Genomic DNA, 72,089 nt, shown 5'->3' on the forward strand with positions numbered 1-72,089 from the left:
AGGAAATAGACATGTAAATTTGTCCTTAGAATATGTTTGGTAGGTACCATGATGGAAGCAAAAAAGTCCTGGTGTGTGTGTGTGTGTGTGTGTGTGTGTGTGCGCGCGCGCGCACACACGTGCATCCGCGCGCATGCATAAACAGTAGCATTAACATTGGCTTGGGGAGTTTGGTCAGGCGTCACGGAGGAAGCTCCTTCCATTTTGGTCAGAATGGTCAGGATGCCTTCCTGAGCTACACAAGCTGGCAAGTAGCACACCCCATTTCTCAGACTCCCTCGCAGCTAGGTTTCCAAATGCCATTTAGGTTTCTCCATCTAGATCCGACAGCTCATGATATGGAAGATGGGCGGAGGTAGAAGCATCTCCCTGCCTCCTTGGCTGTTTGTGCCCAGTCACAGAGAGCTTTCCCCACTCTGCAGCAGTGTTCTGGTGCTTTCTGTCTAGTTCTGAGGGTGGTGGCAGGCAGTCGCAGCTGTGATGACTCCCCTATCCTTGTTCTGCAGGCTTAGTGGTATGTGTCTTTGCATTCCACTGTTTTAGGGGTGGTCTTCTGACTGTCCTCATTGGTGGAGGCTCAGCCTACTCCCTACTCTTCCAGCCTTTGAAGAATCTTGTATGAGTCAGTTTCCCTGGATTAAATCCCTTTGAATTAAAATAACTGAAATGGTGGCTTCTGTTTCCTTCCACTGAACCCTGACACATAAAAGGCTAGTGTGCTGTATGAGGCAGGACTTTTCATTCATTGATTTATTCTACAAATACTTTCTGGGCATCTACTATGACCAGAAATTGATTACATAGTAGACTACGCTGGGCACTTGAGGACACAATGGTAAATAAGAGTATACAGGGGAGGAGATAAAAATAATTAAAAAACATTTAAGGTAATTACATGTGGTGATAAATGCTATGAAGGAAATATAAAAGAAGTTGAGACAGAGGATAATTGAGTGGGAGGAGAAGAATTTGAGCAGGTGGAAAAGATGTGTCTGAAGAGGTGACAGTTGAAGAAGCAATCATGTGAATTGTGTGTGTGTGTGTGTGTGTGTGTCCATATGTAGAGTGGCAAGATCATTGTAGGCAAATGAACAGCACAGGCAGAGGGTCAAGGCTATGTTGTATGAAGGTGGTATTGCTGGATCAAAGAGGAAAACTTTTTAAACTGGCTGGGTAAGCTCAAGGTGACATTGTAAAGCTGGTGATTTGTGGCTAGCATAGCATCTCTTGTTGGCTTTTCAGGCTCGTTCTCTTATCCAAATAGCTCTTTGCTCAACACTTCAGAAAACTTCTGCTGCCCATTCAATCAACTCATTCATGCAACAAATATTAAGCCCTTGCCACATCTCAGGGCAGTGATGACATTGAGGATAGATGTGAACATAAATTAAGACATGGTATCTGCCCTCGAAGAGCTCACAGGCTCCATCTGGGCCTCCCATGCTCCAGGCATTAAAAACATTACATCCATTCCGTTCTCATTCCAATACATAATATAGTGGCCCCACCTTCAGAACGCAGCTGACCTGCTGACCCAGTTCCTAGAAATATGCTAAGGATTTCATGATGTGCTCTACCTTCTTAGTGTGTGAGTTGTCAACATGCAGGTTTTGGTGGCATTCAGGAGGACTTTACTACAGTCCAGGATCTAGTCCGCAGCTTTGCAAACTCAGAAACCTGGTTGGCCAAGGGCACCTGAGTGTTGATTCATCTTTCTGGGATGGGCACTCAGAAAGAGAGTAATGAATAAAACCAGAAAATCATCTTCTTCATCTCCATTGAGAACTCTAAATGTCAAGGGAACTGGCCACGGGACTCTGAGCATATCCTGACCCAGATTATTCTTTCCCTGAAGGCATAACTACCCGGGAAAGCAAATCAGAGTTTTCTTGGTAAACGTGGATTCAGTGCTTGGGTGGTGAGTATTAAATGATATGGGTTCTGCTTTGCGTTCTTCCCTGGGCTGTGTCCACACCTGGATCCGTGGCTTTCTTTTCTCCATACTCCTGTGGTTGATCCATCCCACTTCTGATTAATAGCTCTTTGGACATGTAAACAAAGGGATGGCAACTATATGCTGACCTTGCTATCAGTCTCCTGCTGTGTGCAAGGCAGACATTACTAATTGATCATGACTTTCCTACTGGGCTCAAAAGAGGGCAAAAAAATCCTTATCTGCACAGCACTCCAGGGGAGCAGACATTTGAATGGAATTGGCATGTAGGATGTAAATAATGTCTCTCCCTGGGTCATCAACTAAATTTGGTTAGAGTCCATCCTCACAGGTTATGACTTGCGTACTGATGCCGTGTCATTGACAGAAGGCAGATCCAAATTCTTGGTGGGGAGTGTGGCTTCATGATTGTCCTTCATGATATATTTATAATTTTGTTAGAACACTCAGTGTTTTCATTCATTATCCCATTAACATCCACTGGGAACTATTCAATGCCAGGGTCTGGCTTGTACTGATGAGCCCTACTTACAGGAGGCTTAGAATTTAGTGGTCTAAACCTAGCAATAGTCAGAACTTGAAGCAGATTATCTGCAAAGTCAATGCTAAATCCGGTGTTTCCCCAGAGGTACCTGTCCTCCTGCAGGGCCCAAATGGAACTTGGAGACAATGGTACCCAAATTATGGCTCAGTTACTTTCAGCTTATCAATTTGATTTTCTCTTTTGATTTGTGTTCTGCTGGACCCATGCTTATTTACAAAATATTTTAATCAGCTTTTTTTGTTGCTGTGACTAAAAGACCTGACAAGAACAATTTTAGAGGAGGAAAAGCTTATTTGGAGGTTCACAGTTTCAGAGGCTCAGTTCGTAGACAGCGGCTCCATTTCTCAGGGTTCAAGGTGAGGCAGAACAGAACATCAGGGTGGAAGAGGGTGGTGGAGGGAAGTAGCTCACATGATGATCAGGAAGCAGAGAGACAGAGAGAGGTCCACTTGATAGATACAAAATATATACCCCAGAGGCCTGCCCCTCATGAACCACCTCCTCCAGCCACAACCTACCCACCTTCAGTTACCTCTCAGTAAATCCCATCACTGATTGCATTAAGGCTCTCATAACCCAGTCATTTCTCCTCTAAACCTTCTTGCATTATCTCACACATGAGCTTTGGGCAACACCTCACTCCCAAAACATGATACAAAATTCTGTAATGGTGCCCGAGCTTAGCTCTTGAAACACAGGGCTCTTAGAATGTTTTTAATGATTGCACTATAGTTATACATATTATTGGGGTTCATTTTGATGTAATCATACATGCATGGAATATAATTTGCTCCACTTCAGTATCCGGTGCTTCCTCTCCTCCTACTCCCCATCTTCTATTCTATTGGTTTTCCTTCTGCTCATTTATAGTCTTTTCAAATTGGTGCTTTAGAGATTCACATAAAGGTGCAATTCACTGTGGTACATCCAAATGAAATTTGGACAATTTCATTCCACTCTTTCTCCCTTTTCCTGTTTTTTTTTTCATTATCCCCCTCTATTCCCTTTCTCAATACCATGCTCACCTTTCTATTTTCATGGGATTCCCTTATACCTATGTTTACCCTTGTGCCTTATTTTGGTTTGGTTTCCAGATAGGAGAGAACACAGTCAACCTTTGACTTTCTGAATCTGGCTGATTTCAGTTAGCATGATATTCTCTATTCCATCCATTTACTAGCAAATTCCATAATTTCATTCTTCTTTATGGCTCAATAAAACACCATTGAAAACAGGGGTTTTGGGGCTGGGGTTGTGGCTCAGCCGTAGGGTACTCGCCTAGCACATGTGAGGCCCTGGGTTCGATCCTCAGAACCACAAAAAAATAAATAAATAAAATAAAGGTATTGTGTCCAACTACGACTAAAAATAAATAAATAAATAAATAAAAAGAAAACAGGACTTTTAATGAAGGGACGGCCTTGTGTCCCTTTACCTTTCAAAGGCAACGGTGGAAGCAAAGGTATTTAAATTATCTCCCACCACCCAGCAATATCTGTTAGGATGTAATAAGAGGAGTCGATGATTCCATTCCAGAAGTAAAAAGTGGGAGGACCAGCAAAAAGGAGTTCATTAGGAGGAAGCAAATAATCCAAAGGGAAGGAACTGAGCCTGCTGAAGGGGAGGGTTAGCTGAGAGGATTGAGAAGCCTGAGAGCCAGTGTCGCTGCAGCCCTCTGCCTGCCTCTTCCCTGTGGATGAGACTCACATGTTAAGGCTAATGGGTCAGGGAAGGTTCCACACAGGCAGTGCTGCCTGCTGCTTCTCAGAGCTCCCACTGTGCAGCTTCTGCTTCCAGAGCTGAGCTCTAATTCTTGAGAGAGGTGTCAGACTTCTCCAGAGTCTTGTGGTGTTCTCCTGGCGACGACGGGAGGCCTGTGCTCAGATTTTGCAGCTGGGGTCTGTCTACCACCAGTTTTCTTCCCTTCACTTCCTCCTGGAAAAATTTATTCTTGCAAATAGTGGGCCTACTTTAATGTCAAAGAAGGAAGTAAAAGAGGAGAAAGGAGGAAAAGGAAAAGCAGAAAGAGGCCTTGTAACAGAATGTCAAGAGTTTGGGGACAAATGTCTTTTGCAGTTACTAGCTTTGAGTTGCTGGACGAGCTATTTAACCTCTCCAAGCCTCGGGTCTCTTCCTCTTCCACATTGAGATCATTATTGTGCTGATTGCAAGGGGTTGTAAACGAGGCATGATACATAAAGTGTCATGCACAGGAGGCAGATAAGGAATCAAAAATGGTGTCTGTGCCAATCATCCTGCTCACGCTGATGCTGTAGCTGACAGCTGTCTCTAGAGCCTTCAGTTTTGTTATCTTAACGGGCAACCTATAGGATCCCTTCTTTTGCTGCCATTCCTAGAGTCTATGCTTTCATGATTAAGAGAAAAGAGAAATAGTTATTTTGCTCAAGGATGCACTGCATATATAATGATGGCCCCATAAGATTATATTGCCTGGTGACATCATAGCCATCTTAGTCCGGGTAACTACACTCTATGATGTTTGCACAATGACGAAAGCACCTAGTGGGCACATTTATCAGAGTGTTTTCCTGTAGTTAAGTGATGCACAATTGCAGTAGGTTTGATATAAAAGTACAACTGACATTTGTATAGCTCATCAGGTTTGCAAGTCATTTTCATATACACTTTGCATTAGAGCCTTGTAGTGGTGATTCAGTGGTTAGGGGTGATTATCCCAATGTACAGACAAAGAAACTGAGGGACAAGTGAGCTACTCAAGGACATGAAACTGGTGGGATCCGGACTTATCTTTCTAACAGTGTAGGACTGCATTTGAAGTCCCCGCCTCCCCCCGCCCCATTGCATATCTGTACCCCTTCATTTTTTCTGACATCCTTTTGTCTGCCTCGAACATTCTCTTCTGTTGAAATAACTTCCAGATTCTATCAGACCTGTTTTGTCCTCCTAGAACATGCAGTGGGTATGTGCGGCTCTCACAATCCGCATTCCCATGTGACTGTCTCTTCTGCTGCACCGCGGCTCTCTGAGAGAGAACCCAGGTTTTATTTATCTTCAGATTCCTCATTCCTGTCACATCATTAGACACACAGTAGGTTCTCAATAGATTTTCAACTAATGAAGGAGTATACATAATGCTCATTACACATCAGCCTGGCTGGGCAGAGAGTCACTGATGCAGTCTCAAAATACAGTCACCTCGGTAGCTATGGGGGTTGGTTCCAGGACTCCTGTGGATGTCAAATCCTCAGATGCTCAACTACTTTATATAAAATGGCACAGTATTTGCATATCACCTACATACATACTCCTGTATGTATACTTTCTTTATTTTTGGTGTTGGGGTTCAGACCCAGTGCCTTGTGCATGCTAGACAAGTGTTTTGCCACTGAGCTACACCCCCAGCCCCTCCTACATATTTTAAATTATTTCTAATAACACAGTTACTATTTAAATGGTATTAGTCTTATTTATGGAATAATTATAAGGGGAAAAGTTTCTGTATGTTCAATATATGTGCAAATTTGTTTTGCAGATATTCTCAACCAAAGTTTGTTGAATCCGTTGGATGCAGAACTCACAAATATAGAGAACTGACTGTATAGGGAAATTAATTTATTTTGAAAGGTCCTATATGGAAGTTTCTATATGTTCAATATATGTTCAAATTTGTTTTACAAATATTTTCACCCTAAGGTTGGTTAAATCTGTTGGATGCAGAACTCACAAATATGGAGAACTGACTGTATAGGGAAATCAACTTATTTTGAAAGGTTCCATGTGAATTATTTTTTAAAATTTTAAACAAGACCTCGGTCTTTAGAACGTCTATAACATTTTTGAAAGCCTAATAAACATTAAATTCTACTTTCTTGGAAATTTTGATTGGTGGCCATTTTCAAGGTGACTTGCAGAACCATAATTACACTTGAAGGGTTAAATTCGATGACTACCACTCAATTCCAGGCATACCACAGATAGAGACTAACACAGAATTATGTGTTGTGATGCATTCGTTGGAGACTTTGCTTCTTTAAGGCCTGTTTTTATTTCTTTCTCATCCTGGGCTTATGGATCATTTATTTTATCCCCTAAAGGTTCAATCTGGTGGTTGTTTTAGACTCCTTTGATAGGATTTTAAATGTCACCAGCTCTGTGTAGGAGGAGACACTTCAAGGTTAATGAGAACCCAGACCACATTGAGTGTAAATCCAGTCCTCTGGATTGACAGCCATGGGTGACAGAGACTGAAGATTCCTGTGCACAAATAATGGGGGCAGCTTGACCTTTACCTGTGGAAGAAAATGAGCTGACTCATCCTGAGCCAGATAGAGTCCTGCTGAGATTAAAGCTCCAGGAAGATCAGGCGGGGATTAAGTTGTGATGGTCATAACCAAGAAATTGGAGAGCTGGAAGGGACTTGGTGGGGGTCTTTTGTGTAGGTGTGTGTACGTGTAGATATATACAGGTGTGTGTATATGTGTGCGTGAGTGTGTGTGTGTGTGTGTGTGTGCATGGATATATATACATACATATAGGTGTGAGCGTGTGTGTGTGTGTGTGTGTGTGTGTGTGTGCGTGTGTGCTCATCCCTTCTGTTTGAGGTGGCAGGAACACTTGCAGAGATACGCCCAAGGCGTCTGTGACTCCCATGGGAGGGCGTGTGAAATGTACTGCTCATGTGCACAACATCCACCACCCGCTCAAATAAGGCCCCCGAAAGGAGGAGGCTTTCTTCCCCATTCTTCCCTGTCTGTTGAGGGGAGGAATTTTCATTCTACTTGTAGAAGCTCAGAGGTGTGCATGCCATTCCCTCCTCATGCCCTCAGCAGCCTGGCTTCCTGCCTGGCAGGAGAGACTTCTCTGACCAGGGAAGGAGCCCGTGTGCTCCTCGGAGCGCTCCCTGGGTTTCTCTCCAGCTTCGTGGATGTCCGGTCTGTGTGACTGGACAGGATATGGGACTCAGAAGGGCCTTGGCTTCATGCTTTGCTATTGTCCGTTGACAATTTCTAACAACTTTTGAACTCTCTAAAATTTCCCTTTTGCATCGATTTTTGCAAACTGAGTAGCCAGTCCCACCAATAGCACACTTTTCTGCTTTCTGTAAAGGAGAGAATTCCAACCTTGCACAGGGAGGCTTGCAGTTTTGTGGGGGGATAAATTTCAATTTAGGGGCATGTTTTGGGAAGCCCATTTGGCCAGAGAGCCAGGTTTGCTGCTCACCAGCTTCCGCAGCGTGTCAGGTGTCTGGGAGGCAGCGCTGCACGTTGGTTACAAGTGGGACCAGGGCGACCACTGCCACCACTGCCAGGAACGCATCCTGGTTCTGCACTTGGTGGGCGCATGACCTTGGCAAATGATTCCACTCTTGTACTTCAGTTTTCCATCCTGTGGAGTGTGGGATATGCTTTTAAATGATTTAAAATTGTTTTGTGGTTTGGATGTGAGGTGTCCCCCAAAAGCTCATGGTGAGACAATGCAGGAGCGCTCAGAGGTGAAATGATTGGATTATGAGAGCTGTAATCTAATCAGTGGATTAATCCATTTGGTGGATTAATAATCTGAATGCATTAATGGGTGGTAACTTTGGCAGGTAGGACATGGCTGGAGGAACTGTGTCACTGGGGGCATGTGCCCCTTGGGAATTATATTACTCTTGGCTCCTTGCACTCAAGCTCTCTCTGCTCCTGGCTGCCATGAACGCTGTAGCTTTGCTCCACCACGCCTTGGTTTTGTGCCTCATCTCGGGCCCAGAGTTATGGTCAGCTGAATATGGACTGAACCCTAGAAATCATGAACTCATACTTTTCCTCCTCTAAGCGGTTCTTGTTGGGTATTTTGTTACAGCGATGCAAAGCTCACTAACAGACGTATCTAAGTGCTTGTGGTGCCTAGAACACAGTAAGGGTTACTAATAATTTCTATTATAATTCCCTCACCATAGCTCCTCAACCTTATTTCTTGCTTGATTTGGATTTCAGAAAGGGAACATAGGGAGTTATTTATTGGGTTCTATAAAACTCCAGCAAATCCTTTATCCTAAAAAAGAACCACAGATAGATTTTTTTTTTTTTTTAAAGAAGACTCTGTCCCTGCCCTCAGGGACGAGAGCTTTCTAAGCATTAACAACTAAATCCTTTAGAATCAGCAGTGACAGATGACCCTTTCTCATTTTAAAAAGAAGTCTCCTTTATCATTGCCTTTGTGACATTCTCCAAGGGCACAGGGCTGGGTATTGCCTTTGCTAGACAACGACCACTAGCATGTACCTGGAGGATAGGGTACCTATGAGAGATCTGGTTTTCCACCTTATGAATCAGGTGCAGTGCAGTGTGGGAACACCGCCGTGAGCCTGTGGCGGGCTTAGTCATTATTCTCTGATCTCTGAAGGGGAGACGATTCTTTCACACTGTTCTGGGTCTCAAGAAGCGGATGGGCTAGTGAGGCAAACAAAATGGGGCAGTCAGTGATTGGAGGGTGTGTGTGTGTGTGTGTGGTGGGGGTGGCAGGAGCAGAGAGGGAGGGCTACTCTGTCCTGCTGAAGGGGCCAGCAGGGCGAGCCTCAGAGGGGTTACCCTTGAAGAGCAGTTTCCATGGTAGATGTGTGTGTGTGTGTGTGTGTGTGTGTGTGTCTGCTCTCATGGTGCCAGTTGCTTCCATTTTGGACTCATTGAAGTTGTAAATGAAAGTCTTAATTTACACGCTCTTCCCAAGAAAGGCTCCCTGCTCTTCCTTTCTCCCCAGAATGCCCATTGTGTTTCTTCAAGACCATCCTCACCCAAGAGTCCTACATCTTCTCTGGGAGTTTATTTCTGGCAAATAGTTTTCTAGACAACCGTGAAGGGCCCAAATTCTTAACAGCTTCCAGTGGCTTTGAGGGGCTGTGGTGGAGACGACATGGGGGCATGGGAAGGAAGGACGGTGATTCAGCAGAGGCCAAGCAGGCTGTCAGACTGGAGGGCCTGAGACGCGCTCGATGGGGACACCACCCACAGCAGGAGCCCTCAGCCGGAAGCTTCTGAGGAAGGAATCTACTCCCATGGGCAGATGCTGCAAAAGTCAAAGACAAAACTCCTCAAAAAGAGTCCCAGATACGGCCACAGGGCACCTTCTCAGTTGAAACCCTTTGTGAGTGAAGTTGGTAAGGTCTTCACTGTGTCCCGCTCACTGGTGTGAAGACGGCGTGGTCTTGTGAGGAGACCTGGGCCTGTGTCCCATGTGGCTGTAGATGTCACATGTGACTATGGGTGGCTTCTGGAGTCTCAGTTTTCCACATCTGTAAAATAGTACCCCAGGGTCATCTTAATGCCAAATGAGATGCTTGTAAACTGTGAAGCACTTTGGGTCTTTTTATTCCACATCATTATATATTTATTCCACATCCTGGGTCATGTATCGAACGTACATAAAACCAGGAAGAAACCAGACCAAATCAAACAGAAGCAAAGCAGAAGAAAAAGTGGAGGCTTTCTCTGAAGCTAATAAGGACTTGGAGGGCTATGACTGTCATTGCCCCCCTTAGGTGCAAAAGCCTGGAATTAATTGGCAGAAGCACTAGTTCGGAGGCCTGTGTCAAAACTAATAGAAGAGCTGGGTGTGGCGGTTCACGCCTGTAATCCTAGTGGCTCTGGAGGCTGAAAAAGGAGGATCATAAGTTCAAAGCCAGCCTCAGATAGTTTTTTTTTTTTTTTTTTTTTAAAGAAGACTCTGTCCCTGCTCTCAGCAACTTGGTGAGGCCATAAGCAACTCAGTGAGACCCTGTCTCTAAATAAAACATAAAAAAAGGGCTGGGGATGTGGTACAGTGGCTAAATACCCCTGGGTTCAACTCCTGGTACAAAAATAACACCATAAAACCCTAATAGAGGAAATGGTGAAATAATTTCTGTTGAAATACATTATTTTTATTTTTTGGTAGTGGGGATTGAACTCAGGGGCACTTTGAAACTGTGCTATATCCTTGACCCTTTAAATTTTTTTTTTTTTTTAAATTTTGAGCCAGGGTCTCACTAAATTGCTGAAGGCTGGCCTATCTGCAACGTGTCAGAAAAAAGGCTCATACTGCAGACCTCGTAGACCACATCTGATCATGTAGCCAAGACTACAGTTTGACTTTTCACCCTCTTTTCTGATAAAATTCTCTTTCTCCTTAATGCAAGGTGCAGCGAGGATGCTTCTCTTTGATTTAAAATGTAATAGAGTACTGCCAAGGCTTAGGAATAATAAATTCATCCCCTAGTCACTGATCCGATGCACCCATGCCCATTTTTTAAAAAAAATATTTATTTTTTAGTCATAGGTGGACACAATATCTTTATTTTATATCCATGTAGTGCTGAGGATGGAACCCAGTGGCCTCATGCATGAAAGGAGAGCGCTGTACCTCTGAGCCACACACCCAGCCCCGGTGTCCATTTTATACTCATTCCATTCACTTCACTTTATTTGAACTCAACTAAATGTAATTCAATTCAATTTGGTTAAAAAAAGAAAGTCCTGAGCATCTGCTAGGTGTGCAGGGACCAAGGATGACCAGGGTGCTGCGTATACTCTGCTTCCTGGTGTTGACATTTCCCCCCGTGGCCACTGGGTGGCAGTGTGTCACAGTAAATGTTCATTTCGTGGTCCTGTTGGATTGGTCCTCCCCCAGGCCTAAGGCTCAGAGACTGTGGCTTCTTCCTCGGATTTGTTTAATGCACACTTCCAAATTGAACCGACAGCTGGTATTATAGCCGTGCGTGTGCAGTATATGTGCTTAATTATACTGTGGAATTAAATTGAAAAGGGTGAGAATGTGGTTACATGTGTATGTTTCCAAAGCCTGCTCCAGAGTTCACAGCTTCTGCCTGGGGCTCAGTCAGGGATGAGGAACCTGCAGAGAAAGCGGAGGGAAGCCACAAACCCAGCGGCAGGTGGTATCGAAACGCAGTGGTGCAAAGGTTGCTTCCCGGACCACTGGCAGCCACTGCCCTGGGGTGGCTTAGCCTACCCACCTGCAGCCCTAATGCTCTCCTCTGCTCCCTGCTGGGTTGCTTCCTGGGACCCAGCATCACCCCTCAGAACTTCATCTCCTAGCATCATGGACTTACCACGGGGGACTACCCACAGAACTCTGAAAATGTGTATCTGCTAGAGACTTTGGAAAGACCTTCATTAGACAGAGCTGGGACATCTAGGGGTATCTCTGAGGGTACAGTTTTGGGCACAGAAGAGTCAATGGGAATAATCACAGTAGTGAAAAGACCGTCATCGCATCTCTTGTAGTAGGTGTTCTGTTGATGTTGAATGCCACCAGAGATGGGGAACTCAGTACTTGCAAGCAGGTCCTTTCCTTCTTGAAGGGAAGGAAATGGAATTATTTACAATTTTTAAATTTTCTTTGAGCTGAAATCTGAATTCCTGTGGGTTTCAACTGAGGGTGCTTGTTTTTACCCCTAGGGTCATATAAGCAGGTGGGCCCCTTAAAATTGCACATTCTGGCTTGGTATATCTGGAGGAGGGCCAGAGATTCTGCATCTCTAGCAGGCTCCCAGGAGATGCTGATCTTCCCAGTTCAGAGACCACACTGTGAACAGCAAGGAATCTTTGGACTTATGAAATTGTCCCTGGGCTCAAATTTTGGCATTACTGTCTAGCTCTGTGACCTTGGAAATATTCCCCAAGTTCTGATTTGTAAAACGGAGGTCATAGGCATGAATGAATAATGCCTAATTCATTAATTATGAGAGCTAAAGGAAATCATGAGTTTGTAGCTGCTAGAAAGGCTTTCAGCTGCCAAGTAGAAAAAACCTGATTGATATTAGTTTAAACAATTGGAGTTGATTTTTCTTGCAAAACAAAGAAATCTGGAGGTAAGTGGAGCTGGCATTTGGTCATCTGGTCAATGATAAAATCAAAGCCCCAAGGTCTTTATATGTTCTACCCTTCATCTTCAGTGTATTGAATTTTCATTTTCATACTTGTTGCCACATGGTCACAAAATGGTTGTCACAGCTCCAGCATTATGTGTGTATTCAAGGAAAGAATAAAGGGAGAAATATTAGTAATGATCATGTCTTTTTTATTTTTATTTCCTTTTTTTTCAGTGTTGGAGGTTGAACCCAAGGTATAATACACACTATGTTATTGCTTTAATACTGAATTATACCTCCAGCCTAGGCCTGGCTTACTTATCAGGAAAGTAAAACACTTTCTGAGAGCTCCCCTTATCCCTAAACAGATTTTTCCTTATGTCTCATTGGTCAGAGATGGGTAACATAACCACTCTTATTTTAAAGGGATTAATATATATATATATATATATATATATATATATATATATATATATTAGTTGTAGTTGGACACAATACCTTTATTTTTATTTATTTATTTTGATGTGGTGCTGAGGATCAAACCCAGTGCCTTGCACATGCTAGGCGAGTGCTCTACTGCTGATCTACAACCCTAACCTTCTTTTAAGGGATCTTAGCATAAAAATTTACTGGCACAATGGAATGGAATTGTTATGATTCATTGGGCTGAGTACATTGCTATTCATCTACTCCAAATTGCAGTTTTACTGGCAAAGAAGACATGGGAGATAACATTGGGGAAGTAACTCTGTGGTTTTTAGAGCATGTCCATAAATTCTGACACTCTTCCCTTTAGGGGACCAGATCTAGGTCTTTTTCCCTCAAGTCCCATCAGAAGAGGATGAGGAAAGTAGCTCTTTGTGTGATTTTGGAGGCTGGGTCATGACGGTCATGCATCTTCTACACTGTTTCCCAGAACACTGGCCCTCAGAACCCTCAGGAGCTCGACTCACCTGAGACCACCATGGTGTGAAGAGCCAAGTGGCCCAGAGAGGGTGCATGTAGGTGCTGTGGCGGGTGGTCTTGGTTTATCCATCACCCCGGCCCAGGTGCACAGAGGTGGGGGATCAAGCCTGCAGATGACACCATTCCCTGACGGTTGTATTGACCTAGCACAGGGCATGAGATAAGCCATTCTTGCTGTGACCTGTGAGAATTCCTGACCTACAGAATCTGTGGGTATAATTCAAGGGTTTTTGTTTTAAACTTCTAAGTTTGGGGGATACGTTTTAACTTAGTAATAGCAACTGGAAGAGTAACGAATAGAATTAGCAATGGATGCTTCCCACAGTGCCTGCAGAGGGTAGATGCTCAACTATGCTACTTGTTAAAACTTTTCTTCGGGGTCTCCAAAACTGTTTAGTATCTTGGCACTCATGATCCAACTAAGCAAGTCATGCTGAATATCTTCATTTCTTTTTGGTGTTTCTTACTTGAGTGGATTTCACTTTTCTTGCCCTCTCCTGCTTTCCTCTGGTGATATGCCAGATGACATTCACCTTTGTTGAGGTCTGGTTTCCAAAACCAATGATAATAACAGTTGGGGTTTGTTGAGTGACTATTATGGACCAGGCCCTTTGATGAGCACATCACCCTCTAAGGCAGGTGCTTATACTTCAGGAAACTGAGGTGCAGTGGGGGATAAATACTTGCCCAGGGTCACAGAGGTAGTAAGTGGTAGATGCCAAACCATCTAGCCTAGTTGTTCCTCATCATGGACAGCAACATGTCAGCTATGTTTGGCCCAGTGTGGGCCAAACCATGCTCTCTGGATTCTGTGAGGTGGGTGAGGAGTGGGGAGGAGAGAGATTGCATTTATAGACTGCTCAATATTTACCTTGCTGGAAATAGAGGAGGCCATTTGGAAGGCGGCCAGCCTCTTCTCCCAGCCGGGTATCTATTGAGGCCTGTCCAGTTGAGTAATAGCAAAAGTTTAGCTCCCTTTGAGCTGTTGGTTTCTAACTTGCTTTCTTGATCAGTCCTTCTCTTCCCTTTCCCCTCCTTGACTAGTGATGGGGTTATGTCCCAATAAAACCATCATGAAGTTGAAAATATTGTATGTTGAAAATGGATTTAGTTGCCTGATTCCAAACGATGTAACCGTCTGTAATTATCTTATTCTACAAGCATCATGGCAGGGGGTGGTTCTAAGGTAGGTTTTGAGGTGGATTTAGACCCAACCATCCTTGCAGTTCTCCTATGCCAGCAGTAACATGTTGGTCCTATCTTTCTTGGTGGTCCCAAGACCACAGCCACAGCTCCAGGAGCATGTCCCTATACCACCCAGCAGGAAGCAGGAAGGGGCTGGCAGTAGCCTACACCGAACCTCCCCTTCCTGTTACTGTCTGTTACTAGGGATCAGATTCTTTCTTAGAATCTCCCAGAAATCTTGCCCTCCCCATTCATGGGCCAGAATGGGTCACATGTCTGTGTAGATGAGTTGTTGGCCACGGGAAACAGGACTCCATTATTGCTTTAGGGCAATCTCGGGTCATTCCTGGGAGCTGGGCAGATGGACGTCCAAGCACAGGCCCGTGGCGTGGATAAGGAGGTCAAGGCTGTTGCGTGGGCAAGCAGTGGGGCCTCGCTTTCCCTAGATCAAAGGCAGGCAATCAACTGCTTCCTCTTTTTCTTTTCCTCCGACTCCTCTCCTGCCGCAGTCCGGCTGCAGCAAAATAACCGGGGGTGTGTTGGGGGGTGACGAGCAACTTGTGTAGATTGATACAGCAGGAGTGGGAGCCGTTTATTGTAGGACAGGAGGGGTATATATACATTACACACAGCTTATCTTAATTAACATAAACTAGATACAGCAGTCAACCAATAAGAAATCTCCACACTTAATGGCTCGCTGGAGTTACTTCACAAACCACTCCCTCTGGCAAAATGCCAGGCGCCATCCAGACTTGTTTATAGACTCTAACACTCTCCCTTTCCAACTCTCTATCCAGATGTTCCCTCCATGGCCTGCTTCTCAGCTGTCCCCTCTGCTAGTCTCGGTTCCGTCACTTTCCTGATTCCCTCGTTTTCCCCTCTCGTTTTTTCTCTCTTTCTTCTGGCAAAGACTCAACCCATCTGTGACTGTCTAGGAGGCCTCTAAGAGGCCGTGTGCAGGAGGCACTCGCTCTGGACCTTGCTTGGGTGAAAGTGTCAACATTCCGTCCTCCTATTGGATGCACCATTTGGGTGGTACAGGATGCCAGGATTCCAATGCTCTCTCTGAATTTTCCTTTCTTCTTTTTTCTTTTCTTCTTTCCCATGAAAACTCTGCTTTTGGGCTGGGGATGTGGCTCAAGCGGTAGCGCACCCGCCTAGCATGCATGCGGCCCGGGTTCGATTCTCAGCACCACATACAAACGAAGATGTTGTGTCCACTGAGAACTAAGAAAAAAAAATAAATGTTAAAATTCTCTCTCTCTCTCTGTGTCCCCCTCTCTCTCACTCTCTCTTTAAAAAAAAAAACAAAAAAACTCTGCTTTTCTTCTCAGAATCTCTTCAGGTCTTCTCTGTAACCCAGCTTCTGGGATTCTACAGGCTGACCCCTGGCGCTGGACACCCCTGGCGCTCTCCTGGGTGGAGACTTCTACCCACAGTCCTGGGCGCTGTACTTATTTTATGCCTCTGAAGCCCAGCCCCGTTTCCTTCCGTTTTCTCTGCTCTGACTCATGGAGGTTGTGTGGCAGACTTCCTGGATTAACTCCTTCGCATTCTGATAATTTATCTTTGTTTTTTATTTTTGGCCTAGTTTCCTTTTCTTTATCTTTTAGACTTACTCTCTGTGAGGTTTTGTTGTTTTCCTTCATTGTTCAAACTCCTGATTATTTTTTTTATTTGCTTTCATCTTTTTAATATCAAAGAACTCATTTTTGTTTATGAATACCTTTCCTCTTAAACAATAATATATTTTATGTATAGAATTTGGCTCTGAGTTTTTTTTTCTTTTTTAGGAATTCTTTTGTTTCTTGCATTTCCTGTCATCTCTAGGTTTTTTTTTTTTTTTTTTTCCTGTTCTGTTTTTAGTGTGCTGCCATGTCTCTCCTGGCAGTGCCTTGTTGGGCTGTCCTGGTTAACGATGTGGACATCGAAAGGCATTTGGAAGGCCCGGATGTGCAGGCAGTGCTTGCTGATGGGCGGGCCTTGTGTAGGACGATGGGGGCATAGGCTAACCTGCTGATGGGATACCCCGCAAATGCCAAAATGTGCAGCTCTTTATTTTAGGGCCATTTCCAATCTGGCCTTAACAGTCCTAACAGCAGGTTACTGTAGCATCAGGTTTCCGCAGTGTTAACTTATTCATGTTCCTCAAGATACCAAACTTCCTTAGGCCTCAGTTTCCTTGTCTATAATTAGATGGAATAGGGCTAGGTGACCTCAAAGGACTCTTTCCTCTCTACAGTTTTATAATATGATTCAGGACAGAGATTAGTTTGGCGACAAAAGCATATTAGAGGGAATCAACTATGCTAAAATATAAAGATCCTTTGAAACTGTCAAGAGATCCAGGCTCCTAAAAATCTAATAAAATTTTTGACTCACTGGAGACATGACTCAATGGGAGATAATTAGAAATAAACTTGGGAGGGAAGATTCCAGGAGGACTAATATTTGGTGGCAATGCCTTCATGAATTTTGCCTGTGGACCCTGTGATGCTGAAGTCCCTAGGTTTTACAGTCTACCTTAGGGGACAGAACTGCTTACCTAAGCTGGACATAGCTGATTGAATATAGGCCTTATAGATCCAGAGAGAAGGAAGGAATATTAGATTTTAATTAATAGTAACCCATCCAAGACTCAGGGTCTTAGACTGACAGATCCCACACAAAGTTCAACATCTTGAAAGATTTCTAAAATTAGATTCTTGTTTTCTCCTAAAATGAAGCTTTGTCCTTCCCCACCAGGCTTGTGAGAAGTGAAGGCGTTCTCAAATGTGGAAGGAAAAACATTGCTTGGAGATTTCACATTTCTGCCTGGGAATGTTCTCTGTCTCTTTGTCTGTCTGTCTGTCTGTCTCTTTCTGTGCGTGTGTATTAAAATTAAAAGAAAGTTTTGGTTTCAACTCTACTTACTGAGACTCTAAATTCCTACAAAATTGATGCCCGGGTCCCTACTTTTGAATAGATAACATTCATACAATGTGGGTGCGTAGTAGGTGTTTGTTACACATTTGAGTAAATGAATATATTGAGATGCAGATGACCTAGAAAAGTGGTTCCTTTCCACCCACCTCTAACTCATGTTGAAAATCTATATGTTGCTGTGCAAGTTCACCATGTCCTAAGCAGGCTGGGGATTGGAACTGGGGCTTGTTTAAAAGATAAGGGTACCTTCGGCTGCATTTGATGGAATTCCAATGTCACAAAATACCTTGAGGAATAACTTCTCGGCCAATACTCCTTACTTCAGCTGTGTCTCTTGTCCTGTCGTCACCTCAATATCGGATTGCCGGAGCAGAAATATGGCTAACGTGTCACAGTGGTATTTACACAGAGTTCGGGAGAGCAATGACGGAGGAGACATTTAGGGGAGATTTCCTTGGATTTATGATATTGATTTTTGTTCTTTGTAGGAGGAAGAAATTAACACCTCTCCTCCTAAATATATGTTCTCTGTAATGAGCCTGGTTAGCTTCATGAAATACAACCTACCAAGTTAGTTTGCCAGGAGGGGACGGGGATGCACTCAGAGAGGACTGGCAACCTTGCCTGGAGAAGGGGCTCTATTAGATCTCAGATGAGGAGGGAGAGAGCTCACGTTGCCCTTGCTTTTGGCAAAGCTGATCAAAGACCAGCCTTAGCTGGGGACACTTGTTTAAGGAAGGGTTGAAAGAGAGGCAGGATTTTCCTAGTGGCACAGACTTGAGGGCTGCTTTTTAATGTTTGTGTTTTTGATAAAGCCATACACTTACTTATTTATTCAACAACTATTTACGATGGGCTAGATATTGCCTTATCACAGGGTCTCTAAAGAATTGCCTTGAGGAAGCTTGCAGACCGGGAGAGGACACCACCAGAACCAGTCGCCTAGCAGCCGAGCACGGAAACTTCTACTCCTGGGGAAATTCAGAATCTCCTTGTAAAATGGGAAACTTGATTTCAGTCACACCTAATGTCTAGGTATCATCCTCAGTTTTCTGGTGCCCAGCTCCGCATCGGCCTGTGCTTTGAAATCAGTTCTTCTAAAAATATGCCTTTCATCATTTTCTCCTTTCTTCAGGATCTACAGTGACTTCCTGTGTTGCCAGCTGAACTCAAGATCAAAAGCCTATGCCTGAGTTTTAAGCCTTCTCATAATTCAGCTTCTCTTCCTTTCCGACCGCAGGGGCATAGCAATGCCCCCACCAGTGGGGAGGTACCTTTTCCCTCTGAGATTGCTCTCGGTCGGCTGGAAGCCTCTTAGAGAATCTTCAGCTTGTTAAGATGTTGGTAGAGAGCTCCTTTCCCAGGAGCACTCCCACTCTCCAAACCCAGGGGTGCTTTTCCTGGGACTCACTCGCTCTTCCACAGCCCAGGAACTCCAGGGTGAACCCTGCAGCATCACCCTCAGCCTCCTCTGCCTCCCCTGGTGTGCTCACAGGTGGCACGGCTGGCCAGATATTTTTGCATCCACCCTGTGCAGCCAGCGCTCCGTCTACCTCCCATCTTTGCTTCTCTTCTTGGTTTTTTTCAGGTACTACCTGTTTTTCAAGATCTGACACAGTGAACGTCACCCATGCACTTAACAGCTATTTATCGAGGATCTACAAAATGGACCCAGGGGTGGGAAACAGACAGTGTTGGGTTCTCATGGAGTCTAGAGTCCAGAGAAGGGTCAGGGAGGAGAAGTCTGCTGAACTACCATCTAAATCAGCAGGTGTCGTGTGGTGTTGGCCCTGCAGGCAACATGCTGCGGGGGGTGTAGGAGGGGCTTGGGTAGTGAGGTCTGTGGGATCCTGCAACCAGATACCTGATGGGGTCTCTGTAGTTGGGCCCTGGACTTGATCTGAGGTTGGGGACAGGGAGGTTGGGGAGGCCAGGGAAGCTTTTCACGCAATCCCAGCCTTTGGACCAAGGCTGGAGTAGGAGTAAATGTTCTTCAGGCAAGAGAGAGAGAGAGAGAGAGAGAGAGAGAGACATACGCCAGTAGCAGGAGGTACAAAGACCCTGGAGTGAGAGAAACTGTGTTTTTGAGGAGTCATCAGCAGCCATGCGGTGGCTGGAAAGCCCCATCTTTTCTAGAACCCCCCAGAATTATATTCTCATATCCTCTTGTCGAGTCACTAGAAAAGCAAGTGATTGTTGGCTTTAGCAAGCATGAATTTAGGATCCGTTGTGCTCTGTGAAAGGTGCTCTAAGGCCTCACAGCACTTTCCCTTTTGTAATGCTCATCCCACTGTTAAATATAGTGTATTATTCATTCTCCCTTCCCTAAGCCCCACCAGAGGCTATAAGATACATTTATGAAGAGATTTTCTGTTCTGTTTACTGGATCACTGAGATCCTGGAACCAAATCTGGCACATAAAATAGGTGCTCATATCTGCTTGTTGAATGAATCTTGTGTTGAATTAAAATAAAGCCTGTTGCCGGGCGAGGTAGCGCACGCCTGTAATCCCAGCAGCTGGGGAGGCTGAGACAGGAGGATTGTGAGTTCAAAGCCAGCCCCAGCAATGGCGAGGCACTAAGCAACTCAGTGAGACCCTGTCTCTAAATAAATACAAAGTAGGGCTGGGGATGTGGCTCAGTGATCGAGTGCCCCTGAGTTCAATCCCAGAAGCCTGTTGGAACATGGTTGTGACCTTACATAGCTTATGTCTGGTAGCTGTTTTACGTATTACTCTGCATTATTTTTTAATTGTTTCATACACAGGGGTCTCTCTTCCGCTAGACCATAACCTTCCAGAGAGAGGCCTGGGCCGTCAGGAATTATCTGTGCAGCCTGATTGTAAGAGTTCATTTAAGGAGTCAGAATCCAGCTGAAGGTCAGAAACTTGCAAATTAGAATCCTTCACAATAAAGCAAAGTCCTTTGAGAGTTCCAGGAAAAAAAAAAACAAAACATCATTTTAGGAGCTTCTAGTAACGATAAATAATAATAATAAATAATAATAAAGTTTAACTGTCAATTTCTGACTTTACAGTATAGGCTTCCACATTCAGGGGGAACTGAAGAAGGCTTGCAGCCTGCCAGGTAAGCACCATCTGTATTTTATTTAACATTTGAGAAGCAGAGCAGACAGACCCAATCTCTGGCCACTTCCTAGCTCAGCATCCAGGGTCACCGCCTGAACTCTCACACCGAGAGGTGACACGAAAGGCCCGTGCTGTTATTAATGCTTCTATCCATGGCTTATTGCCTCCATTAAAGCCACGCGGGTCTGAGATGGGATCCTTCACCTGGGATCTGAGGAGGCCGGCCTCGGTCCCCCGGGGAAGGCCAGGGGTCATTTTACACCACGGTGAGCCTGACGCAGGAAGCTCTTAGAGGGAAAACTCGTTAGCCACGGAGCGGAATTCTATCTGGGGCTTTGCAACTCTGTAGTAACCCCTCCAGTGACCTCATCCAGACTCATAAGTCGGCAGATGTGAGCAGGCCAGCGTGGCCTTCTCTTTTATGTTGTAGGCGATGGCTTCGGGGAAGGGAAGAGGGCGCGGTTCACGGGAAGAAATGAGCCCAAAGGAGACTGTGCCAATTACTGCACCTGTCAGTGTTCAACAACAGATAAAATTAATTCGGAAACCCAAACAGTCTGCAGAAAACCGAACACAATTATCTAAGAAATTAAGTTATCCCGTTGCCATGACCTTTAATCAATCATCCGACCGTTAATGTTAATTTTGTGATCTAAAAATCATAGTTCTATTTGCATTTTAATGGCTGCTAAATGAGTGTCATCAGGAAGAAATAATGGCAGGGTGGCCTTTTGCGACAAAATTCTTCCTTCCTAATGGTGAGGCACAAAGCTAGGGAACTGGTGTTTGCAAAAGGTTTTGTTTCGCCTTCTAGCAGATGTATGGAGCTGCCCTTCTCAAATGAAAAAACAAGCAATTCCCTACAAATACCACCACCTGTTGTTATAAATAAATCCAAGCTGTAAAATGGAACGGAAGTTTAATGGCAAAATCATTACGTGCATCCTCACCCCCCTCCCGCCAATCCTTCATAATGGCCTCTTAACAACTTGTTCCTCCTCATGTACCTTTTTAAGCTTTCGACCAGCCATCAGGTCCCATCCCTACTGTGGATTTGTGGCTAAAAATAAAAAGTCACCGACCTCTGGGGGAACAGATCCCACGTCCATTTGTATGGTCAGAGTGGCTAGCTACTGGCTACATGCCACTCTGTGTTTAGGGTTCCCTTTAAATCTTAATCCAGACTTCCAGTGGCGTTATTTCACAGCTAATGAACCTAACCTTCAAGCGGGAGCATAAAATCCTAATTACATCAGGGCATCGTGAGGTTATTGGCAGGCTGTTTATCATTCGGCAGGATCTTGCTTCTGCGAGTAGTTATAGGAAAATTATAAAGCATCAGAAATGGGATGCTGTATTCTTTGATTATCCCAACTCCCTTTGCCTACAGACTTTACCACTCCATCTATAAATATTGATTGTTTAGGAGGTCCAGGATATTATAACTTACTCAAAATACTGTGTTCTTCACCTGAAACTGAGCTGCTTTTTTTTTCTTGAAATCTCCCCGGAGAAGGCCTTATATGAATAATTTCTTTGGATAAAAGAGGTCTTGAAATTATAAATTTTGGGGGAAACATCTTTAAAAATAAAGAGCTTCAGAGATTTTACTGAGCGCAAGAAATTCAAATAAGGAAGGGAAACGAAAACATGAGAGATGAGTGCTAACTTACTTTTCTCTTCAAAGGAAAGATGGAGGTGGGGTGGGGAATGTTCTTGCAGATGGCAGAAACTCCATTTCATAAAAGATTTATTAGCAGTGACAGAGGGAGATTGCTGAGTGGGACCCTGATAAATGCCTGGCTTTTCCCCCCCCTGCTTTAAAATTATGGGTTCTGTCCATAAAGTACTGATTAATTCATATTCACTCAATGACATACCCTTTTTTTTCCCTCCCCCAAGCAAAGATTGTAAGCATTTTACTTCAACAAATAAAGAACTCTGGGTGGGATGCATACTAATTCATTTAGCACTGGAACTGGCACTACAATTTATGCAGCTAATCACAGCAAAGCAGCAAAGAATCTTTTCTTTCCCTGTGACAAGGCCTGCCTACCTTTCAGCGTTTTTTTCCCCCCTAAGGTATTATTAATCTCTAAACTTCACAAAATTGAAGACTTATCTAACACCCTTTAAAGCAGAGTGGCGTCATAGGTAGCAACTCCCCAAGAGAGAAATTTCTTTGCTTTTTAAAAAGACTGACTGTTGCAATTGGAGTCTTTTCTTGTTTAAGGAATCCAGTTAAAGTGGTGTCTGCTTTAAATTTCGATTTGAAATTCAGCATTTATTTTGGAATACTGGGTCGTTCAGGCTGAGAATAATGGCAAAAGAACCTAAGGAGAAGAGAGTAGATGTGAGGCAGCAGATTAAGAAGCAGCAGTGGCTGTTGGCTCCGGAATTACCGGAGAGAAACCTGCAAGGAGAGGGCCAGGACTTCTTGCCTCATGGGGTGGCCTGACAAGTTAACTTTCATTATCTCTCAGGGAATCAGCAAGTGTTTTTCAATTATAGTGAATCTTTAAAATCATGAAAATAATGTGTTCCTATTTAAAGTGATGGAATATGTAGAAAATCTGTAGCCAAAGGATGATTTCATAGATTAGCACTTTCTTGGCACCATTGGTAAGAAGTTCTCCACAAAATGGAGGCCTGAAATCTGATTGGAGAAACACTGGATTGTAACCTCCTCGAGGGCAGGTACCATGGGTGTCTTGTTCACGTGGCTGAGTGCTTGGTGTGTGATGGATGCTTGGTATGTATTTGATGAAGGAATGAAGTTGTAAATAAATATAAAACAATTGTGTATGCCCCGATTTGATTGGATTAACTTTGAGAGGCTCACAGGTATTGATTGGTGTGAGTAGGAATCTAGGCTTTTGAGTAATTTTTAAGTAGTTTTGTTAAGAGTCTAGTTTAAGTAGGTAGAGAGCATGGTCAGTCATCAAACTGTGGTGGTGGTGGTGGGGACATGCCATAGTGGAAGGTCCTTTGGGTCAAGTCAGGAAGGACTCTCAAGTTGGGTGTGTCTATGTGCCAACTGTGGTTAGTTCCAAATTTACCTCTTTCAACTCTTACCACCTCTGTGCAAGGTATGCATTTGTTTCATTCAGTTTTTTTTTTCTGCTATGACCAAAAGACCTGACAAGAACAATTATAGAGGAAAAGTTTATTTTGGGGTTCACGGTTTCAGAGGTCTTAGTCCATTGGTGGGTAGTCTGCATTCCTTGGGGCTTGAGGTGAGGCAGGACGTAATGGCGGAAGGTGTGGTGGAAGAAAGCCAGTCAGGATATTGCATCAGGAAGGGGAATGGGGAGGGGAGAGAGAGGTGCACTTCACTTACCAGGTACAAAACACATACCCCACAGGCATGCCCCCTATGACCCACCTCCTCCAGCCCCTTCCTACCTATCTATAGTTACCACTCAGTTAATCCCTATCAGGGGATTAATTGACTGATTGGGGTAAAGCTCTCATAACCCAATCATGGCACCTCTAAACTTTCTTGCAGAATCTCACAGCTGAGCTTTTGGGGGACACTTTCTAGTTTGGCTCAGAAAGCATAAGCAGTTGCTCAAGACCACACAGCTAGTAAGTGGCCCACCTGGGATTTCCTTTGTGTGACTCCAGCACCCATGTTCATAAGTGCCATGCTGTACCTTCTAGAGTCTAGTTCAGTCGAAGATGACAGCCTCACGTGAGTAGCACATTCCCAGTTGGCATGAAGGGATGTGAGTTTAGAAGATACATCATAAGGTCTGGGTCCTGAGGGAGCCTGTATGGGATTCCTGAACCTTCTAATCCAGGCTCTATTTAGGATCCAAGATCTGGAAACTTGTGTTGGGTTGAGATTCACACAGTTTTGAAGAAGCTGTGTTCTGATCAAGATGGCAGCGACCATGGAGCAAACCAAAGAGCAGTGGTCAGGGAGCCGGGGAATGGCATGGAGGGGCAGGAAATGTAGCCATTGGGGGATGTGCCATGGGACTTTGGGCTCAGCTACTGAGAAAGTTGGGGCTTTACAGTTGAAAACTTGAGAGGCAAAATGGTGGACACAGAATGTCATGGTTTAGACGGGGTGTCCCCCCAAAAGCTCATGTGTGAGACAATGCGAGGTTTGTAGGAGAAATGATTGGTTCATATCCTTAACCTAATCAGTGAATTAATCCCCGATGGGATTAACTGAGAGATAACTGGAGGCAGGAGGGGTGCGGCTGAAGGAGGTCTTTCACTGGGGGCCTGGCTATGGGGTGTATTTTTGTATCTGGAGAGCAGAGTCTCTCTCTGCTCCCGATCATGATGTGAGCTGCTTCCCTCTGCTACACTTTTCTGCCATGATGTTCAGCTCCACCTTGAGCCTGGAGGAATGGAATCTGCTGTCTATGGACTAAGACCTCTGAAACCGTGAGCCCTCAAATAAACTCTTCCTGCTCTACGGTTGTTCTGGTTGGGTCCTTTAGTCAGAGGGGTGAAAAAGCTGAATAAAACACAGAATAAATCGTGATTGACTCCATGAGTCGCCTTTTTGAAAAGAGGTCAACCTATTTGTTTTATTTAGGGACAACATTAGCACCAGTGTGCTGAACTGAACTGTAGAATCAAGTTGCTGCAGTCATTAGGGTTAGAATGTGCGACTTAGTGAGTGGCAGACTCTCCCGTGTTCATCTGACCTCAGGAAATAGTCCCACCTGATGTAGGAGCATTAGGTTCATTTCCACCAAAGTTAATTGACATGTATTTCAATTTTTCTCCTTTAATAACAATGACAGATACTATTTATTTGTGCAACGAGTATGAATCAGGAACTGTGCATAGCAATTTGCTGGCATCTCTTAATTCTCACAAGTCTAGGTGAGGAGATGTATTGTTATCATCATCTCCATTTTATAATTAAAAGCTGAGTAATATTGTATAAGATCACATATCTTTTTCTTTTTCTTTTCTTTTCTTTTTTTTTTTGGTGCTGAGGATTGAACCCAGGGTCTTGTGCATGCAAGGCAAGCACTCTACCAACTGAGCTCTATCCCCAGCCCAAGATCACATAGCAGGGCTGTATGTCTGGATGGACCAGAACAGTTGAACAAGATGTTAAAAATTTGAAATTCTTGTGAGCCAGTTGTCATTACAAGCCCTGCTGAGTATCCACACGCCCCATGAGCAACCACCTCAAGAGTGGTTCGTACAGAAGTGTCCCTGGGGTTGGTGTCTGCTCTAGTTGGGTAGTCCCTCTGCTAAGCTGGGTGCTTATATTTTTGTCTTTTAAAGAATTTTCTATTTTTAACTGACAAAAATTTTATGGCTTACAATATGAGGCTAAGATAAATGTATATATATAATGTATATATAATGGAATGACTAAGTCAAGCTAGTTGCCATATGTATTAGCTCACACACACATACACACACACATATTTTTTGTGGTGAGAACACTTAAAAATCTACTCTCATTAATTTTTTAAAATTTTATTTTTTGGGTATCAGGGATTGAACTCAAGGGCACTCAACCACTGAGCCACATCCCCAGCCCTATTTTGTATTTTATTTAGAGACAAGGTCTCACGACTTGCTTAGTGCCTCACTGTTGCTGAGGCTGGCTTTGAATTTGCAGTCCTCCTGCCTCAGCCTCCCCAGCCTCTGGGATTACAGGAATGAGCCACCATACCTGGCTCTTGTTATTTTCAAGTACACGGTGTATCGTTATTAACTGTAGTCACCCTGATGTACAACAGGTCTCTTGAACTTACTTCTCCTCACTGAAGTTTTGTGCCATCACATACTCTTTTAGGCCTTCTAGGTGTTCATATTTTGGATCTCACCCCTGGGTGGAAGCGGTTTTCATGGCAGGCATCCAGTCTGGCAAGCCAGTCTTCAATAAACCTAAACTTTCTACAGGAGAGGGTTCAGATGCAGAGGGGCTTGCCTGGTTTTCCTTCACCCACAGGAGCTCCAGAGAGGGCAGGATTGTCTCTCAACATCCACAGCACCAACCCAGCTTCTTGATTTTTGGGTTTCACCTTTAGCAAATGCAATAATCTCATTAAACCCACGAATAGATGTCTCTGAGGCAGTGGTGAAATGCTGGAGGGCAGGTAATGGACTTGAAGAGTGGTGACGGATTTCAGTGCAGGTGAGTGAAAAGAATTGGATCTAAGGATAGTCGACTTGAGTTCAACTCTTGGCTCCGTCCATTGTTATCTGTGTGAGCTTATTTGAGTCTATTTTTGTAATAGGCTTTGAGACTTCTTTCCGTCTCTTTGTAAAGTGGGTAATTATAACAACCCTCCTAGATCCCTACCATCCCTGTAAGTATTTTCAACAGAGAAAGACTGAATTAATATAATAGATACAACCTAAGACACAATGTCTAGTCTTTGAAGGGATGGAAAAATTGGCAGAGCAGGCTATTAATAGTCTCCAAGATAGAATCCACACCGAATGCCGAACTAGCCTCTGCTCCAAAGAGCAGACATGGGTTTTCTGTCTGATTTTGTTGTGATGGGTTTTGTTTATTGGAGCCCTTCTTTTAGAACTGTCTAGAACTTTTCCAATTTCAGTGATTCTGAAATGACATTTTCATAAACTAGCTCAAGACTTTCCTCTGCTGTCCCCAGCCTCACCTCACATCTCCATGAAAGCACACCCAGGCTTCATTACATTTACCAAGATAGACTCAAATAAATCCTACTGTAGATAAACAGCCTGCAAAATTAACCATGGGTGAGCAGACTGCCTCTAAATGCACTCTTTAAAGGGCATGCTCTTTAAGGGGAAAAATCAACCAGGGAATGGATTTGGAGATAATTTGTGTGTTGCAGGTGTGGCCCAGATAAGGGACAAAAAAAAGCTCAATTTATGATTGTAGAAATGTAGCGTGCTCCTCATCAGGGCAGCCTGTATGAGCAAAGTCATTTATTAGAGTAAGATATATCACTCAAGCCATTTGTCGGGAAGGAAAACCAATAACTATATAAAAAAAATACAGCAAATTTGGTAAGTGTTTGTTATGTATAGTATCTCTTCAGTGCTGCTGAGTGTGATATCTGTTGCTGTTTCTATTTTACAAAGGAAGAAATTAACACCCACAAGGTTTATCATTTTTCTCGGTTTCCATAACTGGGAGTTGGAGTAGTGGTTGTCAACTCTAGGGGACACTGGACAATGTCTGGAGACATTTCTAGTTGTCACAACTGGGGTGGAGGAATACTAGTGGGATTTAGTGGGTGGAGGCTGGGAATGCTCATGTCCCCTGCATCCAGGAACTTTGTGGTGCCAAATGTTTGTAGTGAGAGGCTGAGAAACCCTGAGAAGGGAGGAAGTGGCACTGTGCCTATTTTTTTTTTCTTTCTATTTCTAATCCAATGCTTATTTCTCTACAAACTGCTATCACTGACCACACCTTTCTCCAGGCCTGTGTTGCTCTGTTGATTTCTGCTCACTTCAGCTGGAATCATTCTGGTCACTGCCCTGGATTCCTGCCGAACAGGTTGTTGACTCTTCTGAATATCACCTCTGTGGGTCACACAAACCAAATTTGTCAGCCTCTAGTCACTTGCTGGTGGCAGAGGAACAATCTCCTTGCCATGGAGCCAATAGCCTGTAGGATGAGGAGAAAAAACAGACTGGGAATATTCTTTAAAAAAGACGTTTCTTTTGCCAACCCTAAAGACATGGCCATGCTCTGTGTATAGAGTGCTTTATCATTTTCAAAGCACTTTCAAAGCACAAATATTTATTGAGGAGAAATTCAGTGCTAAGTTCTGTTCCAATTCTGAGCATAGAATAGTGATAGAAACAAAGACTCTGGCTTCCGAGGGACAAAGGATGCAGACAATAAAGAAACAGTAAAATACCAGAGAAAGATCAGTGCTAGAGAGAAAAAAAAAAAGCTGAGTAGGAGTATTAGGGAGTGTGGGCGTGTTGCTATTTCACATGGGTGGGCAGAAAAGGTATCACAGGTGAGATGTTACAGCTCTGGAGTCATAAGGGATGGGAGGAAGTGAATCATCTGGATAGCACAGGGAGGAGAGTTCTAGGAAGAAAATATAGCAATTTCTCTGGAATGGGTGTGTGATTGACAAGTTGAAGGCAGAGCCAGGAGGCCAGTGTGGCTGAAGGGGTGAGGATAAGGGGGAGGAGCTGGAGGAGGTGAGGTCAGGGGGATAGCCGCAGAGGGGCCTTGTGAGGATTGGAGGACTCTGGGTTTTACTCTCTTGGAGACAGGGAGCCAATGAAGAGTTTTGGGCAGAGGGGTAACATGATTGGATGTAATTTTTAAAGATCTATCTGGCAGCTACGCATGAATAAACTAGAAGAGGCCAAGGGATAAAGTCAGGAAACCAGTTCCAAGGCTGTTGCAATAAACCAGAGCACTAACAATAGTGGTTGGCACTAGAGAGGTAGCATCGGAGGTGCTGAAATCAATCCAGTTCTGGAAGTATTTCAAAGAATGAGCCAATGGGATTTGCATCATGTTGGGTATGACTGAAAGGAAGGAAAAAAAGAGATGACTTTGTGGGTTTTGACCTGAACAACTATCCCACTTGAGATGAGAATCTGTTGAGGAAGCAGGTTTGACATGAAACATTAGGCATTCCATTCCAATGCACTAGTGTAAGACACTATATATCCAAATGGAGGCATTGGATTATATCATATTGGATAGTGTTACGATTTGGATGGGAGGTGTCCCCAAATGTTCATGTTAATATCGTAATGTTCAGAGTTGAAGAGATTAGATTACGAGAGCTATAACATAATCAGTGGATTAATCCAGTTGATGGATTACTAATTGGAAAGGACTACTGAACAGGGTGGTAACTGTGGCAAGTAGGATATGGCTGGAAGAAGTGGGACACAAGCGGAATGCCATGGAGGAGTTCATCTTCTCTGTGGCCCTTTCCCCTCACTCTCTCTTTCTGCTTCCAGGCCACCACGAGCTGAGTAGTGCTCTTCCACTGTGCCCTTCCGCCATGATGTTCTGCCTCACCTTTGGCCCAAAGCATGGAGTTACAATGGAGTTGGCTGACCATGGATGAACCTCTGAAACCATGAGTCAAATAAGCTTCTCCTCTAAGTTGTCCTTGCTGGGCTTTTAGTCTCAGAGATGAAAAGCTGACTAATGAAGGTAGTATACAACATACTCAATGAGCTGGGTGTGATGGAATACAGCCTGTAATCCCGGCTACTCAGCAGGCCAAGGCAGGAGGATTATGAGTTCAAGGCCAGCCTAGGAAATTTAGTGAGACTGTCAACAACAACAACAACAACAAAAAGACAAAATACCCCAACTAAACAAATATACTCAATGTTATATCATATTTCTCTTTGAGCACAGGCCATGTTTAATTGACATGACTACTGCTGTGCATTTAATTGACGTGATCATTCCAATATGGAATAGTCCTTTGCTTGCTTCTAAGACACAAATCCTTGTAGATGGAGAGTTTTGGATATAAGTCAGCGTATAGAGAGAAATCTCTGACAGTGTCAGTTCTTAAAAATTATCTTTAAACCATGTTTCTTTATGACCTTTCCTAAAAAGCAAGGGGTGGGCACACCAGGACAGAGGGCACATCCAAATAAAATGACTTCCTGAAGCAGGGAATCATGATCAAAGTCATGATTTGAGCAGAGCATAGAGATCTCAGTATTGAGAACACTTCAAATATCACTTATTAAAAAAATATCACTTATTAAAAAAAAGCTCTTCTTCTTTATGTATCCATAGAATCAACAAAAATTGAAAACTTACTGGGTATATTTGTGTTGTGGTTTGGATCTTCAATGCCCCTTGAAGACCATGTAAAGGCTTGGCTGCCCGTCTGTGGTATTGTGAAGTGGAATCTTCAGGAGGTGGGGTCTAGTGAGAGAAAGATAGGTCACTGCAGCTGTTCCTTGAAGGAGATATGGGGACCCTGGCCTCTTCTTTGCTCTCTTTGTTTTCTGACCATCATGAGACAGAGCTGCTCTGTCATATGCTCCTGCTATCATCATACGATGTCTGGCACAACTTGCTTGGTTTATTTTTAGCTAATCCTTTATCCCCACCCCTAACATTTTATTATAAAAAATTCCAAACATACAGAATTGTTCAGTGAACATCCATATTTTCATCTCTGAGATTTTTACAATGCGTATTTTTCTATATTTTCATTTTTCACAGATTTATGCATTTATCTCATCTTTTTTCTATCAGTTCATTTTGTTTTTTTGACACCTTCCATGGTTAATTGCAGCTATCAGTAGACTTTGTTCTTAAAAACTTCAGCAGAATTTCCATATTAAACCTTTTATGTTCCACATGTGGGTCATTCGGTTTTTAGTAGCTTCTCGTAAACAGCATGTAGTTGAATTTTGAATCTGGATCTTATCTAAGCATGTACATTTTTGAAGAGGCAAAGGCCACCCAATCACATTGACTATGATTATAAAATGTCAATTCTTTCCTCTTCTTATTTCATGTGTTTCTTTGCATGTGCCTCAGTGACAGTGTCCTTTCTCTTGACAATCTTTAGTCACTCATTCAAGTTTTGCTTGATTTTCTTCCTCCAGGGAATGTATTCTATTTTTTTTCCAACTTGTAGTTGCCTTTAATTTATAACAAATATTCAGCCTAGATTTCTCTCTTCACATTAAGAATAAAGCAGCCTTGCCGGGTGCAGTGGTGCACGCCTGTAATCCCAACGGCTGGGGAGGCTGAGGCAGCAGGATTGTGAGTTCAAAACCAGCCTCAGAAACTTATTGCCTGGGATGAGATAATTTACACTCCTTCACTTTTCTTTGGAGGCTGATCCATTTCAAGGTTGTGTCCCAAGAAGTCACAGTCTCAGAGCATGTCAGGTCTCATCTTGCACAAGGGAACAAACTGAGGTCCACAGTGAGAAAATTTTCTTCTGGTGCAAAGCCCTCATGTCTGAAGGGAGGAATTGGAGAGCTGGCCCCGGGCACAAGGCTTGTAGTTCACCTTTCATCTTGAGCTTGGACGACACTCAACAGCACTGAAAGATGTTCCAGACAGATGAGAAAACATGCTAGATTGAGAGGCTTAAAGGAAATGGATTTCCCAATTCATTGCAGAAGTTGAAAAGCTTTCCAGGAGAATTCTTCCATCTCTATAATAAAAAAATTTTTTTAGCCTATGTTCTATTAATCTTTATGTCCACAATGGAAAGCCTTTTGCTTAATAATATCCCTTCAAATATTTGAAGACTATTCTTAAGTCTCCCCATGGACTCTTTGCTTTGAGAATAAATAATCTAAATTCCTTTAAACTTTTTTTTTATAAATTCTTCTTCTTGTTCTTTTATTAATCTTTATAGCTTTCCACAAGCTTTCTTCTATTTTTTTTTAATCTTACTTCTAAAATGTAAAACCAGAAGAGAACCAAGTGCTGATGCTGATTATATGGCTCACAGCAAACTGAGTTCTTTGAGGGTAGAGGCCATTTTTAATTCGTCCTTGACTCTTAGATCAGTATCTAGCACATGCTTTTCCTGAAAAGAGCCGGGAAGTAAATATTTTAGATTTTGTGGTCCAAGAGACAATGTCCCTTATTCCTTGAGCAACTGTCTTAATACCTCTTTTTTTTTTTTTTTTTTACATTTTCCATTAAAAAATGTGTAAATACTTCTTAGCTCAAGGACCTTGCCAAGACAGGCAGGATGGCCTTTGGGCTCTGCTTTGGAGAGACCTGCTTTAGATCCTAGAACAATGAGCCACACATTGCAGACATTTATTGTTAAATAAAAGAATGCCCACATCCATGACAGTTATTTCATACTTTATTTTATGTTCTTGTCTAACATTTCTATTATGTTATTGACTCCATGTGCTTGTCCTCTGGGATCTCCAGATCTTCATCTGCCATCTAGCCTCATGACCATCACTTCGCATGGGGTTTGTACTTGAGTAGTTACTCCCTAAATCGAAGTTGCTCTGGGATCTATCTATTAGCCTTCAGTTGCCAGTGGCTTTGAATCTCACCTTTAATTTACTGAAGCTGGTTTGAACATTTCTTTTTTTTTTTTTTTTCCAAAGCTTTAGCAGCTGCACTAGTTTGAAGTCATCTGTGAGGGCAACAAGCAAGCCCACGGAATTGGTAGAACTGAAATGCTGGGCCCTGTTCAACCACATTCACTGAGCTTTATTTCCGTTCTTTTATTCCCCCCTGACCCTGGCTCTGGGGATCCATCCCAGAGCTCCATGCATGCTAGGCAATTGCTTTACCCATGAACTACATCTGCAACCCTTTTTGGTTTTTTTTGTTTTGAGACAGGATCTCACTAAGTTGCTGAGGCTGGCCTTGAACTTTCTATCTTTCTCCTCAGCCTCTGGAATAGCTGTGGCTGCAGGTATGTGCCACCACCCTGGGGGCTATTTCCATTCTTATGTCTCTGGTTTCCTTTGTAGGGGTTGTATAGCTCATTTCTACTTGTTGCTCAGGAATAGATCATCAGAGGGTCTCACAGAGATGGCTGGAACTAATAACAAAAGATAAACAACACCACCACCCCCAAACCCCTTTCTTTCTTCCCCTTTAAATCTCTGGGCCTGTAGAAAATACTTGTTCCAGCCCAGGGCAGTGTGGAGTTCTGTAGGAGTCAGAAGAGCTTCCATTCTGAGCTGAAACGAAGCAATCTCAAGGAGCACAAATCCATAGCATGAGGGGGATCTAGCTGCTTTACAGAACGCCTGGGGACGGATCTCTGGGACTGAGCACATCGCTCGTGCCACTCTGTCTACCCCACTCCCGGTTTCAGTTGAATTGATGCCTAGGTCAGCAATTGCCTTTCTGCAGAAAGTTCTCTATCTGCAGTGACCTTGTGTAGATACCAGGGTCCAGTGGAACCCCCTCTAACTCTGAGTAGGCCAACGAGGAGCCACGACTCCTTGGCCCTCAGCATCCTGCCTTGGTCCATGGAAGGGCTATTTGGTTTAGCCAGATGTGTTGTCAAGGCTGATGGGAACATGGGAGGGAATACTCCTTTTCCCGTGAGCCCCCAACTAGCTGTTATGTGGTTACCACATTCAATCCAAGGGCACTGGGAAAAGCTTTAGCCTGGTCCCTTAGGGGTGACATATGGTGCTCATAGCCTGGTATATCCGGTCTTCTCTCCCTCCCTGCCCCTCTCCTTCCTTTTGCAGAGACTGCTTTGATTGCTACCATTTAAAATGTCCTGGAAAACTGCACTTATTTACTTTATTTATAATGACTTTCATCTTAACCAGCTGGGGAAGTTGTAAAATAGTCAAACCATGGTGGATCAATCTTTAACGTTTTTTTTTTTTTTCCTGAATGTTAAAGTAAGGAAAATGATGACTGTTTTAAGGCTTTATTAGGAGGAAATGATCCACAGGGCTGGTGGACAGCTGAAGGTCACAAATCAGGTGCTGCCTTTGGCTCAAGGATTCAGAGTCATGTAGGCAACGGGAAGTGTGCTCCTTTTCTGAGTTTTATGAGAGTCCGAGTTTGGGAATTTATCAATGTGTGCCTGGGATTTGCTGGAATGAGCCTCTTCACCCTTCTCATAAAACAAACCTGTGTATGATTAAAGCTGGCCGGCCTTCCTTCCTTAGATACGGAAATTAATTCATTTTGAGTTTGGAAGGGGGATATCACATCTTTGTCTGGCTTAACTGATAAATAGCTTCATTTGCATGTGGGGATCGTGTTTATTCCGTACCTGGTAAAAGAACAATGTCTTTGACATTGAATTTGCATATTTTCCATCACTAATGTTTGGAGAGCCTCTTTGAAAGTATTTTTAGATTCTGTATATACTCTCTCCTCTTGTATTTTTCTCAGAGATCCTTCTTTGTGTCTAGTCAGGATGGGTTCAGGCATGTCGAGGCAACAAAACCACTTCAAAACCTTTGATGCTGGGCATGGTGGCATGCACCTATAATCCAGCAACTCAGGTGTCTAAGGCAGGAAGATTCAAGTTCAAGATCAACCTTGGCAACTTAGAAAGATCCTGTTTCAAAATAAAATACAAAAGGAGCTGGGATGTAGCTCAGTGGTAGAGCCTCACTGGGTACAATTCCCAGTACCAGGGGTGGGGGAAATCTCAGTAGCATAATACAATGAAGGCTTATTTAATTCTTATGCTACATACCCATCGTGTTCCACATGGCTGTGTTTGATGACATTTTCTTTCAGAGACCCCCCCCCCAATCTAGAACAAGGGAAGATAATTCATTTTTTTTCTGTAAAGAGTCAGATAGTAAATATTCTTGGCTTTGTTGACTACAGGTTGTAGCTACTCAACTGTGCTGCTATAGCTTGAAAACTACCACATAGTGTGAAGGAATGATCATGATTGTGTTCCAATAAAACTTTATTTACAAACCTGGCAGTGGGTTGGATTTGTCTGCTGTGGTTTGCTCACCCTGTGGTGGGGAGGAGGAATGTGGTGAGTATTGCACAGATTCTTTAAGGTTCAACTTCCTCTTGTATTTCATTAGCCACAGTGAGCCATGTGGCCGTGCCTGACTTCATGGAGGTTCAGAAGGCCCTCATTTGTAGGAGAACTGAAAAAATGGATGAACAGGCACCAACGATGACACATCCTTTTCCTTCTTTTAGAGAAGTTCAGCATTTCTAGACTAGCACGTCTTCCAAAAACATCCAGCAATTGCAATCTAAAAAAATGTTTTACAACTCAGTTTCTTTGATGGAAGCCAACTTTAAGAGATGAAGAGCATCTAATTTCCTGTCGTCATTCTAAGTATTAAGTTATACGACATTTTTTTTTTCTTTAAGCTGCCAAGGTTCTGTTTGACCTCTTGCACCAATCTGTTGAGGCTAAATTCATCCATCTAACTCATTCCCAGGTGTTTAGATTTCTGGTTAGACTTCTGAAACCAGACAGTTGACCATATCCTTTATCCCTTCAGCTATTAAAAAAAAAAAAGCACGTACATATAGCTATAGAAGTCCTGAGCTCTCTCACCATTCGCTGGGGTCGGACTGGGCCTAGGTTTTGTAGACCACCTGGGCCTGTGTGACCCCTTTCTGTGTCCCCAGGCAAGGTGCAGGGTCTGTAGAGCTTCCCTTGTCTTCTAGCATCCTCAGCATTATCTCTAAGCTTCACAAATGAGGAGACATCATTTCTTCCAGGAGAGGGCACTATGAACCAAGTCTTGAATGTTCAACGAGAGGCCCAAATTAAGGATTAATGAAACCCATATTCAAACCCTGAAACTATAGCACCTATCATAAAACACAAACCCAAACACCACACTAGGAATGTACTCTATAAAAAAGACATGCAATTTATTAACAACTTGTACATTCCAGAAGGTACAAAGTGCTTTGTTAAATCAAGCAAACATTTTTAGTGGATGTTTTGCTTCTTTTCAGACAAACTCGGGCTTTCTGAACCAAAGCCTGAGCTCAGTCTGAGCTGCTTTGGCGAGGTTCTTGGGACCTTGGGGGCCAGGGCCACAAGTTTGGTGCTGTTGAAAACAGAATGATTTGCCTCTTTCAGGCCTCTTCTCTGATAGGAAAGTGAGTAACACTTCAGAATACAGAATACAAAATACAGGAAGACACTATAATGAACTGCAATGGTTCCTTAAGTGCTAAAATGGAAGATGCCAGGTGTTCATAATATCGGGAATTTTTGAGCATGTAACTTGGAGGTTATAAATGATCTGGTCACACCCACCTTCTCAGTTGATTTGTACCTAGGTATCTCTTGCTCTGTGGTGTGCTCTTAAGAGAACAATCCACCCTCACCCTTTTTATTTTTTTTGCAGCAAATAGAAATTTGCTGAAAACCTTTCTCCTTGAATCCTGCCTGTGACTATTAGGTTTCTGTACTTGTTCTGCCTCAATTTTATCGCCTATAAAATAGGCATAATTATAGTGCCTGTCTCTGAGGATGTCATGATTTCTTTTTCTTTTCTTTTTTCCCCCTCTATATCTCACAAGTTTGCAAACTGTTTTAACCTCCCTTGTACTTTTCTCCACCTTGCTGCCAGATAACTCTCTCTGGAATAAATTTACTCTCAAGAAGATTAGTTATCAATCAAACATAAGATATTAAGGATATTAATGGCAACTTTCTGGTGGTATTCTTCTCTTGGGTTGGGGAATTCACTTTCTTTTCCCAATTAATCTTTTCATTATCATACAAAGTACCCAATATATTATTATTATTATTTTTTGTGGTACTAGGGATTGAACCCAGGGCCTTGTGCATGTGAGGCAAGCACTCTACCAACTGAGCTATATCCCCAGCCCACCTCTCAATATATTCTTCATAAGCTCCTCCATATGATTGATTTATTTATTTTCTAGTTGTCAATGGATCCTTCTTTATTTATTTATATATGGTGCTGAGAATCGAACCCTGTGCCTCAGACATAGTAGGCAAGTGTTCTACCACCCAGCCCTCCATATGATTTTCTTTTCATGGAATGGTGTCCTTTGGAGTTTATTCCCTTTGTACATTTTTGGATTAAGTCATGTCATGTCAAAAAGATACTACTAATGATCACGCTAATAATAATTGACGACTCCCCATGTTCCAGGACGGACACTTTGCTATATGATTCTCATCAGACATTTAGGCTGCATCTCCATTTTACAGATGAGGAAACTGAGCGTTAGAGAAGTTAAGAAATTTGGTACAAGTCACACTAGTAGAAGCAGCTGGGCCTGCCCCATGGTCTGTTGACCTCAGTACTATATGAGATTTTCCTAAAAGGTGTTGCTCTGGTGAGATTCTGAATATACAAAAGGACAAAGGCTGGACCATATATAAAAATAGAACTCTGATTCACACTCTACACAAACCAGCCCAGGAAACAGATTTGGTATTTACAGGAAGCAGCCCAGGAAGCTAGCCTGCTCTCTCTGAGTCAGACTGTGCAGGAAGTCAGATCGCTATCTCTAGCAACCAATCCAGGAAGCCAAACACTGTAGCAATTGGCCCCAAAAGGCCAAGAATTGATTAGTCACTGACAGCTTCACTAATTTTTGTTCCTGTTTCCAATTGAAGACCAATCAGGGAAAGCCAAGTGTACATCCTGTTCTAGTTCTGATCTGGAATGTCTCCCAAAGACCTTAAGGCTTGGTTCATGGCTGGTGGCTCTTTGGGAGATGATGGTACCACTGGAGAAAGTAGGTCATGGGGGAGGCGTGTTCTTGAAGGGTGTATCTTGTCCATGGCCCCTTTCCCTCCCGCACCCCCTGCTTGCTTGCCACCATGAGATGAGCGGTTTTCTTCCACCAGATTCTCTTTGCCATGATCTTCTGCCTCACCACAAGCCCACAGCAATGGGACCAAGTGACTATGAACGGAAATCTCTGAAATCATGATCCAAAGTACATCTTTCCTTCTGTAAGTTGTTTTCCTCAGGTATTTTGTCACAGTGAAGGATAGCTGACTAACACACACTCCTAGCCGGTCACGTAGGATATCCTGCCGCCAACTTCCCCAGGCCAACAAACCTCCAATTGACATACCTGAAGCCTTTCTTTCTCTCCACTATAATGCATTCCCATTCCTCTGCCTGCCTTTGAGTCTCTGCCAAATACAAGTGACAGTGGCTGACTCTCTTGCTATATAACAAGCACTGAAGAAAGAGCCTTTGTGTGTTCTCATTTAGTTGGTCTTCATTTATTTCCACACTGGTCACCATGCATTTTCTCTGGACTATGTCGATTCTCTTTCCTGTCCCACACCAGCTGCTTTCCATGGACTCATGTTTGACAAGTATTTTCTTTTTTTTTTTCCCCTCCTTATTATTCAGGTTGACATCCCAACTACAGAGAATTCTGTCTCTCTGTCTGAAATTGCACACACTGGAGATTCATAGTGCTGTGACTTCATCAATTGATCAATCGCATTTCTATAGCTTCAGCTATTTCGGTTCCAATTTGCTACTGTCATGACCTGTCCACTGTTTTTCTCAAATGTCCACTTTGGTCATTGGGTAGTGCCTTCACTTCTGCAGCTGGAGAGAGGATTTTTGAGACATTTGACAAGCATTTTTAGGAAAGATAACAACTTCAGTCCTGAGCACTACAGAGCTCCCCAACTGCTCAGAATTCTTCTGTCTCATGGCTGCTTCTTGTGACACACGACCAAAGTCTGTTCCTTTGGTCTTTTGAGAAATTGCCATGGGTTAAAAACAGTCCAGCTGAGCTGTTGCTCACTCTTGGCTTTTCAGGTCCCACTAATTCAAATATCTTCAAATACTATGAAGTGAAAAATGAACTAGTGCCAATCTGGGCAGGTAACTAACACCTCAGCTCAAAACTGTAGATTTGGTCCTAAATAGCTTCACATTTCAAGATATCCGCTCTTCACTCTGACAGTGCAGAGCTGTTTCCACAGTGTGTACCACTTCATGGACACTTATTGTGTGTTAGGAATTGTATTAGGGACTAAGGAAACAGACATAAGAGCCTTGGTCCCTATGTAGAGTCATAGGCCATATATATATAAAATACAGCAGACAACACAAGAGCTCACGTTCTGAGTGTGGAATCCCTCTTGCTGGCACCAGTAACAGTTGGGTCTCATCTAGTCCTCGCACTTGTCACAGTGCAGTACTGCAGTTTTTGTTCACCCCACTGAACTGCAATCCCTCAGGTGACCCTCATCTACCTGATAGTTTGCCAACATCTCAGCAGGTTCCTGGTTCATAGTGGACAGGTTGACAGTATAGCTCTCTGCTCCAAGAAAAGCAAGGTCAAGCCCTGGCTCTTCTACATTTTAATTATGAGAACTAGAGCAAGTTCATCTTTCTAAGATTCTGGGTTTTCTTCTGTAAAATTGGGAGAATAATAATTTTGTTAATCCACTCCACCTCAGGTCATTTCCACACCACGGGCACATATTAAATACTCAATAAGTATCTGCTGCTCTAACTATGAATTCAATTGCCTTGAAATTCCAGTGGCACAGATGATACATACTTCACAGTTGAGAGGAAGGAAGGATTGCTGGAGCCTATCCTGAAAGTTGGGTGTTATTCTGGGGTGGAAGCCAAGTGAATCCATTCCAATGTTATGTGGCACAAGAGCAAGTGATAATGTTATGCTGTACTTCTGAACAGCACATGCTAAAATAAAACGTCTCGCTAATGATAGGGGCAGGAAGAACATGAATTCATGTCTTAAAGTAAGAATGGAAACATTTGGGAACTCCTGGTTTGCACAGAGAATGTTGGCAATCACCTTTCCATAGACATGTGGTAGAAATCTGATTTTTTTTTTTTTTTACAATTGCTTCAGAAAAATGATCTTGGTCATGGGAGCGTTGAATAAGGGAAGTCAATAATTTCTAAGGAGGAGAAGAATTTCATCGAGTATACTTCATAGTGGAGAAAACGGGGAGGGGGCTCTAAGTTTAAATGCTCCCATTTCACATATCGATGCCGTGAATCCCAATTTCCCCTCGTGAGGCTAAAGTCTTGTTGAGAGAATTGAATGAGATAGCAAACGTGAAATTACCAGCACGAAACCACATATTTTTTTGAAAACTGGAAATATTCTGATATGAATTTCCATTTTCATTCTCCTAGTGATAGTAACATTTGGGAATTGCACAGGAGACTGGAATAGTTATCCCAAGACGGGGAATGAGTGTACATAAAAAATTCATGCAGAAATAGTGTGGTGGAGACTGCTGATTATCCTCCAAATCCATTCTCCTTTTTCTTCAGTTGTAACAGAATCCCTCATTTTATATGAGCCATGGCTGCTTGGAATGACAATGACATTTTCCAGCCTCCTTTGAGGCAGGTGAGGCCGCGTGGATAACTGGCCGTAGAGGAAGTGGAATGTGCAAACCACCAGATATTTCCTTGAAGAGAGATGGTGAGCTCTTTTCCTTTTCCTCCTCTGATGTCTGGAATGTTGATTTCATGGCTGGAACTGCACAGAGCAGTCATTGGGACCCCGAGACACAGGTCTCATTTGAGGACGGAGAAGCCTGGGTCCTGGATGGCTGTGGAGCTACCATGTCAGCACAGGGCTGTGCTAGCTATGGAGGCAGAATCATTTCTGTCTTTCCAAATCCACTGTTGTTTGGTCTTCAGGAAACAGTTTACTTACATGGAACCAGCCTGGGTATCCGTCAATAGATGAATGGATAAAGAAGATATGATATGATATTATATATATATATCCAAAAATGTTTTATTCCCTCATAAAGAAAAATTAAATTATGTCATTTGCAGGAAAATAGATGGAATTACACATTATCATGTTAAGTAAAATAAGTCAAACTCAGAAAGTTAAATGTCATATGTTTCTCTCATATGAAGAAGCTAGAAAGAAAAAAGGAAAAGAAAGGTTGGTGGGTGGGTCTCCTAAAAACCAAAGGGGAGGTCATGAGAGAAAAGGGACCAAGGGGTAAAGATGGGGATGGAGGGTAGAAGTGCTGGGGAGTGACATTTGCCAAATTATACTGTTCTATTGAGTGCATTTATGAATAGGTAACAGTAAATCCCATTGATACATATAACTATAGTGCACCAATAAAAAAATGAGGAGAAATAAAGACTATAAGTCATGATAAATGTGAGGGTGTGGGAAAAAGAACACTTTTACACTGTTGGTTGGAATGTAAATTAGTGTAGCCACCATGGAAATCAGTATGGAAGTTCCTCAAAAGACTAGGCATGGAGACATCATAGGACCCAGCTCCACCACACCTCAGTATTTATCCTAAGGAATTAAAGTCATCATACTACAGTGATATACACATACCCAGGTTTAGAGCAGCAGAGCTCACAGTGGCCAAGTTATGTAACCAGGCTGGGTGTCTGTCAACAGATGACTCTATAGAGAAAATGTGGTCTATATACACAATGGAGTTTGACCTCGTCAAAAGAAGAATGAAATTGTGTCATCTGCAGGAAAATGGATGGAACCAGAGACCATCATGTTAAGCAAACTAAGTCAGATTCAGAAAGTTAAGGGTTCTGTGTTTTCTCTCATACGTGGAGGTTCGAGAGAAAAAAGGAAAAACAAAGAGGGTGGATCTCAGGAGATGAGAAGGGAGACCAGTAGGATAGACAGAAGAAGGGGGCCAGGGGAGAGAGCAGCGGAGGAAAAGAGGAAGTACTGAGGAGTGAAATTGGTCCAGTTGTGTTATATGAAGGTGAGCATATGTCGCACTGAATTCCACTATTATGTATAATTATCATGCACAAATTAAAAAAAAAAAGACAACTTGTGTAAAAACTGGCCCCTCCCCATTCTTTCATGTTTACCTTCTGTCCACAGTGCAGTTGCTCCCCCACCTTCCAGGGAATGGACCCATTTTAACTGCAGTACCAGAAAGTATGAGACAGATGTCCTGTGTGGAGGGTAAGGTCATTGGGTTTGTGCTAAGTGGTCTTTTTTCCTGACGTATCTCTTGGCCACCTCTGAATAGGAAAAGCCAAGAGAAGTTTTTCAAGCAGTTGGTGGGGCCAGTTATGCTTCCCACTTCCTCTATGAAGGCTTCCCCATGCTGCAGCTGTAAGTAGTTTAAAATGGCCTCAAAAGCTATAGTGGGTACCACTCCACTTGCCTTTTAATTTTGTATTTTGTGTTTTCAAAGTGTACACTAATGACTTCCTCTTTCTTCATCATAGCCATCTCTGTGTCTTGCTTAGAGTCGGCAAGCATCTAATAAGTGCTTGTTAATTTTTTACTCCGTGTCTAGGTGTTGGGTATTGGGGCAAAGTGGGCTTGGTGGTACCCTTTCAAAGGTATGAATTAATCCTAAATTTATGGTAAGTCTTTTAAACTTTGAAAGTTGACTTGTTACAAAAGTGACTTGCAAATAACTCTCTAACTTAGTGTATAAGTGGTTGATAACAGCTTGGCCAGTAAATTCCAGTGATTTTTTTTTCTTGTTCTGGGGATTGAATGCAGGACTTTGTGCATGTGAGACAAGCACTCTACCGACTGAGCTATATCCCCAGCCCAAATTCCAGTGATTTTTTAAAAAGCACTAACCGAAGATGATTGAATTTCAGTATTTCTGAATTTATGGTAAATTAGTATCACTATGCTTTGCAAGGTTTCTTTTATTTGCTCATTATTTATTCTTTTAAATCCCATATCCACTTCTATTCCTTTTTAACATTTATATGAATGTTTACTGTGTATCTTTTCTTTGCATTTACAATATATAATAATAAAAATAACATACAGAACCTACTATGTGCCAGACTCTGTTCTAAGTCCTTTATGTAAATTTATGTATTTATTATTCATTTAATTCTCATTACAACCTTATGAGTCAATAATCCTTATTATACCCATTTAATGGATGAAAGAACGGAGGCATAGAAAGATTAAGTAACTTGCCTGTGGTCATACAGCTATTAAGCCACCAAGTTGGGATTTGAACTGGGAAGTTGGAGTTGGAATCCATACTCTTAGTCACTGACCATACCACCAAAATGTGTATTGTGCTTTGTGTGTATGCATTTTTAATTTCTGCAGATAGAATCGTGTAAACAGCACTGAACTTGGTATCATTTTGCTTCTTTGCCTTTAGAAGCTCCCATGTTGCTCTGTCTGCTTAGGAGCCATTCTTCTGATTGCTGTACCCCAGGGTGAACATTGATTGAATTTTGCCTGTCTGCTCTCCCAGGGATGATACTCCAATTTCCTGCCTCCACAAACAATGCTGCAGTAAACACCCTCCCTCCGGACCTTCAAGAGAATCTCCTTGGGATATAAACCATGCTTTTGTTTCATGAATGCACCTCTATGAAACAGAAGCTAGTAAATTTGGAGCCCTTTTTTGGAAAAGTTACTTATGCCCTTGCAATCATGTCTCAGGCACAGTTTTGTGCCTCAAGGAAAACATGTATTCGTATGTATGAAATCAGAATCCCTTTATGTACTATCCACTTTTTAAATGTTTATTTAAGCCACTCATGTGCTGGGGTGTATTGGAGGGCTGACAGGAGGATGGCTAAGTTATCTTTGCTCTCAGAATAGGAAAGTGATTGGGATCTGGACTTGGATTTGGACATGGGTGCAGAAAACAGATGTGTTGCTTGCACCTCTATGAACAGGGGCAGGTTTCTCGAACCCTCTAAAGTTCAATTTTCTCATATTTCAAATAGGGGTAATTGGTGGTGGTTGTGAGAATTAAATGAGATAGTGTATGTAGAGAGCCTACCCCAGACCCTGACATAAAATAAGTGCTCACAAGGGGGGGAAAATCCCTGTCCTTGAGAAGCTCCTAGCAGAGGAGGAGAGGGATGCTCATCCAGATATCACTAGGAAGTGTATAAGGACCATGACAGCAACATTGGCAAAGCAGCACAGTGCACAGAAAGGACATTAAGTGAAAATCAATACAGTCATGTGTTGCATAACAATGTATCCATCAACAAGGGATTGTGCATTCAATGGCAGTCCCATAAGATTATAATGGAGCTGGTGACATTGTAGCCATCATGACACAGTGGAATGAAGCATTCACTACTCACGTGTTTGTGGTGGGACTGGTGCTAACAAGCCCAGGGTGTTGCTGATTATAAAAAAGCATAGCTCGTACAATTATGTGCAGTACGTAATACTTGACTATGATAACAAATGGCTATGTGACTAGTTCATGCTACAACTAGACTACACTTTGTTATCCTTATTAGACTGTACTCCTTCTACTTATTAAAATAAAATGTGTTGTAAAACAGTGTGCTGGGTTACACCAGCAGCAGCCTCATACATCTTGTGATTACTGTTTCTCTCTTGATGGCATCATTTTCCCTTGTGCTTGATTTAATCTTGTGTTGTTTTGCTCATCATTATTTGCTAAAAGCAATAAGTGATACCAACACCTATGCACCACACAGCCAGGTGTGTAGCAGGCTATGCCACCTGGGTTTGTGTAAGTGCACTCTGTGATGTCAAGGATGCGATTGCTTAATGATGCTTTTATCAGAACTTATCCTCATTGTTGAATGATGAAGGATTGTAGTTGCCTACCTTGTTAGAGATGCTGTCTACTGGTTATTTTGTTTTATTCTGGTTCTCTAAGGTGTGTTCACTACTTCTATTTGATGGCATTAGAAACCAAGGCTCAATGTCAACTTGCCATTCAAAGTCACTTTGCTAGTTGTGGTTTTTGTGGATTTGAATCCCTGCCTGGCTGGCTCCAAAGCCTAGTTTGTTTCAAAGACACTGAAGAGGAGCTGGTATTTGATCTGCAACATCAAGGATGAGCAGGTAGATTGAATATGCAGACATTTTCCTTGGCACCTTAGCTTTGGCATCTTTTTAAAGAATCCAGTGATGGAGATTCATTATGGTCACAGGTTGGACACTTGGAGCACATTGGCAGTGTCATATCTGCCATCAAAAAGGAGCACATAGACATCAACTTATGGAAAGTCAGATTTTACTCTTAAAATTCCCTTAAAATAAAGTATTAGCTCTGTGTCTGTCCTGTGATGTGCATGCAGCTTCTATCTTCAAGCTTGTAGTCACTTTTCCCTGCGGAGTAGCATAGATTGGTACTTCTTTGGACCACAGTGCCTCTTCCGTTTCTGTAATTGTTTTGTGTATGGTGCGGTGTTGAATTGCATTGCTTTAATAACCACAGTCAAATTGGTGAGGCCAGGTGTCTGTACCAGAAACATGAGGGCCACTGCCTGGTGGAAAGGCAAGGGGCTGAGGTGGGCTTCACGCCTGTGATCTGCTCTTTGGGGCTGTGGGAAGGTCAGTCACTCACATGCTTAACCTATTTAAGATGTGGCATTAGTGTAAAAGTAGAGAGATGGTAGTTCACATGGGTATTTTGTTAAAAGAGGATTTTAAGGGAAATAGAGATATATTTGAAAAGGGCCCAGATGGAGGAAGACTGTGATGAATTGGATAAAGAGTTTGGGCTCCATCATCTAGGGTGACAGGTGGATGTATTTGCATATGCCAGACCTGAGGATTTCTATATGATGAGAAAATTGTAGGGAGTCTACAGAGGGATTATGTATAGTCTGGACCAGAAGGAGGGTTCAAGACTGGAGTGTAGGAGCCCAGTTGGAGGTGGTGACAAGAGTCAGAAGATAGTCAGTGGAAGTCTAGAAACAATGATGGCGAGAAGTCGGCACAGCATAGAGATGCTGTGAAGGACCAGCGAGGCTGTGTGAGTCAAGGAGGCGCTGGGAGCAACGACATGGGCGTCACACCAACTCCCATGGAAATGCAGGCTTGCCTCTCCCTCTGTGCCCCTCGCCCCTCACTCTGTGCTTTTCCTGTCTTGATCCGTAAGGTAGGAACTTCTGCCTTTGGAGGAATGGAAGACTCATGAGGAAAACTTGTCCTCCTTCTGTCCCTACTGTGCTGAGAGGAAAGTTAGGTTTGCCAAAGCCCAGCCTCTCTAGGGTTCTCTCTCCCAGCAGCCCATGTCCATTCCCTGTCCCTCCATATCATGAACTCGGCAGGACTGCTCAACCCTGTAGTGCAGGTCAGTCCTGTGACAGATCAACGCAAGCTTTTCAAGGAAGACTGGAAATACAGTTGATCATTTCAGCTCCGTACATCTGGGTCTATCTTGTCAAAAGGCCTGGAACCTTTAAGGGAAGAGATGTGATTGATTAGCAGCATCCCTTAAATACTAACATTTATGTCAAGGTAAAAATCTAATTTTGGGATTCTTTGAAATCTTCTTCCTTCCTCCTTTCTTTTTCAAAAATTTTACCAAACCCAGTGACCTCTATGTGTTTGGCTAAAATTAAATGTTTTTGCCCTTTTCTCTTAAATAGCTATGGGTGGCCATAACTCAGCAGGTAAGGCCATAATCAGCCCTGATAGGCACGTTCCTATAAATATATTATACTTCTATACAGTGAACACATTTGAATCCCAGGGGCTATAAAGAACTCTGCCATATATGCATAGTCATTCCTCAGTATCTGCAGATGTTTGGTTTCCTCTTTGACACCAAAATCCATGGATACTTAAGTACCTTATATAAAGTGGCATAGTATTTGCAAAGAACCTACAAATATCTTCCAGTAGACTTTAAATCCTCTATAAATTATTTACAATTCCCAATACAACATAAACAACATATAAATAGTTGCTATAATATATTGGTTAGGGGAATAATGACAATAAAAATGTCTGTACATGTTCAGTACAGATGCAATTATTTTTGAATATTTTCCATCTGTGATTGGTTGAATCCATGGATGCAGAACCTATAGACAGGACTGGTTGTATATGGGCATGTGAGTGTATTATACACAGCCACCACATGCACACATACTACTGTATGCAAGCACAAATATCATGTGCAAACATACACATCACACACACCAGCTATGAACACATACCCACACCACATGCATGGATACACAACATACACACCCAAATGTCATAAACAGGCAACACACATGAACACACACATTGTGCGTACACCCCAGCAATCTCCCATGCACACAAAACACGTGAACACTCCCCTCAAACACACACACTGTAAGTGCATACCCACATATACATTCCACACAAACTACAAAAGAACCTGTGTAAAAGCTTCCTAACCAATTCTTTCTCATTCTCCCTCCTTTTCTCTTTAATCCTGGAGTCTATATAGGACTATACAAAGCTCTCGCACAGACTCAGAGCAAACCTCTGGACTCCTGGAAAAAAAACAACTGCCAAGAACCTGGGAAGCCCAGCCTTTGTGCACAGCCCCCGACGCCTGTGCCTACTCTCCCGCCCCCAGGAACACACAAAGAAGCACCTGCGCCCAGGCCAGACATCTTTATTTCCTTTTGCCTTTGATTAAGCCTCACAATAAAACGGCACACCAAGGGGCACGACATGACTGTGTCATTAAAGTGAGCATGTCACAAGTGAGTGTTGCTGAACCGAGATGCTTCGGAGGTTTTTATTTGCACCGAATCTTTGAGGCCAGCAGATGGAAAAAATGACTGTGGCCAGAGCTCATGGAAGTAGGCTTGGTCTGAGAGGCAGCCTGTACAGGCTGTCCTGACCTCTGACCTGCTTTCCCTAGAAAAGGCAGGTGAGTTAAAATGTTGGATGCATAATCATAAACATAAACATAAACAGGACCCACAGGATGAAGTGCACACACACACACACACACACACACACACACACAAACTGATGCATGCACACAGGTATTTCTACTTGAGTTCTTTTTAAAGTCAAAATTGGTGTGCGAACCGCAGTTTGTTCTAAGGGACTCTTTGAACGTGTATCATTTAGTGAATCTGGACCAGACCAAGTGTTTTTTTCTGAAAATGGCCATTGCTCATAGCAGAGACACCATCCTCCTGTTAATGTCATTAGCAAGCAGAACGGCAGTGCCTACAAAGCTCAGAGCAGAGAAATGATACCCGGGGGAACCACACCGTGCCAAATAAATGTGAGGTGATTGACTATTTTCATCAGTACCTCCACAGCGGGGTTGCAACCCATTTATAAGGGGCTGCTTTGGGCCCACGGGGAAGGGGACAATCAGACGATCCTGTTGCAGTTCCTATTGTCCTCAAAGACATCTCTTCTCCAGCAACAAAGCCTGGGGTCACACAGTTTGTCCTGAAGAAATTACTGATAAATTTTGCTTTTTTTTTTTTTTAAAAGCCTCTTTTCTTTGATTAGAAGTAATAAAGGCTTTTCCTTCTAAATATCTGTCCTGACACATCAAAAGCCCGAGATGAAAAATTCATTGTCATTTGCAAAGAATAGTGTCTTTGTGACTTGTTATCTGTTGAACTGGATGTTATGAAGTATCTTTGAGGGCCCTGACAGCAGCTAGAATATTTTGCCTCTTGTGGCAAATGCGGTTGAAAGCATAATGATTGGGTGTGGGCTGGGCTGACCAGAATCTTCTCCCAGAACAGCCAGACTGTCAGTGGGTTTTGTGTATGCACAAAACTCTCCATTCTTTATCCCATTTCAATGGATGGGACTGACATCAGAAGATAAGCTTATTGAATGGATAAGATGGATTCTAGAAACTTCTGTCCTTTTCATCTGGTCTGGATTTACAAACAACTCTCTTCCTGTTGTTCAACTTTCCAACATCAGAATTGTTGCTGGGGCCGTGATAGAAAATAATGGCATGACATTAGACAGCAGCGGTCTCCTCTCACTTCTAAGGGAACAGGGTGACTTGCTAATTGGGATGAACCACATGGTAGCTGGATTCGCAAAAGCTTTTAAATTATAGCAAATTTTGTTTTCAAAAACAAAAACTGGATAAGTTGAAAGAACATGATCTTGATCCAAAATTGATTTGATTTTAAAACTTCGTAATTCTGAGGGGGAATGGGAAGCTTTTGTCTGATGGGCTCAGAGCTTCAGTTTGCAAGGTGAAAAGAATTCTGGGACCGGATGGTGGTGATAGTTGCATAACAATGTGAATGGATTCAATCCTGCCAAACCACACACCTAGAAATGGGTAAGACGATGAATTTTTGTTATGTATATTTCACCGAGATTTAAAGAATAAACAAAATTTATAATTTCTAGATAATTACTAGTGATAGAATAAATGGGGTTTTTGTTTTGTGTTTGTCCTGCCTTAAAAAAAATCTAGCACCCTAAATGTCCCGTCTCTTTCATCTTACAGTGAAAGTCTGAATGAACTCTCTAAAATTGGCTTGTTAATAATTGTTTGGTGGGTAAAGCACCACATATAAGCTTGTGCAATTTGCTAATGTGATCTTTTGTTTTAACCTGATGTAAACTATGGTGCTCTAACCGAATCTTTAGAGATTTAATTATGCAGGAAAATATTCTTAACCTCTCTCATTCTAAGCCAGCTAGTTTGCTATTCATTTATCTTTTAAAATAAAACCTTTGGCTTCTTTTATCTTTCTTTTGCTACTTTACTCCATTATATGCCAAAATAGCCTCTCTCTTTCAGAAACATTTTATACCCTTTACATGTTGACTTTTCAAGGAGAACATCTGTATTTTTTTTTTCTTCTAATTGAGAATGCATTGGTAATAGGGGAAAGAACAATGGATGTGGAGCAAGGAGACCTGGGTTTGAGCTCCAGCTTTGCAGATTGTTAGGTTATTCCTTGGAGTCTTTCAGTTTCCTCATCTGTAAAATGGAGGCAATAACTGCCTTTCCTAGGAGTCTGTTGAGAAGTTCAAAAGAAATAATAAAAATGCAACTTTACTGAGTGTTCACTAGGTGTTAAGATCTGTTCTGAGTAGTTTATGGGTATCAGCTAATTGAACCCTCTTAATAGCATGGTGAGCTATTATGCCTATTTCAAAGGTGAGAAAACTGAAGCCAAGAGAGATGGAGAAACATACCCAGGTCACAAAGCCGATCAATGGTAGAGCTTGAATTTAAACCCAGGCAGTCTGATTGGGAAGGCTGTTTTGAGTTACAATGTCATCTTGCCACTGTACAGATGTGAAAGTGCAGGTTACTTTAAAGCATCATATGAAGTGGAATGAGCAAGCACGACTGACTTTTTCTAGATTTACTTTCCACGTAGAATGTGATGAACGTAGATTCTGTGTCTCTCTTCATTCAGGGGCTCTGATTGGCCGAGGATGCAAATAATTTGGAACCATCTCCTTCACAGCCTTTATCATTCTTGCTGTACAAACAATGCCAATGCAATTATATTCTTTTATTTAAATATTTATTTATTTTTTTTAGTTTTCGGCAGACACAACATCTTTGTTTGTATGTGGTGCGGAGGATCGAACCTGGGCCGCACGCATGCCAGGCGAGCGCGCTACCGCTTGAGCCACATCCCCAGCCCCTCAATTATATTCTTCATAGGGACAATGGGTAGCTTGTTATTCATGACCTTTCCACAAGCAATGCCCAGCACATAACAGGTGTTTAGTGGTAACCAGATCTAACATTTATTGAAAGCTTATTGCTACATGCCTGTCACCAAGTACTTTACATACATTGACTCATTTATTATTCACAGCTGTGCAATAGCAGGCTACGGTGATCACCATCTCCATTTTATAGATGAAGAAACTGAGGCCGGGCACACTTAGGTAGTGTGTCCGCGGTGGTGCAGTAGTAAACAGTGGAATCTGGATTGCAATCCAGAATGTCTGCCTCCGGAGACTTTGTTTCATTTCAGTTCCTCTTCTATGAGAGCCGCCGAAACTCCAGTTTTTTCTAATGTGGAATTGGAACTAGAAGTGAAACGGTGCTGTGAAGCCCCTCTCCCGCAGAACGTGTGATCTCGGCTTTCCAGGCAGGAGCCATGTGTTGGAAAACAGGAGGAAGAGACTGCAGGCTGGGAAGTTGGTGACCCTTCTTATGATGTGGTGAAACATTTGTAAACTATTGCTCTCCACAGCCTTGGAAGTGAGACCCTATGTCCCCTGGGTCTGCCCCTTTGGGGGAAACGGTTGAAAAGTCAGAATAATGATGTGTATTGGTTGCTTCTTGACATTTTTAGCAAACTTCTGAGAGAAGGAAATTGGGCCAGATGAAAGGTAACTGAGCTGTGCTAAGGAAAGGTCTGCCTTCTGTTTGTGCCCTGCAGCCTAAATTGACTGGGGATCTGAAAATGCGAGGCCGTATGGGACTGAAAGAGCCAGTTGCTCCTGTACTCCAAAGAGCTGGAGGCGAGATGCAGAGCAAGCTCTTTTTTGGAGCCTCCACATCTTTCATAGCTCTTGGACAAGTCATCTGTGGAAGGGTCCAGAAATAGTGCCAGGGCTTGGGAAGCCGTACCCACCGTCCCTATGTGCCAGCTACGGGCAAAGTGCCTCCCCTGCTTCTTCTCATTGATGCTTCACAACTGCTCTGAGGTCAGTATTCTTACTCCCACTTTATGGATGCTGAGACTCAAGTTCAGAGAGGGTAAAGAATCTCTCCTCAGTCGTGCTGTGCTGTTTTATACTGTGGATCCAGGATTTGAACACAGGCAGGATTGGCTCCCAAATCTAGGCTTTTCCCCTCTCCTGGAATTGAGCCATCTCTCCCAAGGTGGGGTGAGGACATGTTTCCATGTAAAACAGTCTCTTGGTGACCATGGGCTGAGGGGCTGTCCTCTCAGTTTTGTGAGCTCTGCAGAGAGGCTCAGGCTGTGTCAGCATATCGAGCTGCTTCCATGCCTGTCCAAGGTACAGGGGCCCCTCGCTGTGCCCGGAGCTGCTGAGGCGCATACACATTGCAGTTCTTAGCAGGTGCCAAGCCCCTCATGCTGAGCACAGCAAGACTCTGATGCCCGGATTTGCCAGGAGGGCGAGAGAGTATTTTTTCCTCAGGGGAAAAAAAAATCATTTTTATTGACACCTAGGAGAGAAACATTCCATTTTTATTCCTAATTAAGGTGTTTATTTTCCATTTTGCGAAACACAACAGAAGAAAAAAAATTAGATGGGAAGGGTTCGGCCAGATTGAGGCAAGTGAAATGAAACAAAGGAAATCAGCCTTATTTCCATCCTGTCAGGTCATAAAGGTGCATAAGTGAGCGTCTGTGGGATGGACATACACCTGTTTGCAGTGAATACTCACTATTCACGTGACTATGGGCCCATTTCTGTTCTAAGCCAGTGTCATGGATTATCTCATTCTATCTTCATGCCACCATGAAACTGGCACTATTGTTACCCATTTTACAGACAAAGAAGTTGAGGCACAAGGGGTTCAAGCAGTCTCACTCAAGGTAACAGCTAATAACTGGTAATGTCAGAATAAACACACGGGTGATACATCTAGGACTTAGACTTTTAGGTGTTCATCATTGTGACAAAATTCCTCAGCCCTCAATCAGAAGACAGCACTTATAACTGTCAGATATTTTTATGCAATAACTTATTTAACCTCACGATACCACAGGGAGTTGTAATCTCCCATTTTGGAGATGAGGAAATTGAGGCCCAGAGAAGTTAAAAGACATCTAAGTACCAGAGTGCACATCTTTTGGACATTTTGCTTTTAAAGCACACCATCTGCCTCCGTTTGTCCAGGCATAGATATGTGTCTGAAGAATATTTTAGGATATTATTAACTAAAACAATGAAAAATCAAGTATATGCATTGATTTATGTAACAAGATCTCATCATTTTAGTTTGCTGAAGAAATTTGCTGCCTCGGAATATTTACATTTATAACTCTGCTTCCTAGAAACAATAAAATAACCTCTTGATGTAGGTAATTAACAGAATCATAAAACATTCCCACAAATGGCATCTGCAGAAACAAGGTGAAATGAAGAGCTGTCATTTGAGCCAACCCCATTTGAAACTCATTTCAAAACATTTAACCAAAGGGAGATAAGGGAGAGATGTGTGCCTCGTGGTTGCAGGATCATTTAACTAACAGCAGTGTGCTACCAAATTAAACCTTCCATTTAAAAACTGTGTGTATGTGTGTCTGTGTGTATGTACTTGACACATGCACATGCATACACGTATGTGTAGGAGTGACTTTGCTTATATTAGCAAATTGTATTAATAACTGGAAGAAGATTTTTCAAGTCTTTTACAGAAGTCAGCCTGTCCTCATTCTAAGAACATCACCCATCAGGGACTTCTGTGCCATAAAGGATACTTACAGTCTTGGGACCTAGGGCATCTCTCTCAACTTCTTTGGGCCTTTCTTTCTTAGTTTAAGCATGGTTGGCTGCAAACTTGTGAGACAGGTAGAAAAGTAAATAGATAAACTATGATGATGTACTTTTAGTTGTGTTTCCAGAACATGCACCAACATTTCTTCCACAAAATAAGTCGTGCTAAGGATTGGTGAGGGTGGAGGGTCTATTTGGGTTGGTATGACCCCGAGATGTGGGGTGGCTTATAATAACAGGGCATTTCTCCAGGTTCTGGAGCCTGGAAATTCAAGAGCAAAGTGCTGGTAGATTCAGCGTCTGGTGAGGGTCCTCTTCCTGGCTAACACATGGCTGACCTCTCCCTGTATTCTCACATAGCAGAAGGGGTGAGGAAGCTCTTTATCACTTACCTTTCTCGATGCTTTTACCTTTACCATAAATCCTTTACCTTTTACCACAAATACACTGGAATGTATTTCAGTATGAAGCTATTTCCATCGATTGGGCATTCATTTTTATTTTCCATGTGAGTACCATAGTTTTAAAACTAGAGATGCAAGGCAAAGCATGTATCTACCTATCCCTCTTTCTTTCCTTAGTTGGTTTCATCTGTTTATTCATCCACATAAACTTCAGAGCAATCTTGTCAAGGAATATGAAAACAAACACCTCTTCCCTAAAGTTGGAATTTGGATTGGGCATTGCATAAATAATAGAAATGGATAAGGAGAAGAGATAACCTTGACAATATTTATCAACTGGTAGCAGACTGGCATCTGTCCTTCTCATTCCATTTAAATGAAACTTTCTCTTCTGTAGGAGGGTTTTAGTAAATGCCATTTGGTTCTCAGACTGACCAATTGCCTCCGACTACTGTAAACACACAATTCCACGGCAGGAAATCAATTAATTTTTTGAGCACTGATAAAGTCAGGAGAGAAGGAAAACAACCCAGAGAGGGGACATCTTAAGTTGAGAAGAAAAGTCTTCTTATGGACAGAAGGGTTGATCTATGGAAGGGTGCACCTCCAAGACTGGCAGGGCCTGCCATTTTTCTGCAGATTTCCAGGTAGAAAGAATGACAAGAAGACAGGAGAGTTTGGAGTGAGGGAACAGAGGGCCCTCTCACAGAGCCTGCACCATCTGCCATCCTGTTTTTCTATCTGGGTTTATTCTGTGTGTTTTTTTTTTTTCCCTGAAAGTTGAAGATTGGAAGTGGCACAGGAGGACCAAGTTCCAAGGCGTCTCAGTATCTGTGTCTGATCATCAGGATGCTCCTCAATGAACTTACTTCAGAAGACTGGTGGGTTTTCAACAGGTGAATCTGTCCTCAAGGATGTCACTAGAGGAAGACATCAGGAAGTCAGAACAGAAGGGCAGCAATCAGTCAGTGCTCTTGAGTCTAGAGCTAGTTTTAGTCTCCAAAATTATAACCCTCCCTGTGTGGGGGAAACTGTACAATAGAAAAACCTGATTCCTTAGCCATTATCTCATTTCATAGCTTTCTGTCTCCAACATCCGAATTCCTGGCCAACAACTTCTTGAGGTAGAGAAAAAGTCAGGGTAGGGCTTATTGCATTCTTTTGCAAACAGAGAAATAAGTAAGTCAGAAAGGTCAATGACTTGCCTAGGTTCCAGGGAGAGGCAGTAAATACACTGAGCACCCAGGCCTGGCTGAGTGCGAAGCTCACGCCCCTTCCTCTTCTGTGCATGGCACACCTGGCCAAGTTTCTCATCTCAAGACTCCAGACACTGTTCTGCTATGGAGAACAACACAAGTTGAAATCCATCATTCTCGTTTGTGTTAGTACCAGAGGCAGCATTAAAAACCATTTGATATATAGTCATTTTAGTTCATTGTCTGAAATTAAAACTGCAAAGTAATTTCCTCTCTCAGTTTTAGGGGCAGCTTCTTGCTGTGACTAATATTAGTGGCTTTCGGTGTTTTCATTGAAGCGGGGAATCTTGCAAATCGAGCAGTGACTCATTGCCAGTGATCGAGAGGCTAAATAATGCTGTGATGTGTCATCGTCGGCGGAGGGCTCAGGAAGTCTAGACACCCAAAATGGGTTGTTTTCCCCAATAGGCTGAGCTCATCTTCCCTGGGCGAGAGAGTTCATGTCAGGTACCAGGAAGTCTGGCAGAGGCTTCCTGGGGAGAGCAAGTGGCTGGCTTGCTCTGTCATCCCCCATTACTAATCTCAAGAGCAGAGGTCAGAGAACCACAGCCCCCCACCAGGACCCAGCACCTGTTTTTATAAACAAAGTGTGGTAAGAACACAGTTGGACTCCTTTGCTTACTGTGGTTGTTCCTCACTACAGTTGCAGAATTGAGAATTGCTACAGGAAGTATATAGCTGGCAGAGTCGAAAATATTGATTATCTGGCAAATTTTATAGCAAAATTTGCCAAATGCTGTTCAAGACCCTTTGGCAAATGTAGTCATTAAATGACTGCCTTACAGTATGGAGATTCCTTAGGAAACTTGGAATGGAACCACCATTCGATCCAGCCATCCCACTCCTTGGTCTGTACTCAAAGGACTTAAAATCAGCACACTACAGTGATGTTCTATGTTTGTAGCTGCTCAATTCACAATAGCGAAGCTGTGGAAACAGCCTAGATGCCCTTCAATAGATGAATGGAAAAAGAAACTGTGGTATATGTACACAATGGAATACTACTCAGCCTTAAAGAAGAATGATATTATCGCATTTATAGGTAAACAGATGGAGTTGGGAAATATCATGTTAAACAAAGTGAACCAATCCCCAAAAACCAAAGGCTGAATCTTTTCTCTGATGAGTGGATGCTGATCCATAACGGGGGGCAAGGCAAGAATGGAGGAAATTTGGATTGAGCAGAGGGGAGGGAGGGGGAGGAAAGGGAGTATGTGTCAGGTGGAAGATGGTGGAACGAGATGCACATTCTTACCCCTATGTATGGGTGTGACTGCACGAATGGTGTGACTCTACATCATGTACAACCAGAGAAATGAAAAATTGTGCTCCATTTGTGTAAAAAAAAATAAAATAAATGAATTAAAAAAATAAAAAGAAAGTTGTGGTCAACCGAACATCAACTTTTTGGCAGAATTGGGACACAAGCAAGTGATCATAAAGGATGCAGCATCGAACATGTCAGGCAGATTAAAACCCTGGGACAGACTCAGAGGTTTTGATTTCTGCAGGTCTGTGTTTTCCTTGTGGGAGATTCTGTTCTTGGCAGGGTTCTCTCGAAGGATCTGTCTGGGCTTCAAGCTGCTCAATATGATTCCTCTCAATATGTTTGGGAACAATCTATCCTGCACTCCAAAAAGGGTTATTAGTAGTTTACCTTAATTACCAGAATTGTCTGCCAAGAAAGGATACGAATATTTGCTAGTTTTAGCTTTTACGCGTATGGATGTTTCTGAAGTCATTAAAAGATTGTTTCTTCCATGGCTGAAGTGAGTGACAGAATGTGATTTAAATTTTAGTAATTGATTTATAGAGCTGGTCTCAGGACGTGCTGAACACCCTTTCAAATGGGAAGCTGGTCTCCAGAGGGGGACAGCCCCTGTCTAAAAGCAGCCATATGGGGTTCTTGAAATAGGCAACAACCATATCATATTTATTTTTTTTTCTGCCTTGTGGAAATATGTTCACCATCTAAAAAGCCTCTGGCTGAATGTACCCAAACATTTATTGCAACGAAGAAAGAACTGTTAACTGAATACAGGAACGAGAATAATGGTCCAGAGGCCCATACAGGGCCGTTGGAATTAAAATTCCAGCTCTGGCATGAATGCCTAGGCAGGAGGATTATCTCTTTTTACTTGAAGGGTAATTTAGCTGTCAGCATTTCCTTCTCACACTCCACTGTCCCTTTCTTATTTGACTTTTTAATTTCTTGCTATGAGTGAACCATCTGATTTTTTTTTTTTCACAATTCATCTTTGTAGGGTTTAACCATTTTGCTTTGCTTGTATCTCATGGATACTTAGGTGCTTTGATGGCTGGTTTTATTTTTTCTCCCCCAAGCTCAACGAACCCACTTAAGACAAATGTGGAAACTCAAAAGAGGAATCAGAATCAAGGCGAGTTGCTCTGCCCTCAACCCCCACTGTCTTGTAGCTCTCATTACAAAACCCTTCATGAATCCAAGGAGACCAGGAGGCAGAAGCAGCGGCATATGGTGGATGAAATACCTCCAAAAGCAAGTGCCAAATGACCAGAACGCAAAACCATAAGCCCCAAACCCCACCTTCCAAAGCTTCACTGATGGAAGTAACAAAAGAGCAAGCTCCCAACCTGTGGGAGAGTGACGCCGCCTAATGAGCTGACAGCAGAAGTCATTTAGAAAGGCAAACCTGAGTCCATTGTTCAAACACAGGGGCAGGACCGGCTGTGGCTATTGCATGGAGTGAGGGAAGGGGCAGAGAAACAGCAGGAGAACCGAATTCTGCAAATATGAGTAATTTTTTAAAATACAGGTGTGAGTGTCTGAGAAGAGCTGTACAATGCTGAGCATTCGATCTAGGTGTGCAGGGAACATGGACCGAGACTCTCAGACCCAGCGGGAGAAAGCCGACTGGGGAATACCAGCTAGCGCTGCAAGGAAACTCAGAAAGGAATCTGTGGCGCTTGTCGAGCCTCCTGAGTATGTGAAGTCTTAGAAGAATGCCTCTTGAGATCAGGTCGGATGTATTATTGCCTGGATTAGCCTCGTGGTGTGAGTGGGCTCAGGAACCCTCTTTACTCCCTGGGGAATAACAGCTCAGGGTCTCAAGTCTCAGCATTGCCCCGGATGCTCCAACTTGTTCTTTTCATCCCCTGCCCTTCCAGCAATGTGTCTGGCATATACTTGGCATTTGAAACGTGTGTTGAACCAATGATCAAGTTCTTTAGGAGGAAATGACAGGCCGTGAGCACAGTGGCTAGGAGCAGAAGATAGAAGTAGGTTCGGATTCTGGTTGTTTCCTTTACCAGCTGTGTGACCTTAAGCAAGTTAATTAGGTCCCCTGGTCTTCACTATTCCAATCTGCATAGTGATCCTAATGTGAAAGGGCTGTGAGGGTTACATATGAGGGTTGGCAGCACACCTGTTAGAGCATTTGGGGCATAAAAAGCATTAATGCATGGTAGGTGTTGTTGGATAACATGACATTTACTTTTTCCAGAGTTTCTGCCGTGTATTAGCAAATACAGGGAGACTGTTGTGCTGTTGGAGTTGAGGGTGGTGAGATACGAGGAAAGGGCTGTGTTGACAGGGAGTTGGGCGGTGGAGCTCCACTAGATGAGGGCAAGCAGTTGGAACCAAGATGGTGACTTCAAAGGTGAGTTTGGAGACGTGCCAGATAGTATTGGGGTGGGTCTGAACTTAAAACAGGCCATAGCAAGTCAGAGAGGATGGCTCTGACCTGGCCCTTAAGCTAAGTGGGCAGTGGTTTCTTCACCTGAATCTGAGGGGGTTAGGCTACCAGGTGGTCTCTAACCTGTCCTGGTTCTAGGGTAAACTTTAATTGAGATAGATTTTAAAGGGCATGTAAATAAGTCCAATGAATCAATGAAAGTCAGGAAACGGAATTCTGTCTTCTCTACCTTTGAATGCAGTTGCACTAGCTGCAAAGGGCATTTATTTACTCATGCACTCTTTATGTAATTACCTCGAAAGTGTCTGAGGGAAGATGAGGAAACAGGGGGGGATCCTGTTCTCTTACACGACTTGCTACTTTTCCAAGACATGTATTGCTATTAGATTGATGGTAAAAATATTGCCTCTGTCTTCATGATGCTCAGGCTCAGAAATTTACTAGAGTTCAGTCTTGGGAAAGACAATATCATCACACACAGGAAGAAATATAATCATTAAAAAATAATCATCTTGAATTTTTGATAGTGCTTTGCTTGTTTACAATTTTATTATTCATAGACATTAACTTTGCAATTATAAACCATGTTGTTGGCATTTTGGAACAGATTCTGACATCAAGTTTGGTTTGCCGGTAGAGGGGATGAACATGTCAAGGAAATAGAGGACTCTGACAATGGATAAAATCCCATTTGGTTTCCACAGCTAATAATCTTGTTCAGCATACAAGATATTTGAACACCCTAATACGATTTCCACATTAAAAGCACGTTCCAGTCAATTCAAAAATTAAGTAAATAGAGCGGAGGCATACAGTTCTACTAATCCACCAATGTCATAAATTTAATGATTTTAGCAGCTCAAGGAAAGCAGGGATTGTTATAAAACTTCACATCGGAATGTGTTATAGCCTTGAACAATGATTACTTGTCATTTATTTGACACCAAAGGTGTGAACTGCACATTATAGGAGTCAAAGGTTTTGCATAAAACAAAACAAAGCCTCTTTCTCCAAGGCTTACACTCTGAAGGTGTGCAAGGGACTCATGAGAATGTGTCAAAAAAAAAAAAAATCAACGAGAAGCACGGGGCAAATATATTCATAGCTAGCCTTGGAAAGGACACATTTTCTATGAAGCAGAACCCAGGATTGAATATGTACAAACTTTTAAAGTTTTTCTGAGAGGAGGCATTTAGAAAAATCTGGAATCATTTTTGGCCATTCAATCATTCTTGATACAAAATGATCTCTGCCAGGTATACATTCCTAGATATTTCCATCCAGCACTTACAAAGCCTTGGAAGAATAATGAAAAGACACACATTTCAATCTCTGATTTATCTATGGAAGAATTGAGCTTTCAAGCATATTTCTTTGTTAGTGAAAATTTCCTTGTAAGTCTTACATTCAGCATTGTAGGCTTAAAAATTTTCCTTATTAAATATGTAATGAAACTTGTCTAGGAAGTCAAATGGAAAGAAAACGTGGTCTGGAGGTGTTCATGCTATTTATGATAGCATGGTCTTTTCTTTGGGCACCAGAATGATGAGCAGGAGAAGCAGAAGCCAATTTCTAGAATTCACTTCTTATTTGGAGCGGTTCTTTTAATGTGGAACTCTATAAAGATCACCAGTTTTATTGGGGAATGGTTGAATTTACACTAAGAAAAGGGTGATAACATTTACATAAAACTAACTTGAAAATACATTATACCAATAAACATGGTACCACAGTCTTGAGCTGGTATTTTCTACAAATCTCTCGATTAAAGTGTTAATATAATACCTCAGGAAAAGGTCCTGGTCCTGTATGGATCCTTTTCATTTGGTGGCATCATGGATCTGTGTTATGAGTTTTGGTGGTCTAATCTGGCCTGTGTTGCACATATCTGAGGCTGATACATGGATTGTAGACTTATCATTTTTTTCATTTTTAATAATTATATTTACTGTATGAAGTCTTCATCAATTGTCTTTTTATAACACTAGTTATATTCCTATTCCTAGCAGTTATGGCACCCATAAATGTAATGCTGATTACATTCTATGTGATTTTTTTAATCAAGTGTCCATCTGAATGGATCTTTGTATTTTGACTATTCCAAAGATCCAGCATGAAAGTGCATCAGTTAGAAGTATTTTGAGCCTATCTCTTTACTCACTGTAATGGAACTCAAGTTTTCTTATTTCCCTCCTCTGTAATATGGGATGACTACCACTTTGCAAGCCTTTGTTTTCCAACCTCTATTTTCAATGAGATAACAAATGTTAAAGTATCCTAGTCAGAAGTTAGCATTTAATAGACATTCAACACTGGTCTTACATCATTTCTGATTTGTGTTTTGCCTGTGTAGAGACAGTGAAAAAGAAAGGAAGTTTCTTAGAAGTGATGTTTTGGGTTTTGATCCCTGCCCCTACCCATGGTACAAAAGAAATCTATGTTTACCAGATGGATTCCAGCTTCATTTTAAATGGGGTATTGCATTAGTCAGTGTTCTCCAGAGAAATAGAACTAATGGACTTTTAGAGATATTTAGAAAAAGATTTTTAATGAGGGGTTGGCTCATGCAATGATGAGGGCTGAGAAGCCCCATGATCTGCTGACTGCAAGCTTGAGAACTAGAAAGCCTGCGGTGTAGGTCTAGGCCAAGCCCCAGGCCTGAGAACCAGGAGAGCTAGCAGTGGAAGACCTGGCTTGAGTCTGAAGAAGATGGATGTTTCAGCTCAAGCAGAGAGCAGATTTACCTTTCCTCCACCCCTTTTTTCCTGTTCAGAATTTCAGTCTATGAATTGAGCCCTCCTGAGTTGGTGAGGGTGCTCTTTACTTAGTTTACCAATTTGAATGCTAATCTCCTCTAGAGATACTCTTATAGATCCACACAGAAATAATGTTTTCCTGGCTTTCAGGGCATCTCTTAGCTCAATCAGGTTGGCACATAAAACTAACCATCATTGGCATCTATTCTTCAGCAAAAAGTAGAATTGCAGTGTACATTTGTGGCTAAGTTATAGATTTTGTTGAGCCAGTGATTTTCCTCTGTCTTCCAGAAATGCTGTATTTTTGGTTCTGCTTTTTGGCCACTCGCTTTGGAAACGGGAAGAGATCATGACTGAACCTTAGAGCAGCAATGGCAACAGCCAATTATGTTATTCAGACAAACAAAGTTAATTCTAAGCCATTAGAAGGCCTCCTCAAGTGCTCCCATCACAGATCTGGACCCTAGGGAGGACTTGAATTAATCCCACAGACCACTCTGATAATCATTTGCAAAGGGCAAGAATATTGAGAATCTCCCTCCCTCCCTCCCTCCATCTCTCTCTCTCTCTCTGTCTCTCTCTCTCTCTCTCTCTTTCTCTCTCTCTTTTTCTTTCTGGCTGTCAGGAAAAAAAAATCTGGTTCACTTAAAAATGTAGATAACCAAATATCTCATCTCAGATTTGCAGCAGTGATGAACTATGATCTTCCATCAGCTGGTCTTTCGAATTTAGAGATGCTGACTACATTTATTTTTTCATTTGCTTGTTGAACCCATTTTTATGGTTGAACAAATAAATATGAAGAAAAAAAGAAAGAACAAATTCCCAAACAGCCCAAAGTGAGGGAGAGATAAAGAAAATGATGCTTCTTCAGCTGTGTTAAACAGTAATTATTAAAACATTATCTGTTCCTGATAGAAAAGAGAATTTTTGTAGTACTTTTTTTTTTTTTTTTGGTACAGGGATTGAACTCAGGGGCACTCAACCACTGAGCCACATCCTCAGCCCTTTTTTGTGTTTTATTTAGAGACAGGGTCTCACTGAGTTGCTTAGTGCCTCATTTTTGATGAGGTTGGCTCTGAACCCTTGATATTCCTGCCCCAGCTTCCTGAGCCCCTGGGATTACAGGTGTGTGCCACTGCACCTGGCCACTTTTTTTTTTTTTTTTTTTTTTTTTGTAATGACGATTTTCAGAGTACTTGGAATGGAGACAAAGGCAGAATCTGAAACCCAAGGGTCATTGGTTGATGCTTCCACAGCCACTTCAGCCAAGAGGAGATGATGCACAATGACACACAGATGAGCTTCAAAAACACAGTGGTGGATTCTTCTATGTTTATGTGAATACATTGTACAGAAATTTACAACTCTTGAATTCTGCACAGGGAGATACACTTTAGACTTTATGTCTAACATCAAAGCAGAAGCTAGAATACAGAGAAAAACCACTGGCATTTATATTTCAGTGATCTTGACACACAGGATTATGAGTAGACATGAAAATATCCACCCAGCCTAGACAACACTGTCAGCAGCTGAGAAATAACCTGGCAGAGGAAGTTTCATCAGTGGCTTAGGAGATGGACCCCGTCAAATTCTCAACTGGATTTTGGGATAATGAAAACGGACACATGTACTTTCAGGTCCCCTAAAAAAAATACATGGTAGGTGAATATTTACATATTCCCACCCACACCCCACTTCCAACTTCCCCGGGCAATATGCTGTTGGACTCCCTTAATGACAGCACCCAGGACAATGGTGATGAGCAGCAAGCTGCCTGGGTAAGAGCAAGAATTTTGGAGACGGAAGGACCAACTGGGTTTGAGCCTTGGCTGTGCCATCTGTTAGCTGGCAAAGTTATTTAACCATCTCTTGTGTCTTATTTTCCTCATTTAAAAAATGGGCTAAAAATCCCTGAACATTAGCTCATAGGATTGTTGTGAGGGTTAAATGAGCCAAAAATGTAGAAAGTGCTTAGGACGGGTGCTTGGCGTATACTAGGCGCTATGTTAGTGTTAGCTTCACTCTCACTGGGATTCTATAATCCAGGGATTGTGCAAGAAAGTTCCAGAGGGAAAACATACCAGCTACGACACTTTCAATTGCAATTAGCAAAGACTCTAACCCAGACTGGCCTGAGCAATAGAGGATATTGATCAGCTTATGCATTTGATAAGTTGGGAGGGAGAGGGCATTTCGGTAAGACTTGATCCAGGGTATTAGTGATGGGCTCAAGGAAAATAGATCTTTCCTCCTTGTCTTTGGCTCAGTCTTCCATCCATGGCCATGACATCTTCCCCGCAAAGCTGGCTTCTCTCTGGACCCCAGTTTTAGGTCTGCTGTGCTTCCTTGTTCACCTCTTATAAGAGATTGTCTTTGTCTCAAAGGTCGTAGGATCAGCATGGAGCTGGTCAAAGAGAAATGGCAATAGTCAGAGAGATTGAGGTCAACTCCATCAAAAGATAAAGCAGAAGAATTTTTAAGCTGAGGGGCTTAGGAGAAGGAAGAAGAAGGAGGCAGATGCTACAAGAGTGTCTGTTACAGAAGGTCTGTTGTGTGGCCTTTATGGGTTATGTTTAGTTCTGAAAAAGAATGAAGGGTCACTGTGGCACTAAGGTGGCCAGTGAATTGGGTGACACTTTCTCTTGTGCAACTCCACTGGGACCAAGACGTCACTCCAGGTGAGCATCCCCTCTGGAGAGGAACTTAGGGAGCAGGTTACACTGTTGGGAACACATTTCCCTGCCTCCTGTCCACTCTGACATTTATTCTCTGAATGTTCTTTTAATATTGACCCAAAGAGAGAGCACTGGACAGAGCTAGGAAACTGGATGGAAAGATTCAGAAGTAGAGTCTTTCTCTGGATACATCTAAGAAGCAGGATCATGAGCAAGAAGACAAACCAGGTTGAGATCTCTGCTGTTTTCATGTAGCAGCGTGATCCTGGATGAGTCACCAACTCTTCCTAAGCCTCATTTCATTATTTGTAAAATGGAACTGATAATATAAGCTCCTTAAGAAGATAGTTACAAAGATTCAAAGAGATAATGCAGGAATACCATGATGCACAGCATAAATGTTCAATAAATCTCAACTATTAGCATTACTGTTGTTATTCTACTGGCAGTAGATATGGTAGAGGCCTTGTGTTCTAAGGCGAGTAGATGTTCTGACCCTCCCAAGATAGACAGGAGATGTTGGGTCTGGTTTAGGCCTCAGGGAATATTTAGAATTTCCATGTTTTTCTATATTAAATTAGAACTTGTTATATTGTATTCTTTCAGAAAAACGTCTCTTTCCCATGTTCTGGATTGAGTAATTCCACCTGAGTAGGAGTTATTTAGGAATCTATCCTATGAGAATAACAGACTTCATAGTGAGAAGTTAGTGGTAATGCATCGTTTAGTAATAAGGAAATTCCATGCAACATTCTCTTTGGGAGGGAATGCAAGAGAATTGAATATCACTTAAAAATCCAACAACCGAGGATTGATTAAATCAGTCATTGTTGTAAGACACTGTCTCCCTCAGCATGTTTTTGACTGTAGATAGGACGGTCCTTCTCTCCTTCCTCATGCCTTTGAATGACCTTACACAACCAAGGTTATTAGTTATGTGAATTACAAGTGCAGAGGTAGGGTCCACATGTGGTATTTCAGGGTCTGTCTCAATTTCTCTGGATTCTTTTGTTTAAACTTTGATGTGTTGGCTTCATGCTTAAGCTGGTAGCATGATGGTGGCACATCACTGCAAGACACTGCAACCTCCAGGAAAAAGAGCCACTTCTCTTTCCTAGAAGCTCCAGGCTGATCCTTCCTCTCCTATGAACAATACACCGATTAAATGCAGATTCTAACACTACAAGGCGAGTTTCCCCAAGTTTCTTCCCAGGAAATATTTGGCATTTTTTGTTTTCTCCTTCAGATGAACTTTAGAATAAGCAGGTCAATTTTCATAGACTATCCTATAAGTTTTTTTTAATTAGTTCTTTATAGTTATACATGGTGGTTCCATTAAAGTTTTCTAAGTAATCTCCAGACTGTTTTCCAGAGTGGTTGCATCAATTTGAAGTTCCACCAGCAATGTATGAGTGGATTTTTTCCCCACATCCTTGCCGATATTTATTGTTACTTGTATTTTTGGTAATTGCCATTCTGACTAGAGTGAGATGGAATCTCAACGTTAGTTTCAATTTGCATTCCTCTGATTGCTAGTGATGTGGAACATTTTTTCCATGTATTTGTTGACCATTTGTATTTCTTTTTCTGAGATGTGTCTGTTTAGTTCCTTTGCCCATTTATTGACTGGGTTATTATTATTATTATTATTATTCTTGGTGTTAAGTTTTTTGAATTCTTTATATATTCTGGAGATTAATACTCTATCTGAGGTACAGATGACAAAGATTTCTCTCCCATTCTGTAGACTCTCTCTTCATGTTATTGATTGTTTCCTTTGCTGTGAAGAAGCTTTTTAGTTTGGTACAACCCCATTTATTGATTCTTAATTTTGCTTCTCATTCTTTAGGAATATTGTTGAGGAATTTGGTTCCTAAGCCACCATGATGGAGATTTGGACCCACTTTTTCTTCTGGTAGGCACAGAGTCTCTGGTCTAAAGCTTATGTCCTTGCTCTACTTTGAATTGAGTTTTGTGCAGGGTGAGAAATAGAGGTCTAATTTCATTTTATTACATATGGATTTCCAGTTTCCCCAGCACCATTTTTGAAGAGGCCATATTTTGGCCAATGTATGTTTATGGTGTCTTTGTCTAGTGTGAGATAACTGTATTTATGTGGCTTAGTCTCTGTGTCTTCTATTCTGTATCATTGGTCTTCATGTCTGTATCGGTGCCAATACCATGCTGTTTTTGTTACTATAGCTCTGTAGTATAATTTAAGGTCTGGTATTGTGCTGCCTTTTGCTTCACTTTTTTTGCTGAGGATTGACTGAAACTCTGTCTTCCCAGTGATCTAGTCTAGTGGTGATGCTTTCAATTAAATTTTTAATTTGGTTTATTGATTCCTTCTTTTTGATAAGTTTTGCTTGTTTCCCCCCGCCCCCAATCTCTCTTTATTGAAGTGATCATTGACTTCCTGTATGTTCTCTCTGATTTCACTCCTTATACTGTCCTTCACTTTACAGATCAGTTTATGCATATTCTAAACTCCTTCTCTGACATTTCTTCCACTGTGGTGTAGATGGATTCTGTTATTGGAATATCTTTGTTTGTTTGGGGCGATTTGTTCCCTTGCTTTTTCATATTGTTTGTGTGTCTACCCATCTAACAGTATGGATCTGAGGCAGTAGAGTTTCTACCCTGTGGACTTATAATGTCCCTGAATGTTTCCAGTACTTCACTGTTTAGGGGAAGACAAATAGTAGCAACAACCAATGCAAACAATATACAGCATTAAACCAAATAATCCTTATTATGATGTCTTCAATGTTGATTATCACAGTGAACAGAAATCATATGATCAGTTTTTGCCTACAATAAAAACAGCCAGTTTGTAAAAGGGTTTACAATTTCAAATGGTGAACAGGGAGAGAACAGAAGTGATATAGTAGTGAGGATTATGAGGGAGGAGGAGAAAAGATAGAAGTAAAAAAATTAAAGGAAGAATGAAAGAGAGAATAAAAGAAATTGGGTGTTAATGGGAAAGAGAAAAAGAATCAAGGCAGATAGATAAGAGAAAAAAATATATATAAAGTAAAAATTAAAATATTAAAAAATAAAAGAATACAAAACAAAACTAAAACATAATAATCAAACATCGTAGCCCTCAAAAACTGACCCGTGAAAAATAACTGGTTTCAAAAAGGCTAGAAATGAGAAAAAAAATATGAGTATCAATAAATGTCCATGTACCATTAAGGTTGCAATTAAACAGAATAAAGAGAGAGAGAAAAAAAGAAAAACAGAAAAATATAAGAGAAAAAATGTTAATGAAAAGTTTTAGAATTCTTTCTGTTGGAGTTCAAAAGATTCTTGGCTTCTCTTCTCACCAGTTTTAGGTGGGGTTGTCTGGAGCATGATGCTCCACCGTCTGGATTGATGGAACGAGAGAGGTAATCCCATTGGCAGAATTCCTGGAGGCAGGGTTTTAGGCTTAGGTGGGCTTCAGGCTCTTTGCTGAATGCAATTGGTCTGGAGATTTTAAATCAGTGCACCTCCAGGGCCCAGTACTTGCTGGTCCATATTGAAAGACAGTATCCCAGGATTTCCCCTGAGTTCCACTCATGTGGTGGAGGGGCCAATTCTTAGTCGCCTGTGGGGCCCCATGATTTCTGGTCTTGTGTTCAGTCTCAAAACTCAATCTCTCCTGGACCCACTCTTCTGAATTCCATGGCCAGATAAATCTTTCCCAGTGGGTCTAGCAAGCAGCTGGATTAGAGGGGTAGGGGTAGAGCCTAGTGGGTTTCCACAACCAGTTGTCCCCTGTGTAAACCCCTGTCCATGTTTGATTTTCTTTTGGTCACTTAAACACACTCTATGTTGTGCAGTGAGTGTTTACTGGGCCTGCATTTCGGGCTAAACTCGGGTTTGCCAGAATCAGCTCCTTCCGCTGCCAGCCCCCAGGCTGGTCTCCATTCTGTGGCTGCAAAATGGTTTTTTCCTTTGACCTCCACATGACACCCGGAGAGATGGTGGCTTCTTTCCCACACAAGGATATTGTGCAGCTTGCCTTTTAGATTAGTCAGGCAACGTCCTTGATCTCCAAATGCCCCATACCCAGACAAGCCTCAGGCCTCCTAAAAGTGTGGGTTCCTTTAGTTCCCTTACCCTTTCACTTTGCTCTCAGAGGGACTTCTGTGGCTGGTGCTTCCAGTCCTGCTGTGGTAGAGGCTGTGCTGCTAGGGATTTCTTCCTTATTTTATTATATCCAACTTCCTGAGACCCCAATATGTTTTGAATGTCCAGTTTTAAATTCCAGTAAAGTCTTTTCTTTGTTCACCCACCTTTCTGTGACACTCCCTGTCTCCTTTCTTGGTTTCATGCCATGGAGCACCCAGGAAAGGAACCAACTCTATTCCGCCATCTTGGAAAACCTCCTCCTAGAAGTTTCGATTGGATTATTTAGAATTTATAGATTCATCTAGGGAGAAATGGGCCTAAAAGTTATTTTAATTCAAAAAACATGAAAGTGGAAACGTTGGTTAAAAAAAGGAAAATAGAAAAGAATAAATAGGAAAATGGATGGATAAAATACAATAGAATCATACCATAGAATACCATATAACAGTTAAAAGAAACGAACTGGCAGCATAGAGTGGCACTAAAAGGTATGATTCTATTGATGTAAACTACAAAAAGCACAGAGTATAACATTCTCTTGTTCATAGGTACATGCATATGTATGTAAAAGCCATAAAAAGGCTTTGGAAGCATGCATCAAATTCATGATAATGGCTGCCTCTAGGGAGCATGGAAGGAGAATGGAGAAAAGAAAACCTTAACTGGATCTCTAATGTTTTGTTTCTTAAAAAATATTTGAAACAAGGTAGCCTCTGGGGGTAGGGAACTGGATGCCTGGATAACGGTGATTTTTTTTTTATTATACATCCTTATTTATCTTTTATAATTTGAACTACCACGAGAATGTCATATTGATTCAACAAGAATAAAATTATAAAAAGTCTCTGAAACACACAGCAATATGTTAAGGATTAATCTATTCTCAATTTACTTTCTCTCTATTTTTCATATTTGAAACATTTCTTCAAAAAGAAAAAAAAAGTTAGTAAATTGCACCCAGGTAGCTGTGTGGGTGATGCTGCTGGTGGCTGGCAGTAGCTGGGGAGAAGGTGGGGGTGGGGGAGTGTTGATGAAGGTTGACAGTGTTAGATCTCCAGGGTGCTATGTGTTCTCAGAGGCTGTCCCCATGAACTTGGACATAGAATGAGCTTGTTCTTCAGTGCCCCTCCCTCCAGTCTCTTGTGTAAGAGTTTTGGAACTTGAGAAGAGTGGGCATGGGGGAGACAATGGTTTGCACCCAACTGAGTTCCTGGAGGAGTGAGTCATGGGTTGTATCCTCATGAGTTTCCTCCCCATACACCTCCAACATCTCATTCCTCTATGACTGTTCAAAATCCTGTGCCATATTATATGTTGGGTGATGATCAAATCTCAGCTTTCTTTCATCTGCCCTTTGTCCTCTTTGTTCCTCTCTCCCTTCTCTTCCAAGAAAGGACTGGGCATATTACGTTTCTCATGAGGAAAATAGAAGCCTAGAGGAATGAGAGAATCCCAAGTCTAGTGGGAGAGAGGGGAGCCAAGATCTTGTTCCTGGAGATGGAAGAGGAGAGAGGCCATCGAGGCACCAGGCTATTAGGGATGTGAGGTAAAAATGAGAGCAAGAGGTATTTTTTGGGAATACCAAAGAGGCACTTCTGGGAGTTTTAATGAGTAGCTGTGGATACTCTTTAATATTTGAAGGAAATAAGAAAGAAGATTAAAAACTCCTGAGCTCTACTTCTTCAAATACGACACTGCTCTGAAGTTGTAACATAGGGCTTTATGTGCATTACAATTATAATGGGCTGACCCTACAGGGCGTGCATGGTGGTGTGGATTTTTCGGGGACTCATTTAATCATGGCCATAATACCAGAGCTGGAGAACTCTAAGGACTCCTTGGACCCGGGTTTCCATTGCACCTTTGTGTGGTTTCACAGTGTGAGCTGCTGCCACCTTCATCTGTCTTAATCTATTCAGAAAAGGCAGTCCCTGCATGCCAATTAAAAATAAAAAATCTATTTAAAAAAGGAAGACACAGTCACTAGAAAACTGTGGGAGCAGAAAGCAGGAAAGAAGAATCATAGATGTAGCAAGAACTTGCATACCCTGTAAATGAACATAGCAGATATATTAATACACAGGATGAAGGCAAGAGGTGAGAAGAAAAATTAAATGGTGGTTGTGAAAGGAAAGAAGTGGGTCTCTCACTCTTCAATTTTTTTTTGTTCTTTTACAGTATCAGGATTTCTTTTTTTTTTTTTTTGGGTGGTGGAGCACGTTCTTCCCACCACAATTTAGAAGTATGTTGTTGCCCCGTTTGAAAACCACTTGAAAGAATAATTGGTGTTATTTTGCAAAACTTACTAAGAATCACAAAATTATATGCTCAGGATATTGTGCCAGAAAAATTGCTAAACAAAACATGTTTTTTCTTCTACAAACTCAACAGTTGCAAGAGCATGCCATTAGACAGTTTCTTTGCCGAAGAACTTGAGCTATGATTTTCTGCTTCTTTAAAATTCGTATTAATGACCTTAGATAGCAAGTTACCAGGGAGAGACTCTTTGAAGCATCTTCTTTTTAGAACCTGGGTGTTTCAGTATTGAATTTACTTAAAATTTAGTCTCTACAGTTTGATCTCAATGATGTAAAAATATATAGCAAGAAGGTTCCTAAACACTAAAATGTTTATCATTAATTTTCTCTGGGCACTGACATTCTGGATGATTTTATTTTTCATACTTCTTAATTTCCAGTTTTTTTTGCAATCTGTATCTATAATTTGAAAAATAAAATAGTTTTTGTTAATAACCATTCTGTATGTTTTTGTATTTTTACAAAGGTTATGAAGCAAAGAGATTGCTTATATTAATATTAATAGTGATTCTTACTGGGTTAGAATCCTTCTTTATTTTATAATTATTCTATAATGAACATGAACTACTTTCATAATAGAAAAAAATTATTTTAAGAAAGAATTTATTAAACTTGATCCAAAGAAATGCCAAAAGGGTTAAGGCAGCTTAGCATTTTCTCTTCCACAATGGCATTCTGAATCTTTTGTGAAAGGGCATGTTTTCCCCTGATATCAATCTCAGGAGGTTGAAGGACATACCCTGAACACCTCTAGTTTCTTTTCATACCTGATTTGAATGTATTATCCTCATATATTTAGAAATTCTCTTGAATCTCACCATTACTCAACCAGAAGGAAAAAAAAGTGCATTTGTGCCTAATTTTAATGAACACCTTATGGAAAGTATAGCTCAGGAGATCCAGCAGGACAGAGCAGGAAAGATCTGAGGGAACTGGTCTCTACTGGATTGGGGAGGAGGTGGGTTTTCTTCTGGGTCTAGCGGCTCATTGTCACTGGGGTCGGGGAAGAGAGAAACTACAGAAAAAGAATGCAGGCTTTAAGTCAGGTAAACCTTGGCTTAAATTCCAGTTCTGCTACTTATCTGGCCTTGGGAAGGTCACTTAACCTCATTGACTGTGTATTTCCTCATCTTTAAAATAGTAGCGGCCCAGATTTGAGCTATTTCTATTATTTGATCATAAATAAGATTGGACTTTGGGTAAAGTTCATGACTTCTCCTACCAGTTAAGATTAAAATGAGCTGTGATTGGCAGAGACTTGAGGATATTAGCTTGAAAGAGAGTTTTAAAATCCTCCCCCTCCCCTTTTCTAGTAAAGGCTGTTGTAGTGGCTCCAGCCATGTGGCATTCTGGTTACCGCTGGTTTCTCCTTCCCCATCACTAGGCTGCAGTTCCTGCCCTCATCTCCCCAAATGGAGTGCTAGACATCAGCCCATGCCTCACGCAGCAGAAAGGAGAAAAAGGTGTACATGATCTGTCTTTTATGGAAGTGGCTTCTAAACAAGACAGTTCCCTTCAAAGGGACCCTCGGATGCCAAGCTGCTGAGAAGAATCTTTCATTCAACCACATTGTAATAATAATGTTCGTCAGGGCAGAGTGCTATTGCCATATGTAATAAGGGTCTGGCACAATAGTGCTTGGCAGATAATCAAGATTTTAAAAAGCAACGAGGATTAAGCATGTTATTATTAAATTTACATTAATATATTAATGAGAAATCATATCATTGTGAAATTCAAGACAGACCCTGAGAATCATCTCAAGTTGCATGGAAGGCCCTTATTGGCTGCTGGTTGCTGTACGATATGGGCAGGGAGGGGGTTTTAGTCAGCTTTTTTGCTGCTGTGACTACAAGACCCGACAAGAAGAGTTTT

General features: G+C 42.1%; 1 long non-coding RNA gene across 1 annotated transcript; it reads left to right on the top strand.

The window, feature by feature from the left end:
* The first annotated feature begins 1,816 nt into the window (after positions 1-1,816).
* On the top strand, positions 1,817-51,236 carry LOC144378567 (uncharacterized). Its single transcript, XR_013440376.1, has 4 exons — positions 1,817-1,918; positions 40,172-40,325; positions 41,739-47,490; positions 50,975-51,236. It is a non-coding gene; the product is annotated as an uncharacterized LOC144378567 (long non-coding RNA).
* The last annotated feature ends 20,853 nt before the right edge of the window (positions 51,237-72,089 follow it).

This window comes from Ictidomys tridecemlineatus, chromosome 6 (assembly GCF_052094955.1).
Source record: "Ictidomys tridecemlineatus isolate mIctTri1 chromosome 6, mIctTri1.hap1, whole genome shotgun sequence".
NCBI classification, from domain to species: Eukaryota; Metazoa; Chordata; class Mammalia; order Rodentia; family Sciuridae; genus Ictidomys; species Ictidomys tridecemlineatus.